Source organism: Scyliorhinus canicula, chromosome 4 (assembly GCF_902713615.1).
Source record: "Scyliorhinus canicula chromosome 4, sScyCan1.1, whole genome shotgun sequence".
NCBI classification, from domain to species: Eukaryota; Metazoa; Chordata; class Chondrichthyes; order Carcharhiniformes; family Scyliorhinidae; genus Scyliorhinus; species Scyliorhinus canicula.
In genome coordinates this window covers 232,302,151-232,373,765 of record NC_052149.1, presented here as the reverse complement: position 1 = coordinate 232,373,765, position 71,615 = coordinate 232,302,151, and the positions used below count along the sequence as shown (strand labels likewise).

At 51.1% G+C, this 71,615-nt stretch overlaps 1 protein-coding gene across 2 annotated transcripts; it reads left to right on the top strand.

Annotated features, from left to right (window-relative positions):
• The first annotated feature begins 12,444 nt into the window (after positions 1-12,444).
• LOC119965451 (protein NDNF-like) lies at positions 12,445-46,726 on the top strand. Of its 2 annotated transcripts, XM_038796246.1 has the most exons (5): positions 12,445-12,614; positions 15,842-15,977; positions 34,797-35,022; positions 37,230-37,354; positions 44,983-46,726. In XM_038796246.1, exons 2-5 carry the CDS (start codon positions 15,911-15,913, stop codon positions 46,344-46,346), a joined length of 1,782 nt encoding a protein of 593 aa, XP_038652174.1. In that variant the 5' UTR covers positions 12,445-12,614; positions 15,842-15,910; the 3' UTR covers positions 46,347-46,726. The 2 variants fall into 2 exon arrangements, with proteins under 2 accessions (XP_038652174.1, XP_038652175.1); XM_038796247.1 differs by lacking the exons at positions 12,445-12,614; positions 15,842-15,977 and adding an exon at positions 24,752-25,149.
• The last annotated feature ends 24,889 nt before the right edge of the window (positions 46,727-71,615 follow it).

Genomic DNA, 71,615 nt, shown 5'->3' with positions numbered 1-71,615 from the left:
GTGGGGATTATAGATTACAGGGGGTGGGGGTTATAGATTACGGGGGTGGGGGTTATAGTTTACAGGGGGGGTTGGGGGTTATAGTTTACAGGGGGTGGGGATTATAGATTACGGGGGTGGGGGTTATAGTTTACAGGGGGTGGGGATTATAGATTACGGGGGTGGGGATTATAGTTTACAGGGGGTGGGGATTATAGTTTACAGTGGGTGGGGATTATAGATTACAGGGGGTGGGGGTTATAGATTACGGGGGTGGGGGTTTTAGTTTACAGGGGGTGGGGATTATAGTTTACATGGGGTGGGGATTATAGTTTACAGGGGGTGGGGATTATAGATTACAGGGGGTTGGGGTTATAGATTACAGAGGGTGGGGGTTATAGTTTACAGGGGGTGGGGATTATAGTTTACAGGGGGTTGGGGGTTATAGTTTACAGGGGGTGGGGATTATAGATTACAGGGGGTGGGGATTATAGTTTACAGGGGGTGGGGGTTATAGTTTACAGGGGGTGGGGATTATAGTTTACAGGGGGTGGGGGTTATAGTTTACAGGGGGTGGGGATTATAGATTACAGGGGGTGGGGATTATAGTTTACAGGGGGTGGGGATTATAGATTACAGGGGGTGGGGATTATAGTTTACAGGGGGTGGGGATTATAGATTACAGGGGGTGGGGATTATAGTTTACAGGGGGTTGGGGGTTATAGTTTACAGGGGGTGGGGATTATAGTTTCTGGGGGTATTATATTGATTACCAGGGCTGGAGTTTCTAACTGACCAGAAATGAGCATTATCCTGGACAGGGGTGGGGATTATAGCCGGCATGGTGTGGGAGGTTTATTGGGGGTGAGGATTACAGCTGAATTGGGGTGGGGGAGGATGAGATCATGGTCGACGGGGGCTGGGGATTATCCCCGCGAGGGCTGGGGATTATACCTGACTGGGGATAGATATGAGCGGCACAGTATCACAGTGGTTAGCACTGTTGCTTCACTGCATCAGGGACCCGGAGTCGATTCCCGGCTTGGGTCACTGTCTGTGCGGCGTCTACACATTCTCCCCGTGTCTGCGTGGGTTTCCTCCGGGTGCTCCGGTTTCCTCCCACAAGTCCCGAAAGACGTGCTGTTAGGTGAATTGGACGTCCTGAATTCTCCCTCCGTGTACCCGAACAGGCGCCGGAATGTGGCGACTAGGGGCTTTTCATAGTAACTTCATTGCAGTGTTAATGTAAGCCTACTTGTGACACTAATAAAGATTATTATTATAATTATGGCACCTTCCTTATTTTCTATCTGTATTGCTCTCACACAGCCAAAATTCATCTCTTTTTATTCTCAGTATTTGCCCAGTGAAGCCTTTAAACAGTTTATTTATTATCGCAGCTCCTTGGAAACCACAGGTTCCTGGGCAATGGTCCGAGGGTGATGACTGTGTGTATTAACTCAACTCAAAGTCTGAGGAAATTCAGTGCACCCCACACCACTCAGCCCATTAACCCAGAATTGCTGTTAGTGATTAAAGAGGTGTCGTCGTCATTAAAACACGGTGGCACAGTGGTCAGCACTGCTGCCTCACAGCGCCAGGGTCCCAGGTTCGATTCCCGGCTTGGGGCACTGTCGGTGCGGAGTCTGCACGTTCTCCCCGTGTGTGCGTGGGTTTCCTCCGGGTGCTCCGGTTTCCTCCCACAGTCCAAAGATGTGCAGACTCGGTGGATTGGCTGTGATAAATTGCCCTTAGTGGCCAAAAAAGTGTCGGATGGCCTTTTTTAGTGTCCAAAAAAGGTTAGGTGGCCTTACAGGGAAAGAGTCTGGGGCGGTGGGCGAGGTAGGTTGCTCCTTCAGAGGGTCGGTGCAGACTTGATGGGCTGAATGGCCTCCCTCACTGTAGGAATTCTATGAAAACCATTACCCTGACAGGACAGAGAAAGGTTTTTTATTTCAATAGCATTTGACCAATTAGAACCTATCACAGATAGCTGACAGTACAGATACTGGCCATTGGGCCCAATGGGCCTATGTTTTGGGGCCCATTAGATTCCACCCCTCTATTTACTTTCTTCATCTAATTCTGCTGATATATCCTTTTATCTCTTACCTCCTCCCCCACCCCCTCACCCCTCTATTTATATGCATTGTTCTTTTCAACTTGTTCATATTATTCACCTCAACCAGTGCCTGTGGTACTGAGCTACACAGTTTTGCCACCCTCTGGCTCAAGAAGTTTCTGCTGAATCCTCACTGGATTGCTAATCCATTATTTCACATCGATAGGCCGTAGTTTTGGCAGCACAACGATTGGCAGAATCTATGAGAAAGGTACATATGGTTCAAGGTCGTCCAGAGAATCCTACTTTGAGAACTGATGAAGGAAGTCAGACTATTAGAGGTTCTGGATCCTTTGTTTCCAAGGGGGAAGTGTTCCCTTGCTCCTCAAATTAAGGGAGGCGGTGGCGTTGTGGTGTTGTGACTGAACTAGTGAACCAGAGACCCGGGGTACTGCTCTGGGGTCCCAGGCTCAAATCCGGGGACCCAGGCTCAAATCCGGGGACCCAGGCTAAAATCCGGGGACCCAGGCTTAAATCCGGGGACCCAGGCTCAAATCCGGGGTCCCAGGCTCAAATCCGGGGACCCAGGCTCAAATCCGGGGACCCAGGCTCAAATCCGGGGACCCAGGCTCAAATCCGGGGACCCAGGCTCAAATCCGGGGACCCAGGCTCAAATCCGGGGACCCAGGCTCAAATCCGGGGACCCAGGCTCAAATCCGGGGACCCAGGCTCAAATCCGGGGTCCCAGGCTCAAATCCGGGGACCCAGGCTCAAATCCGGGGTCCCAGGCTCAAATCCGGGGTCCCAGGCTCAAATCCGGGGACCCAGGCTCAAATCCGGGGACCCAGGCTCAAATCCGGGGACCCAGGCTCAAATCCGGGGACCCAGGCTCAAATCCGGGGATCCAGGCTCAAATCCGGGGACCCAGGCTAAAATCCGGCCACTGTAGACGGTGAAATTTGAATTCAATAAAAATCTGGGATTAAAAGTCTAACGATGACCATGAAACCGTTGTCGATTGTCATAAAAACCCACCCTGTTTGGCCTACATGTGACCCCAGATCCTGGGCAGGATTCTCTCAGCCCGGGGCCAGGCCGGACAATCCCTGCGATTGGCACGAATCGCGCCATGCCGCCCCGACGCCGGCACGAGATTCTTCGCAAGTGGAGAATCGGCACCATTGGCGCCGGCGTGGTTGGCGCAGTGCCTGTCGGGAGCCACTCTACGCAGCCGGCCCGCCGATTCTTGGCCCGGGATGGCCGTCGTTAAAACGCCGAGTCCCGCTGGCGCCGTCCGCACCTTCTCTCAGCTGGCGGGAACTCGGCGTTTTCACGACGGCCTGTGGAAGGGGGAGGGGGGTGTCCGACCCCAGGGGGGGCCTCCGATGTGGCCTGGCCCGCGATCGGGGCCCACCGATCGGCGGGCCGGCCTCTCTGGCTGGCGGCCTCCTTTCTTCCGCGCCGGCCCCTGTAGTCCTGCGCCATGTTGCATTGGGGCCAGAGCGTTGAAGGAAGCCATTGCACATGCTCGCGATGGCGCCGGGATCAGCAGCTGGAGCTGTGTGAACCGCTCCAGTGCCTTGCTGGCCCCCTGTAGGGGACAGAATTGCTGACGGCGTTTCCGACGGCGTCAACACTTCGCCTCAGGTTCGCAGAATCCCGCCCCACTTGTGGGCCAGACCAGGGAAGGACGGCAGATTTCCTTCCCAAAAGGACATGAGTGAACCAGTGGATTTTTGCAACAACCGGCACCCCGATGATGTGATAGTTTTTTCTCAGTCTTTTATACCATTCAACCCTGGGTACCATGTAATGTTCTTGTCGGATGGCCTGATTTATATTACAAGAACACTGGTAGCTGAAGAGAGAGGGAGGGACTAATAATAATAATCTTTCTTATTGTCACAAGTAGGCTTACATTAACACTGCAATGAAGTTACTGTGAAAATCCCCTCATCGCTGTAATGTTCTTGTTGGATGGCCATTTTATATGAAATGATCTATGGACTCTTCTGAATTCTGTAAACTTGATATAAACACATAGGGCTCATGAATTTCATTCTTTCTGGGGTTGCAATATTCATCAAAACTTCAAATGACTCTGTTAAAAGTTTTACTATCTTCATCGTTTGCAAACACTGCGTTTTCTTCGGGTCCTGCCGCTGTTCGGAGCATCGCTACCGGGCACAAATCTGATTGATCTCCTAAATTTACTTCAGTAAGAAACAGATTAAATCGTTGTTTGAACACATGCCAGTTGCTATGATGTGGAGATGCCGGCCTTGGACTGGGGCGAACACAGTAAGAAGTCTTACACCAGGTTAAAGTCCAACAGGTTTGTTTCAAAAGCTAGTGTTTGAAACAAACATGTTGGATTTTAACCTGGTGTAAGACTTCTCACTATGCCAGTTGCTGTCCACATTACCATGAAATCTGGGACGCATTGGTGGCTTCAATGACTCCATGTAGCTCATTTGTACAAAACAGGTAGATAGATGATGATATGCACAAGTTGTGATGATATTGAGAATTATACAAAAAGCCAATTAATATTTATGAGTCCAATCATTATAAAAAATTTTATGAATCCAAACTTTATACATTTATTTGGTTGAGTTTCTTTCTTCTGTTGTTGAGGTGGTGATGTTGATATTGTAGTTTATTTGTGAACGTCATCGGTGTTCTTGTGTTTAAGTAACCAACAAGTCATCATGAGGTGTTCAAATGGTCGAATCTGACCTGGACTTTTCCCTGTGCTTGCGGTAGCGACTCTGGATGCCATCTGCCTTGAAAACCGGTGTGCTTGTTTGTTGTGGAGCAGATATGAATTTGTGAGATTCGTTGACATGCCATGGTATGTTTGTACTCTTGTCATTGTTTTGGAGTGTGCTGTTACATTGTCCTTCATGTGCAGAGTTGTACCATGTTGTGCAGGCCGTTGTTTTATTTATTTTTTGTCTTTGTTGTTTCTGTTGTTTCTGTTTTTGTTGTTTTCCGTTGTTGTTCTTGTTGTTTTTGTCGTGCTTGTTGTTTCTGTTTTTGTTGTTCTTGTTGTTTTTGTCGTGCTTGTTGTTTTTGGCATGTTTGTTTTTTTCTGTTTTTTGGTGTTCTTGTTGTTTTTGTCATGCTCGTTGTTTCTGTTTTTGTTGTTCTTGTTGTTTTTGTCATGCTTGTTGTTTTTGTCCTGCTCGTTGTTTTTGTCATGCTTGTTGTTTCTGTTGTTGTCTTTGTTGTGCTTCTTGTTGTTGTTTTGTTGTTGTTCTTGTAGTTTTTGTTGTTCTTGTTGCACTCATTTACTGTTCGGTGTGAATAATTTGAGTTATTCTCAAAGTTATTGGTATCAGTGTCCTTTGTGGTATCTGATGTTTCATTGAGTGTTTTGTCTTGAGGACTGTGAGATTGACCTGAGGTTGCATTGATCCTGGTGACATCAGTCATTTGTGGTTGATGTGATTCCTCTTTTATTCCTTGGTGCTCCTCTTCCGGAGTCATCGTCGTCAAGATTTCACTTTCTTGTGGGTTATCAAGAGTGGATGAGGTTTTAATTGATGCGGTCTCACTGGACTCAAGAGTAGTTTTACTTTGATTGTTGAGTGCTTCTGTACAGACAAGCTGAGATCTGTCAGTATTCTTGGATAAACAAATCATCTTCTGTTGTTTCGGATTTGTTATTGTTCTCTTCATTGTTAATTAACACAGCATCTTCTTTGGCTTCGGATTTGTTAATTTGCTCTTCACTTTTTATGCTGTAAATAGCGAGTTCGGTGGTGCTGCAAAAGTTATTTTCAACTTTTTGTTGAAATTCAGGCATTGTTGTGCCCTTTGAGAAAAGAATTTGGGATTTTGGAGCTTTAAACGTCTTAGTTTTTATTTTTGAGCAGTTTGCCTTTAAGTGGGCGTGGTCTGAGTGTTCTGACGTCCTAACCCTCGTGATGTCATGCGTACTAATCGATTGTACATGCGCAAATCGATCATCAGGCATTGTGCGTGTTTTCTTCAACTGCGCATGCGCGGCTTGCACATGCGCAGATCCATCTTTGAATGGTGTTCGATCTTTCTCTGACTGCGCATGCGCATCGCTATTGAAATGATGCCACCGCCGGAGAGACAGCAATGCGGGAAGATGGCCGCCTGCCGCGCAGCACCGAGGTTCCAGGAGCGGGATATCGAGGCACTGCTGGATGCAGTGGAGCAGAGGAGGGAGGCCCTGTACCCCGGACACGGCCGCAGGGTCGCACCACGCCTCAGCCGGCGCCTGTGGAGGGAGGTGGCAGAGGCCGTTAGCGCCGTGGCCGTAACAGCCAGGACAGGCTCCCAGTGCCACAAGAAGGTTAATGACGTTGTCAGGGCAGCCAGGGTGAGTACCACCCCCACTGTGCCCATGGCACCAACCCCCACACATGTGGCATGGCCACCCCCCCAGCTGGATGGGTGGCACAGCCCTAGCCGAGACCGACATGGCTGCCCCCACCCACGCAGGCTGCATTGGCAGGATGGGTTGTGAACCTCTGCCAACATACACACAGCCGCTAGTCCGCATGTATATGTCTGCCTAACACTGTTGCCCTTTATCTCTGTATCTCTGTCACCCCCCCTCTCCCCCACAGGAGAAGCGCGCCCATACCAACTGGGAGCGTGAGAGGATCGGAGGGGGTCCACCTCAAATGCACCCCCTCATCTTTCGTGAAGAGAGGGCCCTGGACCTTGCAGGCAGACCCCAGGACCGGGAGGTTGGGGACGCAGAGGTCGGGGCGCAGCACCAAGTGAGACCCCCACTGCCTGCCCTTCCCCCCCCGCCACTGACCCCCCTCCCCCTCCTTCCAGCACCCCTCCCCCCCATCCTCCCACCACCCTTCACCACCCTTCCCCATCCCCCATCCCAGCTTGAAGGCCGGCTTGCAGTGGCTGCAGACGCAGGTGGAGGAGTCCACCCATCTGTAGGAGCTAGGAGTGGTGCCGGTCATGCGTGCCACCCAGGCCGAAACCGCATGGGTGGCGTCCGTGGTGGAGACAATGGGGGCGACGGCGTTGGACATGGGTCGCAGTATGCAAGGTGTGGGGCTTTCCGTGCAGGTGGCGTCTGTGGCCCAGGTCATCGCTACCCTCTCACAGGCAGCCATGAGCCAGAGCCAGCTGCAGATAGCAGCGGCGCTCAACGCCATGGCCCAGTCTCTGCAGGACATGGCCCAGTCTCTGCAGGACGTGGCCCAGTCTCTGCAGGACGTGGCCCAGTCTCAGCAGGCCATGGCCCAGTCTCAGCAGGCCATGGCCCAGTCTCAGCAGGCAATGGCCCAGTCTCAGCAGGCCATGGCCCAGTCTCAGCAGGCAATGGCCCAGACTCTGCAGGACATGGCGCAGTCCCAGCAGGCCATGGCCCAGTCTCTGCAGGACATGGCGCAGTCCCAGCAGGCCATGGCCCAGTCTCTGCAGACCACGGCCCGGTCTCTGAAGGACATGGCGCAGTCCCAGCAGGCCATAGCCCAGTCTTTGCAGGCAATGGCCCAGTCTCAGCAGACCACGGCCCAGTCTCTGAAGGACATGGCGCAGTCCCAGCAGGCCATGGCCCAGTCTCTGCAGGCCATAGCCCAGTCTTTGCAGGCCATGGCCCAGTCTCTGCAGGCCTCGGCCCAGTCTCTGCCGGCCACGGCCCAGTCTCAGCAGGCCGTGGCCCAGTCTCAGCAGGCCATGGCACAGTCTCAGCAGGCCATGGCCCAGACTCATCAGGCCATGGCCCAGTCTCAGCAGGCAATGGCCCAGTCCCAGCAGGCAGTGGCCCAGTCTCTGCAGGCCTCGGCCCAGTCTCTGCAGGCCTCGGCCCAGTCTCTGCCGGCCACGGCCCAGTCTCAGCAGGACATGGCCCAGTCCCAGCAGGCCATGGCCCAGTCTCAGCAGGCAATGGCCCAGTCCCAGCAGGCAGTGGCCCAGTCTCTGCAGGCCTCGGCCCAGTCTCTGCAGGCCACGGCCCAGTCTCAGCAGGCAATGGCCCAGTCTCAGCAGGCCATGGCCCATTCTCAGCAGGCAATGGCCCAGTCTCTGCAGGCCACGGCCCAGTCTCTGCAGGCCACGGCCCAGTCTTTGCAAGCCGTGGCCCAGTCTCAGCAGGCCATGGCCCAGTTTCTATAGGCCGTGGCCCAGTCTCAGCAGGCCATGGCGCAGTCCCAGCAGGCAATGGCCCAGTCTCTGCAGGCCGTGGCCCAGTCTCTGCCAGCCACGGCCCAGTCTCAGCAGGCCATGCCGCAGTCCCAGCAGGCAATGGCCCAGTCTCTGCAGGCTGTGGCCCAGTCTCAGCAGGCAATGGCCCAGTCTCTGCAGGCCATGGCCCAGTCTCAGCAGGCAATGGCCCAGTCTCTACAGGCTGTGGCCCAGTCCGCAGTGTCATACAGGGCGTCGGTCACTGCATGGATGCACCTGTGCATCGATGCCTGGGAAATGCCGGACAGGTCCCCACTCAGCGACTTGAACGACCCCGTTGCGTAGAAGTTCCGGGCCACCGTCACCTTGATGGAAACCGGGAGAGGGTGTGCTCCCCCGGTCCCACATGGTGCCAGGTGTGCCATCAGGTGGCAGATATGGCCTACAGTTCCCAGGCTTATCCTGAGTCTCCTCTGTGTTGTTTCTTGTGTCTTAATAAAGCTCGTAGTCTCAAAGTTGGAGTAGATGCTTTATTGTAAGTTTGTTCTCTCTTCAGTCCTTAACTTACAGCTACCTCAATGCTGCTTGCCTGTGTCTTGCTACCAGTTCCCCCTTCTGTGAAGTGTGTCCTCACTTCCTGTTCCTCTGTATTTATAGCTCTCCCGTGCTCCCTCTAGTGCTTGCTCAGTTGTATTGCATCTACACAGATATACAATCACCACATCCCCCCTTTTTTCTTTACATATTTTCTGTACATCGTTAAAGAAAATTGTAGAAAACAGTTAGTTTACTTATGATATGTGAATCTATCCAAGTGATGATGATATTGGATATTTTACAAAGCCAATCAATATTTATGAGTCCAATCTTAATAAAAACATTTATGAGTCCAAACTTGATGAATTTGTTCATTGATTTTTTTTCTTTTACGTTGTTGACGGGTTGACATTGATATTGCAACTCCGTTGTGAATGTTGTCGGTGATTTAGATTTTTTTTTAAAAGTAACCAGTACGTCATCACGTGGTGTTTGCATGGTCGAACCACTGATGTTGACTGACATGGACTTTTAAAAAAACTTTTGTGCTTGTGATATCGATTTAGTGTGTCATCTGCCTTGAAAGCTGGTGTGCTTGCTTGTTCTGGAGCAGATGTGAGTCTGTGTGATTCGTTGTCATCCCATGGCATGTTTGTAGTCTTGTCATTGTTTTGCAGTGTGCTGTGGCATTGTCCTTCATGTGCAGAGTTGTATCATTTTGTACAAGTTGTTGTTTCATTGCTGTTGTGTCTGTCGTTCCTGTCTTTTTTGTTTTCATTGTCGTTCTTGTTGCTGTTTTTGTCGTTTCTGTCTTTGTTGTTTTCATTTTCGTTCTTGTTGTTATTTTTATAGTTTCTGTTTTGGTTCTTGTTGTGCTTGTTGCTATCTTTGTTATGCTTCTTGTTGTTTTTGTTGTTCTTCTTGTAGTTTTTGTTGTTGTGCTTGTAGTTTTTGTTGTTGCTGTTGTTCTTGTTTCTGCAGTGCTTCTTGCGATTTTTGTTGTTCTTATCGCGCTTCATGTTGCTTTTGTTCTTGCTGTTGTTGTTCTCGTTTCTGCTGTGCTTCTTGTGGTTTTTGTTTTTCTTGTTGTGCTCAATGAGTGTCCCATGTGGATAATTTGAGTCATTGTCACAGTTATTGGTGCCCGTGTCCTTTGTGGCATCTGTTACATTGAACGTTTCGTCTAGAGAATGGTGAGAATGATCTGATGTTGCATTGATGCTGGTGACATCAGTCATTTGTGGTGGATTTGATTCCTCTTCTTTGCTTCCTTGGTGCTCCTCTTCTGGAGTCAAATTCTTCACAATTTCATTTTCCTGTTGGTCTTTGTACTCCTCTTCTGGAGTCATTTGTGGTGGAGTTAATTCGTCGTCTTTGCTTTCTTGGTGCTCCTCTTCTGGAGTCAAAATCTTCACGATTTCTATTGCCATGGTCTCTCTGGACTCTTGGGTGGCCCTACTCTGTGCTTCTGTACAGACAAGCTGAGAACTGTCAGTCTCGCTGTGATCCTGTACCTCCTGTATGTCGAGTGTGATCACCTTGTCACTGTTTTCGCATGCAGTGGGTAGATGTACATTGTCTTCTTCTTGATTATGTGAGCTTGGTAGACTTTCATAGTCTGCTTGCGGTTGCTCAGATACGGCGGGTTGACCTTCATGGTCTTGTTCATGCATGGTGTTCGCCAGGGAGTGTTTGCTTGCTTCCCTTTTGGAGTCTTTCAACGAGCTGTCTGTGGAGGCTCGTGTCACTCTCTTTGTGGAGTCTTTCATCACTCTCACTGTGGAGCCTGTCATCGCTCTCTCTGTTGAGTCTTTCTGTGCTCTCTGTGTGGCGTTGTCTTCGTCTTGGGTATTGCTGTCATCCAATGTATTGACGATCTGCATTGGCACCATGGTGTTGGATTCATCTACCACGAGTAGATTTGTGTTGAGCTTTGTGACCGTGTCGCTAATGCTGTGATCAGCATATCCGAATAACTCAGCCATGTCTGAGTAGTATTGTTCGAAAAACAAATCATCTTTTTTTGTTTCGGATTTGGTATCGTTTTCTTCATCATTTTTTGTTTCGGAATTGTTTTTGTTCTCTTCACTTTGGGTGGTGCAGACCGCTTGTTCCAGGGTGTTGTGAGAGTTATTTCCAGCTGCTGGTGTAAGTTCAGGCGGTTTTCTGTCTTTTGAGGTAAGAAAATTGGGTTTTACAGCTTTAAGTATCTTGTTTTTAATTTTCGGGCATTTCCCTTTTAAGTGGGCGTGGTCCGGTACCTCAGACGTCATGACGCTTGTGACATCATGCGTAGGATTTGATTGCGCATGCGCAAATTGGCCTTCCTTTACTGTGCGGTTTTGTGTCCACTGCGCATGCACGGCTTGCGCATGCGCAGAACCATCTTCGAATGGTGCACTCGTTCCTTTCAACTGGGCATGCATGTAACGATCCGCGGCCAAAACTTTTTTAGCGCAAAACAGCTGATTTTAACTGCGCATGCGCGGCTTCTGTTCCCTGCGCATGCGCAGACGCAAATTTTCGTTCTTTGTTCCCCAGAGACTGTGAAATGTGCTCCAACGCCATTTTACAGTGGATCTCAGTGTTTTGTCTTTGTGGGAAGTTCAAGTTACTTTTTCCTTTCGATCTGAACTGGATTTCAGCGTTTTGTCTTTGTGAGAAGTTCAAGTTACTTTTTCCTTTCGATCTGGAATTTTCACCCGCGATTTCTTGACTGAACCCTTTCTTTTCTGATAGTGATTGTTTGAGTTTTGCATCACTCAGTCTCTGTGCAGTTTGGCCTCTGAGCATACAGTGCTGTTCAAATTCCATACAGTACTCTTCAAATTTTTTTAGTATTATTTCTAAGTTGTTGCTGTCTTCATCTTTCAAGTATTTAAAGCCATTATATACTTCTCTAGCTTCATGTCCTGCGATGAGCATTGCTATTTTCATTTCGTCTGACGCTGCTGCTAAATCATTAGCTATGATATATATATCGAACACTTGTTTAAATCTTTTCCAGACATTACTTACATTACCGGTTATGTTCAGCTGAGGTGGGGTTCCAACCCACATCATCGAATAAGCGAGGTCTTCCCAAGTCGAATGTCCGGTAGGAGTTTTCCTTGCCATTTTGGTCTTTCTGTGTCTGCAGCTTTTCCTTAAGTAATCTTGTAGTAAGCGTCTGAAGCTACTGCTGGTACCATGTGTTGTTCCTGGTGTCTTAATAAAGCTCGTAGTCTCAAAGTTGGAGTAGATGCTTTATTGTAAGTTTGTTCTCTCTTCAGTGCTTAACTTACAGCTACCTCAATGCTGCTTGCCTGTGTCTTGCTACCAGTTCCCCCTTCTGTGAAGTGTGTCCTCACTTCCTGTTCCTCTGTATATATACCTCACCCGTGCTCCCTCCAGTGCTTGCTCAGTTGTATTGCACCTACACAGATATACAATCACCACATCCTCCTGCAGGTCCGGTCCGTGACGTCCTGGTCCGACGAGCGGGGCCGGTACACACGGGGCCTCATCGGAACGAGTGAGCAGATTCTTCACAGAGGGAGAAGATCAATGTGAGAGTGTAAAGGATAACCAGCTAACCACGTCCACATCTTCTGGTCACGTCCACAATTAGTGGGGTTCTGCACCTCGATATTTAAAACATTATCAAAAATATTACCGGGATCTTTTTGGAGTGCCGGACGTACCAGGAATAATAGAAGGGGAATGGGCCGATATGGTGGCCTTTGTCACACCGATTAACTGGAGGCAAATTTTATTAGAATGGAAGTCAGAAGATCCGCCACAAATATCAGGTGGGAAAATATCCGTGTGTTCACACCGACGGGAAATCCCGCTGACAACGGCGGAGTTGGTACATCTCGCTGGTGGGTCGCCTTCGCTGCTGAAGATCAAGCCTGGCGGTGTGGTGAGTAAATCGCACCCATCAGCATTGTTAGGGGACACTCAGTACTGACCCTCTGACAGTGCAGCACTCCCTCAGTACTGACCCTCTGACAGTGCAGCGCTGCCTCAGTACTGACCCTCTGACAGTGCGGCACTCCCTCAGTACTGACCCTCTGACAGTGCAGCACTCCCTCAGTACTGACCCACTGACAGTGTAGCACTCCCTCAGTACTGACCCTCTGACAGCGCAGCGCTCCCTCAGTACTGACCCTCTGACAGTGCAGCACTCCCTCAGTACTGACCCTCTGACAGTGCAGCACTCCCTCAGCACTGACCCCCTGACAGTGCGGCGCTCCCTCAGTACTGACCCTCTGACAGTGCAGCACTCCCTCAGTACTGACCCTCTGACAGTGCAGCACTCCCTCAGTACTGCCCCTCTAACAGTGCAGCGCTCCCTCAGTACTGACCCTCTGACAGTGCAGCGCTCCCTCAGTACTGACCCTCTGACAGTGCAGCACTCCCTCAGTACTGACCCTCTGACAGTGCAGCGCTCCCTCAGTACTGACCCTCTGACAGTGCAGCACTCCCTCAGTACTGACCCTCTGACAGTGCGGCACTCCCTCAGTACTGCCCCTCTGACAGTGCAGCGCTCCCTCAGTACTGACCCTCTGACAGTGCAGCACTCCCTCAGTACTGACCCTCTGACAGTGCGGCACTCTCTCAGTACTGACCCTCTGACAGTGCGGCACTCCCTCAGTACTGACCCTCTGACAGTGCGACACTCCCTCAGTACTGACCCTCTGACAGTGCAGCACTCCCTCAGTACTGACCCTCTGACAGTGCAGCACCCCCTCAGTACTGACCCTCTGACAGTGCAGCACTCCCTCAGTACTGACCCTCTGGCAGTGCAGCACTCCCTCAGTACTGCCCCTCTGACAGTGCAGCACTCCCTCAGTACTGACCCTCTGACAGTGCAGCACTCCCTCAGTACCGACCCTCTGACAGTGCAGTGCTCCCTCGGTACTGACCTTGTGGACATTTGCTTTGATTTGTTTTCTGCAGCTCTATTGTGGGATTTGAATCCAGAACCTTCTGACTCAGGCGAGTTTGTTTCCCATGGAGCCACTGTGGAGGAATCTCAATTGACTGTTTTGCAAAAGTGAAAGTCTGGATCTTTTATTCAGGATGAATGAAGGTTGCTGCAGGGTTTAGGGAAAAGCCACTTCTGTGTTCGTGGAGATTTCGTGCCCCATCTCCGCTGCACTGCAGTGAGTGGGACTTACACTAGATGGCGCCATCTGCCAACAAATCCATCACCCATTCCCAGAACAGGGATATCCCAACGTTACTAAATGTCAAATGGAAGCACTGATTGGATCACTGCATTTCTACCACACTCTCCCTCCTTCAAATCCTTTCCTCCTTCCTCACATTTTCATCGTCCATCCTTGCCCCCCCCCCTTCTCGCTGCCCATTTCCATTTACCATCTGATTATTTCTCATTTTCATTCGATCTGCTTTGTTTGACAGTTTCTTCTTTCAGCCTCTTTCCCTTCCTTTCTCTCCCTCTCTCTTTCTTTCTCTCTCTCTCCCACCCTTTCTTTCCCTCGATCAACCCTCTCTCTTTCTTTGTCTGTCCTTTTATCGCTCTCTCTTCCATCTCCCGTGTTTCCGTCTCATTTTCTTCTTGTGTCTCTTTTCAGATACATTTTTTAAAGAATCCACCTTGCAGACTCTCTCACTGGTTCAGTCGTACAGACTTTCTGAGCCCTGTTGGTGGCTCAGTGAAAATCATTGGGGTTCTGGAATGGTTAAAACATCATGAATTATTTCAGGGAAAGTGGGCGTCGCTGGTTAGACCAGCATTTATTGCCCGTCCCTAGTTGCCCTTCAGAAGGTGGTGGTGAGCTGCCTTCTTGAGCCGCTGCAGTCCCTGAGGTGTAGGTGCACCCACTGTGCTGTTAGATGGGGTGTTTCAGGATATTGCCCCAGCGACAGTGAAGGAACGGCCGATATATTTCCAAGTCAGGCTGGTGAGTGACTTGGAGGGGAACCTCCAGGCGGCGGGGTTCCCAGGTATCTGCTGCCCTTGTCCTTCTAGATGGTAGTGGTCGTGGGTTTGGAAGATGCTGTTGAAGGAACCTTGGTGAGTTACTGCAGTGCATCTTGTAGATGGTACACACGGCTGCCACTGTTCATCGGCGGTGGAGGGACTGAATCTTTATGAAGGGATCCAGCGGGGCTGCTTTGTCCTGGATGGTGTTGAGCTTCTTGAGCGTTGTTGGAGCTGCACTCACCCAGGCAAGTGGGGAATATTCCATCACACTCCAGACTTGTGTCTTGTCGGTTTATTGTAACTCTGCATTCACTCGCTGAGAGTTGCCCTGAGGCACATGATCTCTCTCAGATGGTGTCTGTGACCCTACATCGAACTGTACTGTGTACGGCCGGCCCCATCACCCCCTGTGTTCACTGGCCTACCTTGACTCCTTGTCCCTTGACCCTTCAAATTTAACAGTCTTCTCCTCATGTTCCAAACCCTCCTTGCCCTCTCCCCTCCCAATTTCCTCAAGACCCACAACCCTCCGAGTTCTCTGCCCTCCTCCAATTCTGTCGTCTCGAGCTTCTCCGATTTCCATTGCTCCCCATTGGTGACCGAGTCCGCAAGCTCTGGAATTCTCCCTAAGCTGCTTGGCCTCTCCTTTTCCTCATTTAAGACACGCCTTAAGACCTGTGTCTTTGACCAGGCCTTTGGTCATCTTCTGATGTAACTCGGTGTCAAACCTGGTCTCCCGCTGACTACTGTGAAGTTTCAGGGTGTTAAAGACGCTGATATATAAAAGCTTCAGGGTGTTAAAGACGCTGATATATAAAAGCCTCAGGGTGTTAAAGGCGCTGATTGATAAATACGAGTTGCTGTTGTAGACATGACGAGTAGTTGAGGTTACTATTGCTTTGTAATCTGCTCTCGTTCAGATTGCTCACAGGGACAGTTTAGTCGAGGATGAGTGAGTATACCCTCTCCCCCACCCCCGCCAATCACTCCAACATGGAGACAGTTTGTAAGGAATCGGTTAATTCTGCTCACTGTACTTACTGTAACAGAAAGTGCCAAATGTTCAAACTCAGGCGTTCCCAAGCCACGCGATGCTTGTTCAACACTTCATTCATCCAACCATTTGCAACAGCTTGCTGGCTTTCCCAACTGCTTATCTATTAGACTTATTTACTTCACTGTATAAATGTCAGGCCCTTTTGCTCGTTCGTTGGACTTCACCTCGGACCAGAGTCGCGACTGGCGCCAGGAACCGAATCCCGATGCCACCGTCGAACCCCGGGGTCCCCGACGAGCAGATGGGCGTGAGATTCTTGTGTTATCTTCTTGGTTTGCATTCTTATTTTATATTCTTATATTATTTTCTTATGTGTATTATTTTTGCTAATAAAGTAGAGTCGAAACATTTCTGTTGTTCGCTTTATTGCATTGTGTCCGAATCATAAATTCTGCCCTGAGGGCAGCACGGTAGCATAGTGATTAGCACAATTGCTTCACAGCTCCAGGGTCCCAGGTTCGATTTCCGGCTTGGGTCACTGTCTCTGTGGAGTCTGCACGTTCTCCCCGTGTGTGCGTGGGTTTACTCCGGGTGCTCCGGTTTCCTCCCACAGTCCAAAGACGTGCAGGTTAGGTGGATTGGTCATGCTAAATTGCCCTTAGTGTCCAAAATTGCCCTTAGTGTTGGTTGAGTGGGGTTACTGGGTTATGGGGATAGGGTGGTGTGGGCTTGGGTAGGGTGCTCTTTCCAAGAGCTGGTGCAGACTCAATGGGCCGAATGGCCTCCTTCTGCACTGTAAATTCTATGCTCTATTCTATGATAAAGAACCCTTGGAATAATCCAAGACACAGATCTGTCAGGGAAGTGATTGACAAAAACATCCCCAGGCGTTCATTTCAACTGCCGGAAGTTTTCTATAGCGGTTTCGCATCCTCAGGACATCTCAATGCATCTGAAAGTTCACCCTTCACGGCCGCCATAGTGGGAAAGGAAAATTCAGCAGATAGTGTGTGCACAGCTCTCCAAGAGTTATGTATGCCAGTTGATGCTTTCTTGTGATGCTAAGGAAGGGATATTGGCTCGGACAACTCCCCTACCTTTATTAGTATAGTTAGTTTTTCATTCGTTCACAGGATGACAACCACATTGCTGTGGGATTGGAGTCACGTGTAGGCCAGATCGGGTAAGGATGGAAAACGCCATTCCCTAAGGGACATTAGCGAACCAGATGGGCCTTTACAACAATTAAGTAATTACGAGGTCACTAATAATTAGCTTTTCATTCCAGATTTAATGAATGTAGTTTCTTCTGGCACTGTGGTGGGACCGAGCTCATGTATCTGGATCAGGATAACATACTAACAAAACCAACATATTTTCTATCAGTTCTTGAGATTTTTAAAATCCAGCTGAAGAGGCTGAGATGATTTCAATTTGATCTCCCACCTGAAGAACGGCAGCTCTGACAGTGGAGCACTGCCACCCTCTCTCTCCATCTCTGTCACCCTCACTTTGTCTGAACATGTCTCTCTGCTTCTCACTTTTCTCTCTATTACTCGATTTGCATTTCCGAGGTTGTGGCTTCATGTCCTTACCTGCCCCGACATGCCATTGATTTTTTTATTTAAGAGATAAATGAGACGGTAGCACTGTTGCTTCACAGCTCCAAGGTCCCAGGTTCGATTCCCGGCTGGGTCACTGTCTGTGCGGAGTCTGCACATTCTCCCAGTGTCTGTGTGGGTTCCCTCCAGGTGCTCCGGTTTCCTCCCACAAGCCCCGAAAGACGTGCTGTTAGGTAATTTGGACATTCTGAATTCTCCCTCTTTACTACTAATAATAATAATTGCTTATTGTCACGAGTAGGCTTCAATGAAGTTACTGTGACAAGACCCTAGTCGCCACATTCCGGTGTCTGTTCGGGGTACCTGAACAGGCGCTGGAATGTGGCGACTAGGGGTTTTTCACAGTAACTTCATTGCAGTGTTAGTGTAAGCCTACCTGTGACAAGAATAAAGATTATTATTTTTTATCACATCTATGAGCCAACACCAGAAATTGGTCAACTGCTGGACTGTTTCTCAAACCCAAACGGGAACCTCCTGCTATCCTCACCCAGTCCGTGTTTACATTTGCCTCCAGTCCCACGCTGCAGTAATTGAGAATGAATGTTTAATACCCAAGTGAAAAGGTCACCAATATCCGACCTTAAAAACGTACAAGCAAAATACCACAGATACAGCCAGTGTGAAATCAAGGCCGAAATCAATGGAATTGTTCCCCGGGTCAAGGAACATCTGTGAAGATAAACTCCACAAGGCAGAAACAATGGACTGAAGTGTGAAAATCAGCAGGTTGTGAAGAAGAGAGAAACAAATAATGGAAAGGTTTTTGTTTTTCTTCTCTTTCACTCTCTTTTCCTACATCTCTCCCTCTTTGTATCTCTGTGCCTCTTTCCCCCCCCCTCTCTCTCTCTTCCTCTGTCTCTGCGCTTCTTGATGATGAAATGTTAATGATTTTGGGCATTGGTTGATGAAGTACCTGAACAATTATAAAGAGCGAGACTCCACCCAGTGGGAAAGGGCGTGGGGAGGGAGGAGGATCTGCTCAGAAGCCTGCCCCTGGGCCTGACCAGGGTGGCCATTAACAAATCCATGTGCGGAGGAGGGCGGATGCTGTCCATGTTACCGGATGGCTGATCGCTGGTCAAGGCAGATTACCTCAAGGTGAGTCCGTCAATTCTCAACATCCAGACCTGGTACCATGATGTGTTGGGTAAGCTGGGTCGATGTGGACTGCGTTTGATGCAGTGTAGAGAGAGAGACAGGCTTCCAACACTTGATGAGATGCAACACGATTTTATTTAACATCTAAACTATATTACATGTTCAACTGTGGGTTGACACTATGCTGACTTGACTGGAGACCTGAGGCTAGCCTGACCAGACTAACTGACTCCCACATGGTGCTTGTTCTAGCTGCTGCTCACGAGCTCTGACTGTCTCAGGGGCTGGATCCCGAGAGAGCGGGAAACCTGGTGCCCTCTGGCTTTATAGTGGTCGTGTCCTGTCTGGTGATTGGCTGCTGTGTTCTGTGTGTTCATTGGTCATCCTGTGTGTCAATCACTGCCTGTCGGCACGCCATCATATACCTGTCTGTATATTATGACAGGAGGGGGGGGGGGGGGGTTGTCCGACGTGACTGTCTTCCCCTCGACCGCAGCTACGCTCATGGCCTGGAGAGGGAGCACGGGATGTCCACCGGCAGGCTCCAGGCCTTCCGCCACGTGGGCGCACCATCATCCCTAGCAATTATATTTTGGCTTTGTTGGTTAAGTTTCCTTGGACATTTTGTGTCACTTGCAGGGCCCCACCTCGGGGCTGTCACCCCCTCTGGTTTATTCGTTCATTTCTGATTATTTATTTTATTCAGAGCATAAAGAGAGATTCTGCCATGACTGGTGGACTAGTAAATGTAATGTAAATAAAGAAATTGTTAGGAAAAGGAATTGTGTAAAGTTTTATTCTTCACAATGAGCTTGGAATCATTTTGATGTCTCTAAATCCTTCTTTCCGTTCTTGTCTCTGTCTGTGTCTGTCTATCTCTCCCTCTATGTCTCTCTCTCTCTCTCTCGAATGCCCTCTCTCTTTGAGACCCTTACGCCCTCTCTCTGCGCCTCTGCCTTTCTCTCTCTTTCTCTTGCTCTCTGTGTGCCTTTTACGTCCTGGGCGGGATTCTCTGGTCCCTGACGCCGAAACTGCGTTTGCCGATCGGCCGGACAATCCCTGTTTGCAATGAAATCGAGGGCGGTGCCGCTTTCGCGATTCGCCGCCCCCTCCAAAGCAGCGTATTCAGCGTATGAATGGCCTCAGGACATTGCCTGAGAACCACCCCCTGATGCTCCGCCCCCCCCCGACCGGTCGCGTTGCTATTTTTTGTTGGGCATGGCGGCTGCGGACTCAGAGCAGCGCTGCCACAGTCGGGGGAGAGCCGATCTGCGGGCAGGGGGTACTTTGACATGGGCTGGGGGCACTGTTGGGGATGGTCCAGGCGACCAAAGGGGGGGGGGGGGGCACTATTTGGCAGGCCGGGCCCGCGTGTGCGGCCACGGTCCCGGCAATTCTCCGGCCGTATCGGCAGCTAGAGCCGGGCGCTCTACGCTACCGGCATGCTGGCCCCCAGCAAAACGGAGGATCGGTGGCAATTTTGCGCCGATTTTACGGTCTTAAAACGGCACCGTTCCCGGCCGGCGACAGGACACAGTCTGAAAATTGGAGAATCCAGTCCCTTGTGTTTTCCTCTCTCTCTCTCTCGTGTCTCTAACTCCCTCTCTGTCTCTGTCTGCTTATAGTTCAGGAATGGGAGCTTCCTGGATGATTCCCCCACCCCACCCCATCCCAACCTGTCCCCTAACCTGAAGTACTGAGTGCCCTACCCCCAGGCACTGAATGTGTGTGACCCGCTCAGAGAGAAGGCTTCAAAGGGGATCGCCAAAATTCCGGGATTCTCTCGACCTCCGACTGAACTCCAAAGGGTTTTCCTTTCTAAGAAGAACATGTCTCCTTGATTTTTGTTTGTCAATTCAACAACGCCGCTCTCCTTTGGCTGTTTTCAATCAGTTTGGGATTTTTAGCTGATGGGATACATGTGGGGTAAAGCAAGGCAAAATGCACACAGTCTCAAATCTTTTCAAAACAATCTGTGTCTTCAATCATTGATGGGTTTGCTTCAAGTGCTTTCCATTATTACAGCTGCCTGACCATCTAATCTCCTTTAATGCTTCATTTCTGAACTATTAACCAGTTCCCTCCAACCCTGTCTTAGAATCTCCCAGATCTCTGCACTCGTCCAGTTCTGACCTTCTGCAGCACCCCCAGTTACCATCGCTCCACCATTGGCGGCCATGCCTGCAGCTGCCTGGGCCCCTAACCTCTGCAAATTCTTCCCTCAACCTCTCTTTAGGTCTCTCCTCAAGCCTTACCTCTTTGTCCAAGCATTTGGCCGCCTCATATCTCACCATGGCTACTCCAGGGCGGAGCTTCATGGGTTTTCAACAAGGCTCAAGGAATTATTTAAATATAACGCATTGCCCCAAAATGTTTCTGGTTAGGATTTATGTTTGAGTTCTCTTTTTTCTAACAGTATGCCTCACCCCAGCGTGTCGCTCTGTCCGGAGAAACGCGCACGCACGTGCCGGTCCCCTGATATCCCAGCTGACCGTCCTGACTGTGTGTCGCTACATAGCAGTGAGACCCTGAGCCTCGCAGCCAGAAGTTGCGGAGTTGACCCAGGACATCTCCAGGCAGATGTGTAAAGTGTGCAAAGGGATCAGGTGGGCTATAACGCCTTGCACAGCCTCGATAGCTCCCAAAACACCAAGCAAGCAAGGCTTGAAATATAGTCATTGTCACTGTTGTAATATATTGCTGAAAATAGAGACAGTTTACTGAAGCTTTTCATCTGGCACCCATCAGGACAAACAGGAATGCCAAATTTCAAACTATCACCACAATTTATACCACAGGAAGAAAAGGTGTTGATTGGTTGGCAAGTTGACTCTGATTAGCCGAGCCATTGCCATGAAAGCAACGGGGAAACCATGGGCTCCCCAAGCTCCCGGGTAATTCAAAAGGTGGCAGAAGGCTTGAACATGGTCCTCTTGTTTGCAGAGAACAGCTTCCTGTGTATGAATGAATGTCGCTTCCAGCGAGCGTGAATGAGACATGCAACAAACTCAGCCGATTATCTTAATATTGTTGTTAGAGTTGCTGTAAGCACACTCAGGATTGTTCAGTAAGTGCTGCCCAATTGCAGAATCATACCTAACAGGTGGCGATGTTCCCAGGTATCTACTGCCCTTGTCCTTCTAGACGGCAGTGGTTGTGGGTTTGGAAGATGCTGTCAAAGGAGCCTTGATGAATTCCTGCAGTGCATCTTGTAGACGGTACACATGGCTGCCACAGTACGTTGGTGGTGGGGGGAGTCAATGTTTGTGGATGGGGTGCCAGTCAAGCAGGGCTGCTTTGTCCTGGATGGTGTCCAACCTTTGGAGCGTTGTGGGAAATTGAGCAGACAGATGGCCGGTGAAATTTAAGGTGGAGGAGTGTGATGGTCAGGAGAACAAGGAGAGGAAAATATTTACCATATTACACAATTTTAAAGAGGCTGACGGGACAGAGATGTTGTGGTGAATGGACACAAATCTTTAATGCTAGCAGAGCAAGTTAAAAAGGCTGTTTTAGAAAAGCACTTAAATGGCCAGAGGAAGGCCTTCCCTGTAATCGAGGACCCAGGAGGTGGGAATTCCACCTCTCGCAAAGAGGCTGTCCGCCAATCAGAGGCTGACATCTCTCCCGTGCAGGCAGCGCCACTGGGACCGGTGGCAGCTACTGGCACTGCACCCACCAGAGGCCGAGGTTCAGTGAGGGTCCCAGGCCACAGGTGAGTGGGGTGGGGTGGGGCTCACGGGAAGTGGGGGCAAGGGTGCCAGAAGAAAGGGAAGGGGCTGGTTCTGAGTGGGGCCCCCCTTCCTGACATCAGGATATCTTGATCGGGCCCTGATTATCTGACAATCCGAACCCGCAAGTGATACCGACTGTCCCATCCTCCACTGGTTAAACGTCCTTCCCACCCAGAACTTACTGGGAGAAGAATCACGATCCTGGCAATGTGCTCTCTGGACTCTCTCGCCCAGTTAAATGCCAATCCCCACTTCCCCAGACTCCATCTCACCCTAGGGAAGGGCAGTTTGCACTCAAAGGGTTAAAATTGGGGTCACAGAATATAAAAGAATGGAAATTGTAATACACCTTTAGAAAATGCTGACTAAGCCCCAGCTGTGTTTAATTCCGGGCTCCAGGCTGTCGGAAGGATGGCTGGGCCTTGGGAAAGTGAGAAGGAATCTTATTGGATGAGGGATTTCAGTTAATGCGGAATCGACTGGAGAAGCTGGGATTATTTTCCTTGGAGCAGGGAAGGTTAAGTGGAGATTTAAAGGAGCTTTTGAGAGAGTAAACAGGGAGAGACTGTTTCCATTGGCAGGAGGGCCATTAATCCGAGCGCACGGGTTTAAAATTCTCAGCAAAAGGACCAGCGGGGGAGCTGAGGAGAATTATTGTTACACGGCGGGTTCCTGCATTCTGGAATGTGTTGCCTGAAAGGGGGGGTGGAAGCAGATTCAACAACAACTTTTCAAAAGAAGGGAGTTTGCTAAGTCCTTGAGGGGGTAGGTTGGCGGCCCTACGGGGAAAGGGGAAGGGAAATGGGATTCACCTGATAGTTGTTCTCAGCAGAGGCGGGATGGAGGGAACGGCATCGCTTGGTGTTGTATCGTCCGTGAGTGAGATCCAGCGGGGGCGACTCGCACCAGAGATCTGACCCCCGGAGCAGGGAGCCAAACTTCGCAGGCGATGAGAGAGGGGTTGGGGGAGGGGTTGTGGTGAAAGTTGACTGCACGCATGAGTGATTGGCTGATGGTTGTTTTTTGTCAAATCAAGTACATTAACAGGTTGACAGGGTTCTACTGAAGTCCATGTTGCCAATAGTCACAAAGGGGATAACGAAGAGACGGATATTCCTCAACCCATCAACCGCATCTCTCAGAATAACCAGCATTGAACTGGAATGGGAGGCTCAATCTCAAAACTCTCATCCCTGTTTTCATATCCCTCCATGGCCTCATTCCCCTGCACACCCCCCTCACTATCTCTGTAACCTCCTCCAACCCCTCAATCCCTGGGGTCTCCGCATTCCTCTAATTCAACCACCCGAGTTTCCTCAGGTTTCACTCCTCCACCATTGGTGGTTGAGCCTTCAGCCGGCTTGGCGCTAAACTCTCGAATTCTCCGCCTACGCGCTCCCCTCCTTAAAACCTACATTTTTCACCCAGCTTTAGGTCACCAGTCCTAACATTCCCTTACGCGACTCAGTGTCAAATTCTGTTTGATCGCTTTCCTGGGAGGTACCTTGGGAAGTTATAGAATTTCATAGAATTTACAGTGCAGAAGGAGGCCATTCGGCCCATCGAGTCAACACTGGCTCGTGGAAAGAGCACCCTAACTGAGGTCAACACCTCCACCCTATCCCCATAACCCAGTAAACCCAACTAACACTAAGGGCAATTTGGACCCTAAGGACAATTTAGCACGGCCAATCCACCTAACCTGCACATCTTTGGACTGTGGGAGGAAACAGGAGCCCCCGGAGGAAACCCACACAGACACGGGGAGAACGTGCAGACTCCACACAGACAGTGACCCAAGCTGGAAATCGAACCTGGGACCCTGGAGCTGTGAAGCATTTGTGCTAACCACTATGCTACCGTGCTGCCCTACGTTTTACCATGGTTAAAGAGACAAGATACATGTAACAATATTGTCACCGTTTGCAAGTGTTTCAAATTGCATCCATGTCCAACGGTTCCCTTGCCCCCTCTCATGAGGCCCCACCTTGGTTTCCAATTGCCCCAACACTCCAAATTCACAATCCCTATTCCTTGCTGAGCCAGGAGATGGCGGGTTTGAAACCACAATCTGGAGACGTCTGTACAGCGTACAGGGCTGACTCTCGTGCTGCAGTACTGAGGGGGTGCCACTCTGCTGTCTTCCTGACGAGATGCTAGACTGAGGCCTTCGTCTGCCCTCTCGGCTGGGTGTAAACGATCCGACGGCCGCTATTTCGACACACAGTTGGGGAGCCCTCCCCGGCTCCCAATATTTATTCCTCAATCAACAGCACGGATTATTATCACATTGCCGTTTGCGTGAGAACTTGCTGCATGCAAACGTTGCTCGCTGTGGTTTCCCATCTTCCAACAGTGGGCTGCACCTCACCAGCACTTAGGTGTGTGGAGGGCTTCGGGATGTCCTGAGATCACTGTAGGGATGGAGCCTCTCTGTCTAACTCAGACGCCGGAGTTCTGCTGTCTGAGCCACGCTGACTTTGCAGAATTCCCCCTGAACAAGGTTTTATTGTGCTGCCATCCTTTCTTGCAATTGAAAAGAAAAAAGAAATTCATTTGGTCTAACCCGCAAACAGGGCTGGTTAATGCATGATTGTGGTAAGAGGTGTTCCCCCTTCGGTTTAGCAAGTGGCTCCTTGCTCTGCACATTCAGCATGATTTGCTTGCTCGGTATATATTTTTTTTCTTTGCCTTGTTTTAATCGCTGGGAGCTTCCGCAGCCCAGTTGCAAAGTGAGTGAAAAGCTCGGGGCACAGTCAGTTTGTAATCACTGCCTGGTGTGCGTAATGCAAATCTACCTTGTTCACCAACACATTGACAGAGGCAAGGGATCGCAACTACACATTCTGGCCCACCTCGTCTTTGAGTAAATCTCCCCACCCCGCCACGCAGAGCAAATTCTGCGGAGGGGTTTGGGAGAGTGACGTTTTCTTGCTTTTATTCTTCCTCAACCGCAACTCCATTCAGTCCGGGAAATGCGCCTGGGATTTTAACAGGGGCTCTGGAATTCTCGATCGACTAGATTGGGGACAACGCTGAAGCAACAGGTAAGAGCCCCTTTTAGTTCTGACAACTTGCAAATCTATTCAGAGTCTTCTTCGTTTTTCTCTGCGGAGCGGTCTTAACCCTTTCACTGGCCAAAGGTGAATGCGTTGATTCGCCTGATGGTTTAAACAGATGTGTCGGTACGTTGCAGTCCCTCCTCGAATTTACGATTTAACCTGCCTGGGTGACATCCCACTTGAGTCACAAATAAAGGAAATTCAGGAGCAAGAGAATGACCCGTCTGAACGATCAGAGACTGAACGGGTCAGCAGATGGTCAGAGGTTACCAGTACCATCATTAATAAGAGGACGCATTGAAGGGATGGAATGGGCTGGATCGAGGTTAGAGGAACTCTAACTTACGGCATCATGTTTATCTGGGAGGGGGAGATGCTGTAACAATGGGTAAAATTGTGGCCCCAACAGAAGGTTTGCGAAGGTGATTTTTGTTCGTGCTGTAGGTAAGCCTGAAATGGTTACATTTTAAATCTGAACGAGAGGCAGGAAACTCAAATACAAGAGAGAGGGTGAAGTATTCCCCCAGCCCGAACACCTCCTCATTTGGGTTCATTAAACAGAGTGGGTTTCCCAAGTGAAGGAAGTAGCAAAATATTACATATTGGGGTCGGGATCAGACAGACTTGATCCGGGACTGGGGTCGGGATCAGACAGACTTGATCCTGGACTGGGGTCGGGATCAGACTGACTTGATCCTGGACTGGGGTCGGGATCAGACTGGCTTGATCCGGGACTGGGGTCGGGATCAGACTGACTTGATCCTGGACTGGGGTCGGGATCAGACTGGCTTGATCCGGGACTGGGGTCGGGATCAGACTGGCTTGATCCGGGACTGGGGTCGGGATCAGACTGACTTGATCCTGGACTGGGGTCGGGATCAGACTGACTTGATCCGGGACTGGGGTCGGGATCAGACAGACTTGATCCTGGACTGGGGTCGGGATCAGACGGAATTTTTCTTCTTTCTTTATTATTACTGTCACAAGTAGGCTTACATTAACGCTGCAATGAAGTCACTATGAAAAGTCCCTAGCCGCCACACTCCGGCGCCTGTTCGGGTACACAGAGGGAGAATTCAGAATGTCCAATTCACCCAACAGCAAGTCTTGTGGGAGCAAACTGGAGCGCCCGGAGGAAACCCACGCAGACACGGGGAGAACGTGCAGGCTCCGCACAGACAGTGACCCAAGCCGGGAATCGAACCTGGTACCCTGGAGCTGTGAAGCAACAATGCTAACCACTGTGCTACCATGCTGCCCCGGACAGTTATAGGTCGTTAGAGAAATTGAGAGTTCTTAGTATGAGTTTAGATACAGGAATCAGCTGTTCAGCTCCTCGATCTTGGTATTTAGTTAGCACTGTGCCATCTAGACCTTCAACCTTGCCAGATTGTTCCATCCATTGAGATTTGCCTGATCGCTATCTCCTCACCCACCATCAATCTGATATCAGTTGACACCAGGCTGTCAGTCACGTCCTTTTGTGTTCAGCCTTTCTCCCACCCTTCAACTGAAACATTGCCTGACGGATTCACTCCAACACTATCTGGCTCTCATTCGAGAGTTATGCCTCTTGTTCCAGACCCACCCCCCCTCCCACCACCTGGGGAAATAACTTCCCAATACTACCCGATCGTTGTAAACACCTCGACCGGATCATCACTCAGTCTGCTCAACTCAAAGGAAGGCAAGTCTAGATTATGCAAACAGAGCTAATAATTTAACCCTTTTAGCTCCAATATCATTCTGTACGGCACGGCTCCCCCTGGTGGAGGAGATTCACCAGGAGGCTGCCTGGGCTGGAGCGTTTCAGCCATGAAGAGAGGCTGGTTAGGCTGGGCTTGTTTTCTCTGGAGCAGGGAAGGCTGAGGAGGAACCAAATTAAGAGGGACACAAGATAGGGTGGATAGGAAGGAACTTTTACCCTTAGCAGGGGGGGGGGGGGGGGTCAATGACCAGGCGATATAGATTTAGGTTAGGGGCAGGAGGTTTAGAAACGATTTGAGGAAAACCTTTTTCACCCAGAGGGGTGGGTGGGAGTCTGGAACTCGCAGCCTGAAAGGGTGGGAGAGGCGGGAACCCTCACAGTATTTAGATCAGCATTTGAAATGCCACAGCACACAATGCTACGGACTAAGTGCTGGGAAATGGGATTAGAGTAAATAGGTGCTTGATGGTCAGCATAGACACGCTGGGCTGAAGGGCCACTTTCTGTGCTGTAAAGTCAATGGCTCTGTGACTCCAGCTGGAGTCTCTCCGAGGCTCTTACCCTCACACATCACTTGCTCACTTTTCTATTCCCAGTCCGCCTTGAGGTAAAGGCCAACACTCCATTCCTTTCTTTGATTAATTCTTGAACCCATCAGCTGTCAGCATTCTGCAGAGACCGTTCCCTCCCAGACAATCTAGTCCACTCCTCCACCATACCCAGTACCTCTCCCATCACCCATGGCACCTTCCCATATGATCGCAGAAGGTGTAACACCTGCCCCTTTACCTCTTCCATGCTGAACATCCCAGGCCCAAAACACTCATTCCAGGTTAAGCCGCGTTTCACTTGCATCTCTTCCAATTTGGTCTACTGCATTCGCTGCTCCCAATGTGGTCTCCTCTAGATCGGAGAGACCAAACGCAGACAGGGTGATCGCTTTGTTGAGCATCTTCGGTCTGTGCGCATTCAGGACCCTGATCTTCCTGTTGCTTGCCATTTTGACACAAGACCCAGCTCCCATGCCCACATGTCTGTTCTTGGCCTGCTGCAATGTTCCAGTGAAGCTCAATGCAAACTGGAGGAACAACATCTCATCTTCCGGTTAGGCACGCTACAGCCTTCCGGTCTGAACATCGAATTCAACAACTTCAGATGATCAGCTCCACCCCACCTCGACCCATTTATTTTCATTCAATTTCATTTTAACTGTCTTTTACATTTTATTTCTTTCTTGTCTTTCTTTATATATATATACATATATACAGAGAGAGAGAGAGAGAAAGCGAGAGGGAGGGTTGCACTGTCAGAGGGTCAGTACTGAGGGAGCGCCGCACTGTCAGAGGGTCAGTACTGAGGGAGTGCTGCACTGTCAGAGGGTCAGTACTGAGGGAGTGCTGCATTGTCAGAGGGTCAGTGCTGAGGGAGTGCTGCACTGTCAGAGGGTCAGTACTGAGGGAGTGCTGCACTGTCAGAGGGTCAGTACTGAGGGAGTGCTGCATTGTCAGAGGATCAGTACTGAGGGAGCGCTGCACTGTCAGAGGGTCAGTACTGAGGGAGCGCCGCACTGTCAGAGGGTCAGTACTGAGGGAGTGCTGCACTGTCAGAGGGTCAGTACTGAGGGAGTGCTGCATTGTCAGAGGGTCAGTACTGAGGGAGTGCTGCACTGTCAGAGGGTCAGTACTGAGGGAGTGCCGCACTGTCAGAGGGTCAGTACTGAGGGAGTGCTGCACTGTCAGAGGGTCAGTACTGAGGGAGCGCCGCACTGTCAGAGGGTCAGTACTGAGGGAGCGCTGCACTGTCAGAGGGTCAGTACTGAGGGAGTGCTGCACTGTCAGAGGGTCAATACTGGGGGAGTGCTGCACTGTCAGAGGGTCAGTACTGAGAGAGTGCTGCACTGTCAGAGGGTCAGTACTGAGGGAGTGCTGCACTGTCAGAGGATCAGTACTGAGGGAGTGCTGCACTGTCAGAGGGTCAGTACTGAGGGAGTGCTGCACTGTCAGAGGGTCAGTACTGAGGGAGTGCTGCACTGTCAGAGGGTCAGTACTGAGGGAGTGCTGCACTGTCAGAGGCTCAGTACTGAGGGAGTGCTGCACTGTCAGAGGGTCAGTACTGAGGAAGTGCTGCACTGTCAGAGGGTCAGTACTGAGGGAGTGCTGCACTGTCAGAGGGTCAGTACTGAGGAAGTGCTGCACTGTCAGAGGGTCAGTACTGAGGGAGTGCCACACTGTCAGAGGGTCAGTACTGAGGGAGTGCTGCACTGTCAAAGGGTCAGTACTGAGGGAGTGCTGCACTGTCAGAGGGTCAGTACTGGGGGAGTGCTGCACTGTCAGAGGGTCAGTACTGAGGGAGTGCCGCACTGTCAGAGGGGCAGTACTGAGGGAGTGCCGTACTGTCAGAGGGTCAGTACTGAGGGAGTCTAGCACTGTCAAAGGGTCAGTACTGAGGGAGCGCCGCACTGTCAGAGGGTCAGTACTGAGGGAGCGCCGCACTGTCAGAGGGTCAGTACTGAGGGAGTGCTGCACTGTCAGAGGGTCAGTACTGAGGGAGTGCTGCACTGTCAGGGGGTCAGTACTGAGGGAGTGCTGCCCTGTCAGAGAGTCAGTACTGAGGGAGTGCTGCACTGTCAGAGGGTCAGTACTGAGGGAGTGCCGCACTGTCAGAGGGTCAGTACTGAGGGAGTGCTGCACTGTCAGAGGGTCAGTACTGAGGGAGTGCTGCACTGTCAGAGGGTCAGTACTGAGGAAGTGCTGCACTGTCAGAGGGGCAGTACTGAGGGAGTGCCGCACCGTCAGAGGGTCAGTACTGAGGGAGTGCTGCACTGTCAGAGGGTCAGTACTGAGGGAGTGCTGCACTGTCAGAGGGTCAGTACTGAGGGAGTGCCGCACTGTCAGAGGGTCAGTGCTGAGGGAGTGCTGCACTGTCAGAGGGTCAGTACTGAGGGAGTGCTGCACTGTCAGAGGGTCAGTACTGAGGGAGTGCTGCACTGTCAGAGGGTCAGTACTGAGGGTTTTGGAATAGTGCATTGGGTTTGTTGCACATTGACCAGAACTGGCTGTTGTTTTACCTTTTCAGAGGGGAGTTTGTTCTCGTGTTCTGGCCAATATTTATCCCTCATCCAGCATCCTGAAAGCATTGGTTATGATCACATTGCTGTATGTGGGATCTTGCTGTGTGTAGACTAGCTGCTGTGTTTCCCAGACAACAGCTGCTAATTTTCAAATTACTTAATTGTCTTTAATGCATATTGGGGTATTGTGTCTGTGAAAAACAGGATATAATAGCAGGATAGTTGCTGAGAGGTTGTTTCCCCTTGTGGGAGAGTCTGGGACCAGAGGGCAGAATCTCAGAGTGAGGAGTTGCCCATCTCAGACAGAGATGAGGAGGAATTTATTTTCTCAGAGGGAGGTGAATCTGTGGAAGTCTTTACCGCAGAGAGCTGTAGAGGCCGGGTCATTAAATATGATCAAGGCTGAGAGAGACAGATTTTTAATCAGTGAGGAAATCGAGGTTATGGGGATAAGGTGGGAAAGTGGATGTCATGATCTTATTGAATGTTGGAGCAGACTCGATGGGCCGATTCTGCTGATCCTACGTGTTATGAGGTTGTAGTCCAGGATTTTGTTCCTTTTAGGATATAGAACATACAGTGCAGAAGGAGGCCATTCGGCCCATCGAGTCTGCACTGACCCACTTAAACCCTCACTTCCACCCTATCCCCGTAACCCAATAACCCCTCCTCACCTTTTTGGGCCCCAAGGGCAATTTATCATGGCCAATCCACCTAACCTGCACGTCTTTGGACTGTGGGAGGAAACCAGAGCACCCGGAGGAAACCCACGCAGACACGGGGAGAACGTGCAGACTCCACACAGACAGTGATCCAGCGGGGAATCGAACCTGGGACCCTGGCACTGTGAAGCCACAGTGCTAGCCACTTGTGCTATCTTGCTGCCCTTGCCTTTAATACGATATGGAATGTTTTATGTCTACCTGACGTTACTTTTCATGTTAACTATAACTCCATCGCTGCTTTTTAAAAAATTAATTTACTGGACTTATTTGTCGCTGGCTAGGCCAGCATTTATTGCCCATCCTTAGTTGTCCTTCAGAAGATGGTGGTGAGCTGCCTTCTTGAACCCCTGCAGTCCCCAAGATGTAGGTACACCCACTGTGCTATTAGGGACGGAGTTCCAGCACTTTGACCCAGTGACAGTGAAGGAACGGTGATGTATTTTAAAATTAGGGTGGTGAGTGACTTGGAGGGGAACCTCCAGGTGGTGGGGTTCCCAGGTATCTGCTGCTCTTGTCCTTCTAGATGGTAGTGGTGGTGGGTTTGGAAGGTGCTGCCTGAGGAACCTTGGTGAGTTACTGCAGTGCATCTTGTAGATGGTACACACGGCTGCCAATGTTCATCGGTGGTGGAGGGTTTGAATGTTTGTGGAAAGGGGAGCAATCAACTGGGCTGCTTTGTCCTGGATTGTGTTGAGCTTCTTGAGTGTTGTTGGAGCTACACTCATCCAGGCAAGTGGAGAGTATTCCATCGCACTCCTGACTTGTGCCTTGTAGATGGTGGACAGGCTTTGGGGGGTTAGGAGGTGAGTTACTCTCCGCAGGGCTGACAGCTTCTGACCTGCCCTGTATGACTGATCAAAGAACAATAAATTTGGAAATAAGACTGAGAGACAGTGCTGGTGACCATGACAACCATCATCGATTCTTGTAAAAACCCATCTGGTCCTTTCATGAAAGGAAATCTGCTGCCCTTACCTGGTCTGGCCTACATGTGTCTCCAGACCCATGGCAATGGGGTAGACTCTTAACTGCCCTCTCAAATTGCTGAGAAAGCTGCTCTTCAGTACGGGCAATTCAACCCTCTAGTTACATCACTCAACCAGATTGACCTGAGGTATTGGCTGGAATTTGTCCAGTTGGGTTGGGATACTGATATTGGGACCATATACGCATGCGCCCCCCCCCCCCCCCCCCCCCCAATGCCTGTGCTGCTCACTCACTGGTTCAACTGTGGTCAAGTAAGAGGCCACCTCGGTGTCTGCTGTTGGCGGGATCCCAGGGGTGGGAGGCCCAATCAGAGTGCCATCCGTCCCATAGGGAAAGCTGGACGCTCCTGAGGCAGCAAGGGGAGCACGAGGACACCTCAGCCTGGAGGTGATCGCGAGTGCCTTCTGCAAATTTGAGAATGAAGAGTCCCGCCGAATTATTAGTCCCTCTCATGCCTCGTTATATAAATATGGTGCAATGCCAGGCCTTAAAAATAAGGTTTAGTTTGATCGCCAAGCTCACCTAATCACCGGGAAAGAAAGCAATGTGATGACCTTAAAGATAATTTCAGTTTGGATATAGGGAGCGTCATCCTACAGGTATGAGGGTCTTGCCGGACAGAGAATATCTTCAGGCAACCTCAGACAAGTTCACGGTATAATAGCTCTGGAGGCCCGAGAGGGTGAGGCAACCAACGTTTATTTAGTTGACGTAAAGGCTGCTGCGCAGTTTACAACTCAACGGTCCCAGTTGGGACTAACGGAAGTGCTGGTCCCATTCCGGGCCGGCTTTTAAAGGACGTGTTTATGAGACCCAGCTGGGTGGGCCTCCACCCACTCGTGGAGAATCTCGGTCTACGAGCCCCACAGGGAGATCGATCGATGTGTCCCCGTGGGTCCCGTGAGGGTTATTGTATGAAGAATGTATGAATGTAAGAGCAGACAGTTTAGTGTGGATAGGTATGAGGGAGAAATAAAAACATGGGGCTGGATTCTCCGCCCCGCCGCGCCAGATTTTTGGTTCAGCACGTCAGCGGGATGTTCTGTTTTGTCGGCTGGTCAATGGGGGTTTCCCAGTGTGGGGCAGCCACATACCCTCGGGAAACCCCTGGGCTGCCGGCAAAACGGAGCATCCCGGCGGCGGAGAATCCAGCCCAAGGACTGGTGTTATGGGAGAGGTGTTTTCAGAACCCCAAAATGTATCATGGAGTTCAACCAACCCCACCTTTAATGGATTGTTGCTTTTGAAGCACACGGCTTGTTCCCCAGGTGTGGTATTACAATTATGGACACGTGGTTTTTAACACTAAACAATGTTTATTCCATGAACTCAACTTAACCTTTTAAATAAACATTGGATCACTTAACACCCCTTACTTCAAAGATAACCCCGAAAATAATACAACACTAAATAATCCCTCAAAATGTTCCTTTAAACATCCAAAAGACTTCACCCTTAACAACAGACGTGAGGTTACATTCAATATATTTATAGTCTTTGGATTTGCAGACATCCACAGACCCACTCTGTGTTTTCTTCCTGCAGCTCTTTGCAAAACACACAGACACTCCCAACGTCCTCCTCAAACTGAAACTAAAAACTTCAAAATTGCTGAGCTAAAGCCCAGCTCCACCCCCACTCTGACATCACTGCATTTCTTAAAGGTACATTACTTACACATCCATTTCTTAAAGGTGCTCTCACATGACAGTGGGAAAGTACACTGTTGGAACCAACAATTCTACAGACACGTGCTTGTAGGATTAGAATAGCGGTTTTAATATACTTACAACAGAGCCAGCCTGTTAGCCGTTGAACTTTCGGTGAACTGGCTGGCTGACTCTGTTGCACGGAGCTTTATACAGCAGCTCCAGGGCGATGAGTTCTGGGCGGGGCCAAGGGAGGAGCACGGTACAAACTCTCGAGTACTCCCAGAGCTACTCCCCCTGGTGGTCAGGTAGTGCAACTGCACTTACAATATTGATACATGTATCTACTTGGAACAGAGTGACATTGGTAACTATAATGTCGTGTGAATCTCATTCACCACATACACTGTGGTGCATTGTGCCTCAGAGATGTGCAGAGATGATACACCACTGTTTATGTGTTAACAAGAGTTTTATTCAATGCTTTAAAATATCCGCTCTCATGTTCACAGCACCAGTCTGGCTTCTGTTTCGAAATGACGACACCCAGGTTTAACAAATCCGATAGAGTGAGCAGTCAACAGACACACATAATCAAACACCGAGCAATTGAACATTACCTCCACTTAATGAGAGGACACTGAAGGATGATGAAGGACAGTGACCCAGAGATATAAACTACATAATTTCCCAACAGTTTGAATGCATGAAAATAATTGCCTTAAACTTTTTTAGAGTTTCGAGGCATCGAGTACACAAATAGTGTTAAAACATTTATACGTAATACTGAAGGTTTGGTCAAAGTGTTATGGATTTAAGCAGAGAGAAAGAGATGGGGATGTTTAGGGAGGAAATCCCACAGCTTAGGGCCCAGACGCAATCTCCAGTGATCGATTGATTAATAACACCTTCCAAACCCACGACCTCTACCATCTAGAAGGACAAGGCTCTCAAACACATGGGAACACCACCATCTGCAAGTTCCCCCCCCCCTCCCCCCTCCCAAGTCACTAAGCACCTTGACTTGGAAATATATCGGCCGTTCCTTCACTGTTACTGGGTCAAAGTCCTGGAACTCCCTCCCTAACAGCACAGTGGGTGTATCTACACCACAGGGACTGCAGCGGTGCGAGGAGGCAGCTCACCACCACCTTCTCCAGGGCAATTAGGAATGGGCATTAAATGCTGATTTAGCCAGCAACTCCCTCATCCCAGGAAAGGATAAAACAATTGGGCGATGTGCAGGGGGCCAGAATTGAAGGGGCGATTTTGGATAGGTAAAGGGTTGGAGGAAATTGCAGAGATAGAGCAGGAGGTCAGGCCCCGGAGGGATTTCAACGGGAAGGTGAGAATTTTAAATTCGGTGGTACCTCAACAAGACAGAAGCCTGGAGAAAACTCATCGATGCAATGCAGCAAGTCGGTGTGCGTTTTCTTGGTGAGCGATTTGAGGTTGCGGCGATGACTGATTTACCTATTTTTGTTTTGTTAAAGAACGTCCAGCTCCAGTGAGGAGTGTGTGGAACATGCTGCTTCCAGCCTGCAGGAACGTTCTCTCTCTGCATCTTCTCCTCAGCCTCGCTGGCTCCGCACAGAAGCTGCCAGGGAGAGATCTGACCATTGTGCAAAGTCTTTACAATCAGCTGACACCCCAGGACCTGACAGCCATACCAGATGGAACCGAAATCACCGGGTTTCTCCTGAAAGACACACCACAGAGGTAACTCAAAGGCAGGACGGTCGATCTTCCAGGCCAATCCCTGGGTAGGTGGGACTGTCCTGTGAGGAGAGATCGAGGAGATTGGACCCGTATTCACTAGGGTTCAGAAAAGTGAGCGGCAATTTCCTTAAAACAAACAAGTCTTTTACAGGGCTCAACAGGGTAGATGCAGGAAGGATGTTTCCCCTGGCCTGGGGGGGGATGGTGGGTGCGCGAGGTGGGGGGGGCTGCTCTGGGAGAGGGTGAGATGTCCAGAACAAATGGACACTGCCTCAGGATAAGGAGGAATTTCTTCACTCAGGGTGGGAAATCTTGAGAATTATCTCCCCGAAAAAGCAGTGGAGGGTCGGTCACTGGTTATCTTCGAGACTGAGGATAGTCTCGCAGATCCCACAGCTTAGGGCCCAGACGCAATCTCCAATGACCGATTGATTAATAACACCTTCCAAACCCACAACCTCTACCATCTAGAAGGACTATGCTCTCATACACATGGGAACACCACCATCTGCAAGTTCCCCCCCCCCCCCCCCCCCCCCCTCCCAAGTCACTAAGCACCTTGACTTGGAAATATATCGGCCGTTCCTTCACTGTCACTGGGTCAAAGTCCTGGAACTCCTGGGCTGGAGGCTGGAGAGACAGAGCAGGAGGTCAGGCCCCGGAGGGATTTGAACGGGAAGGTGAGAATTTTAAATTTGGTGGTACCTCAACAAGACAGAAGCCTGGAGAAAACTCATCGATGCAATATAGCAAGTCGGTGTGCGTTTTCTTGGAGGTAGAACCTGTGATTGGGAGCCAGGATGAATCGAATCACAAAGCACAGACGGAGGCCACTCTGACCCTCTGAATTCTTCAGCCAATTGATTTAAATCTGTGTCCCTTTGCTTACCCACCAATGGAAACAGCCTCTCTTTGTATACTCCATAAAAACACCTCACCATTTTAAATGCCTTGACCAAATCTCCTCCTTCACCTTCTCTGCTCTAGGGAGAACGATCCCAGTTTCTCCTAATCTCTGCACATAAACCCAGCTCCTCGTCTGGCACTTGGGCGTAGGGAGTAGGTGGAGGTTTATTTTATGTCAAGTCCAAAAGTGAACTCAAGTGGGGGAGGGGGAAGGTGGTGGATCCGGGGGGAGGGGGTGATGGGGGAAGGGGAGAAGGCAAGCGGACAGGCCTTAAGATGATTGAAAAGTTGTAAAATCAACAGGAACAATCGAGATGAACAATTTTTACAGCTGGCCTGTCCGATCCAATTTAGTGACCCGTTTCTCCAGAGACAGTTTGAATGACAAACTGACTGGAGAACACCTCAGGCACATGTTCATGTGCCACATAATTGGAAATTTAATTTACAAATATCCAGCTTCCTTCTCTTTTAATGAAGTTTGGAATTTGGAATTCTGACATTGTTTTATCAGATACCACCTACTCTCCCCATTCAGAATCATTCCTCTGTTTATCCCTCAAATTCTCACCATTCTCCATCCAGATATCCCCCTCATGTCTCCATGCAGACGCACTCACCTCCCTCTCCCCTCCAAACCCTCGTATTTTCCATTCAGACTCCTGCCCTCACTCTCCTCCCAGTCTGTGGCTCTTCCAAAAACCTCACCCACTCTCCTACCCGGCCCCCTTCCTACCCTTTTCCCAGGTCCTCCCTGTTCTCCCAGACCCTCCCTCACCCTCCTCCCATATGTTCCCCACACTCCTCCCAGATCTTCTGTCCCACTCTCTTCCCAGATCCTCTCTCCCACACTCCTCCCAGACCTTCTCTCCCACACTCCTCCCAGATCCTCCCTCCCACTCTCTTCCCAGATCCCCTCCCCCACTCTCTTCCCAGACCCCCTCCCCCATGCTCCTCCAAGACCCCCTCTCCCAATCTCCTCCCAGACCCCCTCCTCCACTCTCTTCCTTGACACTCCTCCCAGACCCTCTCTCCCACTCTGTTTCCAGACCCTCTCTCTCCACTCTCCTCACAAACTCTTTCCCATTCTTCTCTCCGTACTTCTCCCCACTCTCCTCCCAGATTCCCCCATTAATCATGTAGAGATTTTACGTGAGACGTGAATCATTTTTAAAGATAAATTAATGATTGCCTTGCCCGGGTGGACCCCAAGCACAGGGTTCATCCAACTACAGTTGGCTTGCTGACCGAACATCTGGAGATCATCCTTTTCATACTTAATGTTGTTTTGTTCCTTGAAGATACTACTTCATAGTGGAGGAGGACAACACACCTGTCACAGTGAGGGTCACACCGTGTGAAACACCTTTACAATGGACCCTCACAATTCAGGAGCTTGAGGACCAGTCAAGTGGAGATGGATCAGGTGAGGGAAAGACCAATGGCAGCTGAACTTTTATCTCCCTATCTCCGTAATCTCTTCCAGCTCTACACATCAATGTCCACTCCAATGCTCCCCCACCAATCCCTGATGTCGCACCAATGGGGGACGAATATTCAGCCCAGGTAGGCCCTGAGCTTGACAGTCTCCTCCCAAAACCTCTCCATCTCTCCCCCTCACTTGCCTCCTTGAAGACCCAATCAACCTCTTTGACCAAGGTTTTAGTCATCTTATATCACTTGGTGGCTCCATAAGACCATAAGGCATAGGTGCAGAATAAGGCAATCTGGCCCATCGAGTCTGCTCCGCCATTCAATCATGGCTGATATGTTTCTCATCCCCATTCTCCTGCCTTCTCCCCATAACCCCTGGCCCAGTGTCCAGTTTTATTTGATAATCATGCCTTTAGGAGGGGATGAGACACTGTTCCTGGAAAGATGGGAGTTCCCTCGGGTGGAGGAGGAGAGGGCGCAGGGATTGGGGGCCCCGTTCGGGCTGAGGGAGGTGATCGACGGCGTTGGTGCGATGCAGGCAGGGAAGGCCCCGGGACCGGACGGTTTCCCAGTGAAGTTTTACAAGGACTTTGGTACGGAGTTGGGGCCTCTGCTAATGAGGATGTACAATGAGGTAAGGGGTATTGAGGAGCTCCCCCCCCCCCACATTGTCGCAGGCATCCATTTCCCTGATTATGAGGAAAGGTAAGGACCCGGAGAAGTGTGGGTTGTACCGCCCAATTTTGCTGCTTAATATTAACGTAAAGTTGCTTCCGGTGGCGGCTATGAAGGAGTAGGTCGCACATTTGGTAGCTCCCGCTCGGGTAGGAACTTTGGACCTTTTTCCCCGATTCTTTGTCGGATCTGAAGTGGAAAATTGATGTTGGATGCAACTGTGACGAGGAATCCTACGTCAGTGCATGGAGAGGCGGACCAGGAGTGCTCACAAAGGAAGAAATAGGCGAACAGAGAAGGCTTGGGTTGAGGCTGCAGCGGGGGAAAGCAGGGCGGACGACTGGGGTCCTGGCGTGTTGACCCAGCGGTCAACGGAGCAGCTGATGCAGTTCATTCAGGAGGGCTTCGCCAAGCAGAAACAGGAATGCTTGGAGCCGATGAAGGAGTCGATTGCGCGGCTGGAACTCAGACTGGATGCTCAGGATCGGGCGATCCAGAAAGTGGAGAAGGCGCAGGCTGAGCAGGAGGAACATCAAACAGTGGTGGAGTTGAAGGTGGGGATGCTGAGAGACCAACAGAAAAAGCTCCTGGAGAAGGTGGCGGACCCAGAGAACAGGTCCCGCCAGCAGAACCTGAGAATCGAGTGTCTCCCAGAGGGATCTGAAGGGACGGACACAGGGGCATACAGAGCAGATATGTTTGAGAAGCTACTGGGAGATGGGACGTTCACCCGACCCTTGGAGGTGGACAGGGCTCACAGAGCGCTAGCGAGAAAGCCGCGTGCGGGGGACCCCCCCCCCCACCCCCCCCCACCCCCCCGAGGGCGATGGTGGTGAGACTCCACAGGTACCTGGACAAGGAGGGGCTGGTTTAGCTCACTGGGCTAAATCACTGGCTTTGAAAGCAGACCAAACAGGCCAGCAGCACGGTTCGATTCCCGTAACAGCCTCCCCGGACAGGCGCCGGAATGTGGCGACTAGGGGCTTTTCACAGTAACTTCATTGAAGCCTACTGGTGACAATAAGCGATTTTCATTTCATTTTCAGTGGAAGCAGAATCTTTGAATATTTTTTGAGGCAGAGCTCGATTCTTGATTAACAAAGGAGGTGAAAGGTTATTGGGAGAGGCAGGAATGTGGGGTTGAGGTTACAATCAGATCAGTCATGCAGGCTCGAGGGGCCGAGTGGCCTACTCCTGCTCCTGATGCGTATGTTTGTGCGAGAGAGTTGTCCTCTGCTGAAAGGCTGAGTGAATTGGGTCTATATTCTCTGAAGTTTAGAACAGTGCGAGGCGACCGCATTGAAACAGGCATTGATTCTGAAGGGGCAGATTGTTTCCCCAGGCTGGGGAATCTAGGGCACGGCAACAGTGTCACGATAAGGAGCCAATCATTTAAGAGTGAGATGGGGAGAAATTACTTCCCCTCAAGGGTTGTGAACCTTAATTAGGATTGTCCACCCCAGTGGGCTGGGCATTCCTCACATCTCCTCTTTGCTTTCTTAAACTCCATCCTGCACATTTTGTACTCCATTGCACAAGGAATGAGTGACACTTGGTATGAGTACCGCTGGGAATGTGTGACACTGGGAAGGAATTGCCATATATAGTTAAAGCTGAGATGGACCGATTTTGGTCTCTCAGGGAATCAACAGAGCGAGAGAGTGGGCAGCAGTGACAGAACTGACCAGTTAAGATATTGAATGGTGGAGCAGACTCAAAGGATTGAATGGACTTAGCCCTATCATGTTTTGAGATTCTTATGATTGAATGATACTGGGAGTGAGTGACACTGGGAGTCAGTGACACTGGGAGTGAGTGACACTGGGAGTGTGTGGCAGTGGGAGTGTGTGGCACTGGGAGTGTGTGGCAGTGGGAGTGTGTGGCACTGGGAGTGAGTGACACTGGGAGTCAGTGACACTGGGAGTGAGTGACACTGGGAGTGAGTGACACTGGGAATGTGTGGCACTGGGAGTGTGTGGCACTGGGAGTGAGTGACACTGGGAGTGTGTGGCAGTGGGAGTGTGTGACACTGGGAGTGTGTGACACTGGGAGTGTGTGGCACTGGGAGTGTGTGGCACTGGGAGTGTGTGACACTGGGAGTGAGTGACACTGGGAGGGAGTGACACTGGGAGTGAGTGACACTGGGAGTGAGTGACACTGGGAGTGTGTGGCAGTGGGAGTGTGTGGCACTGGGAATGTGTGGCACTGGGAGTGAGTGACACTGGGAGTCAGTGACGTGGGGGGTGTGTGACACTGGGAGTGAGTGACACTGGGAATGTGTGGCACTGGGAGTGTGTGGCACTGGGAGTGAGTGACACTGAGTGTGAGTGACACTGGGAGTCAGTGACGTGGGGGGTGTGTGACACTGGGAGTGAGTGACACTGGGAATGTGTGGCACTGGGAGTGTGTGGCACTGGGAGTGAGTGACACTGGGAGTCAGTGACGCGGGGAGTGAGTGACACTGGGAGTGAGTGACACTGGGAGTGAGTGACACTGGGAGTGAGTGACACTGGGAGTCAGTGACGCTGGGAGTGTGTGACACTGGGAGTCAGTGACGCTGGGAGTGAGTGACACTGGGAGCGAGTGACACTGGGAGTCAGTGACGCTGGGAGTGTGTGACACTGGGAGTCAGTGACACTGGGAATGTGTGGCACTGGGAGTGTGTGGCACTGGGAGTGAGTGACACTGGGAGTCAGTGACGCGGGGAGTGAGTGACACTGGGAGTGAGTGACACTGGGAGTCAGTGACACTGGGAGTGAGTGACACTGAGTGTGAGTGACACTGGGAGTGTGTGACACTGGGAGTCAGTGACACTGGGAGTCAGTGACACTGGGAATGTGTGGCACTGGGAGTGTGTGGCACTGGGAGTGAGTGACACTGGGAGTCAGTGACGCGGGGAGTGAGTGACACTGGGAGTCAGTGACACTGGGAGTGTGTGACACTGGGAGTGTGTGACACTGGGAGTGTGTGACACTGGGAGTGAGTGACACTGGGAGTCAGTGACGCTGGGAGTGTGTGACACTGGGAGTGTGTGACACTGGGAGTGTGTGACACTGGGAGTGAGTGACACTGGGAGTGTGTGACACTGGGAGTGTGTGACACTGGGAGTGTGTGACACTGGGAGTGTGTAGCACTGGGAGTGTGTAGCACTGGGAGTGAGTGACACTGGGAGTGTGTGACACTGGGAGTGTGTGGCACTGGGAATGAGTGACACTGGGAGTGTGTGACACTGGGAGTGTGTGGCAGTGGGAGTGAGTGACACTGGGAGTGTGTAGCACTGGGAGTGAGTGGCACTGGGAGTGAACGACACTGGGAATGAGCGGCACTGGGAGTGAGTGACACTGGGAGTGAACGACACTGGGAATGAGCGGCACTGGGAGTGAGCGGCACTGGGATTGGTCGGCATTGGTAGGGAAATTAGACAGAATAAAACACTTGGTGAAGCAGAGGGTTTAGGATGAGGGGTGAAAAGCTGAATAAACACAGGTGACCATGTTTAGTTTATACCAATTATGCAGAAATGTGGCATTTATGTTGTTTATCCAGCAGCTTTTTGAAAGTCTGGTTTGTTTAGTAACTGCGCTGAACCTGGAATATTCCCAACTCAACATCAACAGCTCAGGATGCTGGGGAGCGCAATCTACAAACTATTCAAATTGTAAAAACAAGGATTTCAATCATTACCTTGCGCCCACATCAAAGCAGAAAGAGTGATTTTTCCAAACTGACTTCAAAGTTGTAGAAAGCAAGGGACAAACATAAAAACCTACATTCCCCCCGCTCGAACACAGAAACATATTTCCAACTTCATCCCCCGCTCGAACACAGAAACATATTTCCAACTTCATCCCCCGCTCGAACACAGAAATATATTTCCAACTTCATCCCCCGCTCGAACACAGAAATATATTTCTAACTTCATCCCCCGCTCTAACACAGAAACATACTTCCAACTTCATACCCCGCTCTAACACAGAAACATATTTCCAACTTCATCTCCCGCTCTAACACAGAAACATATTTCCAACCTCATTTGAGGATTAAACTGATTGTGGCCAATTGCTTGATGTGTCTTTAATCTTTCACATCCTCAAACTGAAATTTCTGTCAGGCGTAAGGTTGTAGGAGACATTTGATTATTTTTGTTCAATAAAGCCTCTTTTTATCATTCGTAATTTAGTTTCAATGGAGCTGTCAAGTTGTCGTAATGTGCAGCAAGTGATTAATGGAATATAAAATAGAAATTCCACACATAGGTGGAAATTTGTATTTAGCTATAGGCCGGAATTCTCCGACCCCACGCCGAGTCGGAGATTCTCCGGCCCTCGACGAGCCGCGTGCCCTCTGAGTTTAGCCGAGTCCCACTGGCGTGAGTTACATATGGCCTCACCCAGCAGGACCTGGACATTCTGTTTGCGGGGGCCGACCTTGCGCGGGGGGGGGGGGGGGGGGGGGGGGGGGGGGGGATCTGACCCCGGGGTGGGCCTCCATGGTGGCCTGGCCCGCAATTGGGGCCAGTGGGTGGGCTGGTTCCATGGGGCCCTATGTTGCTCCGCGCCTGTAAGGCTCCGCCATATTGCCCGGGGCCGACGCGGAGACGGGAAACCATGCGCATACGCAAACTCGCGCCGGCCGGAGCACGCTTGCGTGAACTCGCCGGCTTTCGGGCGCTGGAGCTGCGGAGACCACTCCGGCGCCATACTAGCCCCCTGGGAAGGGGTGGATAGCTGCCAGGTGAGGCCCATTGACGCTATCTTTCACGCCGGCGCCAGAACTTGGCCGCAGGATTGGAGAATCCCGGCCATAATCACACAGTCATTAGTCTAAAACCTACATTCATACATTTTAATGTGTTCATGGGAGGTGGGCATTGCAGGCTGTGCCAGCATTTATTGCCCATCCCTCATTGCCCTTGAGGGGCAGTTAAGAATCAACCATCTTTGCTGTGGGTCTGGAGTCACATATCCGCTGGAAGGGTGTTAGTGAACCAGACGGGTTTTGCCAACAAGCAACAATGGTTTCATGGTCATCGTTAGACATTTTAAATTCCAAGTATTTTATTGAGTTCAAATTTCATCACCTGCCGTGGTCCCCAGGTCATTCCTCTGGGTCTCTAGATTACGAGTCCAGCGGCAATACCGCTAATAATCTTTATTATTACCATAAGTAGGCTTACACAAATACTGCAATGAAGTGACAGTGAAAAGCCCCTAGTTTCCATTCCGGCGCCTGTTCGGGTACACAGAGGGAGAATTCAGAATGTCCAATTCACCTAACAAGCACGTCTTTCGGGATTTGTGGGAGGAAACCGGAGCACCCGGAGGAAACCCACGCAGACACGGGGAGAACGTGTAAACTCCACGCTCCTCACGATTTAAAACTGAAATTAAAGTACAGTATTCAAAGAAAAACAGGGAACTAGATTAGGCAGTGTCTTTGTTCTTCTTTCTTCAAAACTGCAATTAAAACTCAAAGAAAAAGGTAAATTCTCAAGAATGATGTTAAAATTATGTTAAAAATGTAAGTTTAACACTCTTCCGCAGCCAGCTTTTGAATCATTATATTCCATTGCCCCAGAATAACCGCTCTCCCATCGGAATAAAGCAATTACTTTAACAACTCCTCTCTTATTTTATCACACTTTATCCTTCTGCTTACTCAACCTCATTCAAAAGACAATTACATACACACATGAAACAAGCAAATTTAAGACAACTCACAGAACCAGACCTTGGAGTAAAGAAAGCTGAGGGAGGACCTGATTGAGGTGATAAAAATTATATGGGGCAGAGAAAATAACTTTTCCCCTTAGAATCCTTACGGTGCAGGAGGAGGCCATTCGGCCCATCGAGTCTGCACTGACCCTATGAAAGAGCACTCCACTAAGGCCCATCACCCTACCCCATTTCCATAACACCACCTCACCTTTGGACACTAGGGCCAATTTATCACGGCCAATCTACCTAACCTGCACGTCTTTGGTCTGTGGGAGGCAACTGGAGCACCTGGAGGAAACCCACGCACACACGTGGAGAACGTGCAGACTCCGCACAGACAGTGACCCGAATTGAACCCGGGTCCCTGGCGCTGTGGGGCAGCAGTGCTAATCACTGTGCCACATTAGCATCCATAGCCCCCAGTAGCAGAACAGCCAATAACCAGGGGTATAGATTTAAGGTTATGGGCAGGAGGTTCATAAGAGATGTGAGGAAAATCCTTTTCACCCAGCGGGTGGTGGGAATCTGGAACTCACTTTTCTCGTGCCCTTTTGTCTCCCCAGCTCCGTTCTCAGTCTGGCTTTTCCCCACGCTATCTTATCTCCTGGCTCCACTCTCAATCTCGTTCTTTCTTGTGCCCTTTGACCTCCCAGCTCCACTCTATCTCACTCTTCCTTGCGCTCTTTTATCGTCCTGGCTCCACTCTCTCACAGAACCTTTTATATCTGCGAGAGAGAACACACAGGGCCTTAGTTTAACAAACGATGGCCTCTTCAACTTGATGGAACCATCAATTCACTAGACACGTGCTTTAAGATATGAACAGTGGTTTTAATCTACTTACTACCGAGCCAGCCTGTTACCCGTTGAACTCTCGATGACCTGCAGGCTGGCTCTGGACAAGGGTATTTATACAGCAGTCCAGGGGGAGGAGTTGTGGGCGGAGCCAAGGGTGGAGCCCTGTACAAACACCTGAGCATTCCCAGATCTACTCCCCCCCCCCTAGTGGTCGGATAACGCTACTGCGCTTACAATGGTATTGGTAAATACAGTGTGAATTACTAAGTTACATTCACCACACAACTGTACTGGGAGTGCCAGCTGCGATTTTGTGTTCAAACCTGTCAGTGGGACCTGAATCCACAACCTCTGATTCAGAGGCAAGAGTCCCGGCAACTGAATCTCTGTTGGCATTTTTGTTTAACCTCATCATTTCTTCTTTTAACAGGCGAATTGGAGCATTTTAATCTCCAGAAGGACCCCAAGGTGACTGTTCAGGCTCAAAGTGCAGAGTTGTTTTATTATCAAGGTAATGATGTTGAGTGTTATGGCATTGCTGATAGCCCAGCCGGCATCTACAGACTGGAACTTGTGTCCATCGAGAAGGACGCCATTTTCAACGCCTATGCCACAACCACCCCTGAATCTGATCAACCGTACCCCAAACTGCCCAGTGACTCACGGTTGGGCCTGACATTTGTGGGACGTACTAGTGTTTCTCTGGTGTGGAAGCCAAGTCCAGCTACCTCTCAGTTCCACCAGCCCACAGAGTACTGTGTGGTCGTTAATAAGAAGCACAACTATAAAAGCCTGTGTGCCGTTGAGGCTAAACTTAACGAGGCCGACCTTTTCAAAAGGGCACAGTGGTCGGGGTTGGATTGGGGGCTGTCAGGGTCTGCGCTCCTTGACGATGCGGCCAATCGCCCAATTGTTGGGCGTCAGTCTATGAAACCATCAGCTGGACACCTGGCAGGCATTCAGAGAACCTGCACCGGGAGCAAAAACACGTTCACCGTATCCTGGCTAAAACCCAGCACCCAGTACTACTTTGATGTTTTCATTTCGAATCTCCTGACCAACGTGAGCTCGGCCTACCTGGGGACATTTGCTAAAACCAAGGACGAGGCGAAGCAAAAAGTGCAGGAGCTGAAAGCTGGGAGGGTGACGGAGATATTCATCAAGCGGGGAAGTTCCAAATCCCTGCGGTTCAAGCCAGTTTCCTCTCATCATTCGGTGATGGTCTCTCTTCAGTCCTGCTACCGTACAGCCCACGTGCAGATCAGGCAGAACAGAAAGGTGGTGGCATCCCAGAGTGTGAAGGGAGTTCAACATTTCCGCCTCATCGGCAAGCCGAAAGCTCGGTACCTACTCCGCCTAAAAGCTGGAAAAGGCAGGAAGGCCTTGTTGAAAGTTCACGTAACCACTCACCCCAGCAAGCAGCCGTTCCCAGCCCTCCCCCGTGACACGAGGCTCAAAGTGTTTGACCGACTGCGCGCCTGCTCTTCCTTGACTGTCGCCTGGCTGGCCACACAGGCCCTGAACAAATATTGCGTGTACAGAAAGCGGGTGGTGCGCAAGGAGAAACCAAAAGAACTGCAAAACCACTGCCTCGGACCAACAGCGAGGAGCAAGTCGGAGAAGGTGAGCTGCCAATATTTCCGTGGCTCAAATCTGCGGAAGGCGGTGATGACAGAACATATTGAGGGCCTGGAGCCTGGGGAAACCTACCAACTCGATGTCTATGTGGTAGGCCAAGGGAGAAACTCGGTGAAGTACCAGAGCAAGATAGTCAGAACGAGGAAGGCATGTTGACGTGCGGGGAAGACGTCACCTCTGCACCTTCTTCACTCTTCCCTTCCTCCACACTTTGGGGACTGGCGTGCAGGCTTGGGGTGGGGACCTGGCCTCCTGCTCACCTTGTCTTCTCTCCTGCTCTCTTCAATGTTCGGGTGGTGACCTTTCACCTCAGGTTACGTCCCCTGAGGATTCTCTGGTTGGGAAAAGAGAGACAGATATTGGGGGCAAAAACGTGAAGATATCTCAGAAGGATAATGGGACCATCCCTCTTACACACGCCAAGCAGAGAAAGCTCAACAAGCACAATGTTTCCAATGAGGTGTGTCTTACCGTCACCTAGTTCATTTTGTAAAGAGTTTACAGAAAATAAATGCTCAATTAATTTAGAAGGACCAGATTTTGGCATTGTGTATAATGTGAGTTGACATTTTATTGTGGACCTCACTGTTTTTTTTGCTGACCTTTCAATCACCATCCCGACCACAGCTAAAGAAATAATTCAACCGTTTATTTATTTATTTATTCGGTCTGAGATGTGGGGTTCTCCTTAATTCCTTTGTCTCTGTGATGAACCATCAATTATAACAAAGACGAGTTGTGGAACGAAACTGTGGCTTTAATCAGCTAAACGAGAACCTGCTGGCAACTGACCCCGAACTGGGGCAGGGCCAGAGGTCGGCCACCTTGATACAGAGCCTGAGGGGAGGAGCCACAGGCGGAGCCAGCAGAGACAACAAACAATATATACAATACAGGAACAGTGGTTTACCACAATATATGTCCTATTGTAACAGTGGTTACCCCACTCTGATGGTCAGAATTGCAGGGTTATACCTGTCAGGAAAGATTGACTATAGAAGTTGGGAAGTTATGTTGCAGTTGTACAGGACGTTGGTGAAGCCGCACCCAGAGCATTGTGTTCAGTTTTGGGCACCTTGCTATGGGAAAGATGTTATTAAACTGGAGAGAGCGCAGAAGAGATTTACAGGGATGTTGCCAGGACTCGAGGGACTGAGTTACAGGGAGAGAGTGGACAGGCTGGGACTTTTTCTTTGCAGCGTAGGAGGCTGAGGGGTGATCTTACAGAGGTGGAACCCCCACCCTACACCACATGCCAGCACCCATACCAGCTGCCATGGCCGGGTGCTCTGACTACTGAGGCCACCAGCTACCCACCCCCGGTCTTCATGAGTCAGACTGTCTATTACTGTGCGTTTTCTGCTCCCTCCCCCCCACCCCCATGAGAAGGCTGCCCATAACCGCTGGACCTGCGGCCCCTCACTATAGCTGAGCAGAGGGCCCTGTACATGGTCCCAGAGGAAAGGGAAGTCATGGAGCTCGGCCATGGGCGAGGAAGTGAGACCCCGCTAAATCGCCGTTCCCCATGCCACCTGTGTCAACCTCCCCCAACAACACCCATACACTACCCACACCCCCACAATACCCCCACCCGCAACTCACTTGCACCCTCACCCCCACACCACCCACACCCCACCCTCACTCCCACAATACCCCCACCCGCACCCCACCTGCACCCTCACCCACACACCACCCTCACCCCACTCTCATCTCCGCACCCCTCATCCTCACCCTCACCCCCACACCACCCTCACCCCACTCTCACTCCCACAATACCCCCACCCGCACCCCACCTGCACCCTCACCCCCACACCACCCACATCCCACCCTCACTCCCACAATACCCCCACCCGCACCCCACCTGCACCCTCACCCACACACCACCCTCACCCCACTCTCATCTCCGCACCCCTCATCCTCACCCTCACCCCCACACCACCCTCACCTTCAACCCACCCTCACCCCGCCCTCACCCCCACCTGCACCCTCACCCCCACACTACCCCCACCCGCACCCCACCCCCACCTTCACCCCCACACTACTCCCACCCTCACCCCAAACCCCACCCCAACCCCACCCACACCCCCACCCCCACCTTCACCCCCACACCACCCTCACCTTGAACCCGCCCTCACCCCCACCCTCACCCCCACCCCCACCCTCACCTCAAGTCCCACCCCCAACCCCACCCACACCCTCACCCCCACCCTCACCCCAATGCCACCCCACGCCACCCTCACCTTCAACCCAACCCTCATCTCCACCCTCACCCCTAACCCACCCCATGCTCACCCCCACACCACCCCCTTACCACCCTCACCCCCACACCACCCTCACCCCCACCCCACGCTCACCCCCACCCCACACCCTCACCCCCACACCACCCCCACCCTCACCCACACACCACCCTCATCCCCACACCACCCCCACCCTCACCCCCACCCTCACCCACACACTACCCTCATTCCCACCCACATCCCCACACCATCCTCACCACCTCCAGTCCCCCCTGGCCGAGGGTCTAATCAAGCGTCTTGTCTTGTGACTTGCAGGACCTGCTGGAGACGGGGTGGGTCCATGTGGTGTCCCCCGCCCCCAGCGAGTGCCATAACCGGAGTCCCCCCACCGTGAGCCGAGCAGTGACGAGGATAGCAGCTCGGACGGGAGCCCTCGACACGAGGCCCAAGACCCCGTAGCTCGAGTCTGGGGATGACACTGACTTCCCATCACAGCCGTCTCCAACACCCCTCACTGTCCATCCCAGAGACTATCACCTCGGTCGGGCACTTTAGTGAAGAGGCTCCTGGGACACTCTCTGGTGCTCCCCACACAGCTGATCCGGTACAGCAGGTGGAGGTAGGAATTCCCGAGGGGGTGTACAGTCGGTGGGCAGGCCGATCCCAGGGACCAGCTGCTGTCTAGACGGATTTTGGGCTTCTGGGATGGACGGTCCCATCTATTGTGGAGATGCAGTCACAGAGCCAGGGGCTACATGAGGGGATGTTGGCGAGCGTCCAGCACCTGCAGGTGGAGATGTCCAACCGCCTGCAGGAACAGGAGGTGGTGGCGACCATGCGAGCCACCCAGGCCAACACCACATAGGTGGCACCCACGGTGGAGGCATGGGGGGGGGGGGGGGGGGGCAAGGGTGTAGGGTGTTGGCTATGGATCAGCATGTCCAAGGTGTGGGCCATTCTATCCAGGGCCTAGCCAAGGCCAAGGCCAGGGCTGTCATTCACAAACAGACATGTATATGGCTGCCCCTCCTCCACCATTCCAGTCATGTCCGGCCAATGTCCGGCCCAGCAGCCCACAGTTGCTCCTCTCTGTGTCCTACCTCCTAACTCTCCCTCAGCAGCCACGACACCGGGTTACCGATTTTTAAAAGCACAAGTGAACGGTGCCGTTGGGAACTCGGCCCATCAGTGGTGGAGAGTTGGGGTGGCCCAGGCTAATACCGGGTCGGGCTTGCTAATGATATGCAAAATGGTATTTACTATACGTGGGTTCTGGAATGTATTGACCCTGCTGTCGAGGTGACGGAGAATGGTGATTTAGTGTGAGATCAGCACCCACCGCGATTTCACCATCGGAACGTTTCTCCGCCCAATCGCGTTTCCCGATTCCGGCATCAGCTGACAGGGAATCCTGCTCCGGGATTCTCGGAAGTACCTTCGGAAGTGTAGGCTGCTCGCTGTAATACTCCCATTTGTACTGGTGCCACACTTCACCTGTGAGTCTGGGGCAAAGAGTTTTGGCGAAATATTCAACTGTACCGGGCATCAGAGCCTGATCCTGCCCTTGCCTGATGCCCAAGGGCAGCGAGCTGTATGGAGGGAATCACAATAGCAATCAGGAGTAGGAACCATGACTGGTCATCTCCACTTCCTAGCTGATGGACAGACAGGTGAATCTTGGCCAAATTTAGCTGAGACCAGGGAAATCTCTAGCGTTTAATCTCCTCCACAGATTTGTGAGCAAACTGGGAGAAAGATTATACAGCCATCAAAAAATATTGGGCATTTTTAAAAGGTTTTCTTTGAACTTTTTGTTTGATAGTTTGAAAAATATTGAAGCATAGATTAAAAGTCATTCAGTCCATCGAACCTGCTCCATTATTCAATTAGCCCATGACTAATCTCTATCTCAACTCCATTTACCAGCCTCGGCATCATCCCTTTGAGGCACCCTCAATTACGACTCGAGAGCGAGGTCGGTAATCAAATGGCTTTAATCTACAGAGAACTGAACAGCATCCGAGAGAAGTGTGCTCACCACATGGAGCCTTATCCTATATACCGTTTCCTGGGGGCGTAGCCAGAGGCGGAGTCCCCCAGGGTTCCAAGCCTCTTAAAGGGGCAAGGTATTAAAGGTCAGGTACCGTCTACGGCAGTTATTAATACTGTTCATCACACCCTTCATATCTTCAACCAATAAGAATCTATCACTCCGAGACTTGGCAGCTCCTATTGAACCCCAACACCTACATCTTACTGGGGAGCAAGTACCAGATTTCTATTACTCCTTGTATTAACAGTAAGAAATCTTACAACAGAGGAGAGGAGAGCAGAGGAGATTCACGAGGTTAATCCCAGAGTTGAAGGGATTGGATTACGAGGAGAGGTTGAGTAGACTGGGACTGCACTCGTTGGAATTTAGAAGGATGAGGGGGGATCTTATAGAAACATTAAAAATTATGAAGGGAATAGATAGGATAGATGCGGGCAGGTTGTTTCCACTGGCGGGTGAAAGCAGAACTAGGGGGCATAGCCTCAAAATAAGGGGAAGTAGATTTAGGACTGAGTTTAGGAGGAACTTCTTCACCCAAAGGGTTGTGAATTTATAGAATTCCTTGCACAGTGAAGCAGTTGAGGCTCCTTCATTACATGTTTTTAAGGTAAAGATAGATAGTTTTTTGAAGAAAAAAAGGGATTAAGGGTTATGGTGTTCGGGCCGGAAAGTGGAGCTGAGTCCACAAAAGATCAGCCATGATCTCATTGAATGGCGGAGCAGGCTCGAGGGGCCAGATGGCCGACTCCTGCTCCTAGTTCTTATGTTCTTATGTTCTAACACCAGGTTAAAGTCCAACAGGTTTGTTTCGAATCACTAGCTTTCGGAGCGCAGCTCCTTCCTCAGGAGCTGAGGAATTTCTTCAGCTCCTGAGGAAGGAGCTGCGCTCCGAAAGCTCGTGTTTGAAACAAACCTGTTAGACTTTAACCTGGTGTTGTAAGACTTCTTACTGTGCCCACCCCAGTCCAACATCGGCATCTCCACATCCCTGTATTAAAAAAGTGCTTCCTATTGTCACCACTGCAGGCACAGGCTCTCTCTGAACCCTATCAAATCCTTCAATCATCTGATTCACCTCAATTAGATCGCCCCTAAACCTTCCATGGGGGACATGTCTCTCTTCATTATTAAACCCATCATCATTCCGGTGAATCTGCATCCCCAACAAGGCCAATATATCCTTCCTCATTTCTTTTTTAAAAAAATTTTATTCAAATTTTCCAACAACAAATTTTATCCCAACAACGAAAAGAGAAAAACAATAACCCCTCCCCCTCCCCCCAATACAAAAACAATAAATTAACTACAAGAAAGAGTAATGGACATAGAACCATAAGAACAAACCCCCATACCGAACCCATAGTCCCCCCCCCTCCCCCAGATCCAACCCCCCCCCCCTCTCCCCCCCTCCCCCCCCCCCCCCCCCCCCACACTGCGTTGCTTCCGCCAGGAAGTCAAGAAAAGGCTGCCACCGCCGGAAGAACCCTTGCACCGACCCCCTCAGGGCAAACTTGACCCTCTCCAGTTTGATGAACCCGGCCATATCGCTGATCCAGGATTCCGGTCTCGGGGGCTTCGCGTGACTCCACTGTAACAGGATCCTGCGCCGGGCTACTAGGGACACAAAGGCCAGAATACCGGCCTCTCTCGCCTCCTGCACTCCCGGCTCCGATGTTACCCCAAAAATAGCGAGCCCCCAGCCCGGATCCACCAAGGAACCAACCACCTTAGACAAGGTCCCCGCCATCCCCTTCCAGAAACCCTCCAACGCCGGACACGCCCAGAACATGTGGGTGTGATTCGCTGAGCTCCCCGAACACCTCCCACACCAGTCCTCTCCCCCAAAGAACCGGCTCAGCCTGGTCCCAGTCATATACACCCTATGCAGCACCGTCAGCTGAATTAGACTAAGCCGTGCTCAAGAAGAGGACAAATTCACCCTCCCCAGGGCGTCCGCCCATGTCCCCTCCTCAATCTCCTCCCCCAACTCCCTCCTCCCACTTCACTTTCAGCTCCTCCACCAAGGCCTCATCTCCCTCGGCATCACCTGATAAATTGCAGAGATCCTGCCCTCACCGACCCACGCCCCCGAGAGCACCCTATCCTGCACCCCCCTAGGCGGCAATAGCGGAAACTCCGCCACCTGCCGCCTAACAAACGCCCGAATCTGCATATACCTGAAAGCATTCCCGGGGGGAGACCCCACTTCCCTTCTAACTCCTCTAAGGTCGCAAACTTCCCGTCTAGGAAGAGGTCCCCCATCCGCCTGATACCTGCCCTGTGCCAACTCAGAAACCCTCCATCTATCCTCCCTGGTACAAACCGGTGGTTCCCCCGTATCGGGGACCAAACTGAGGCCTTCACTTCCCCCCTATGACGCCTCCACTGCCTCCAGATTTTGAGGGTAGCTACCACTACTGGACTTGAAGAGTACCTTGCCGGGGGAGTGGCAGCGGGGCCGTCACCAGTGCCTCCAAACTCGTACCCACGCAGGATGCCGCCTCCACCCTCTTCCATGCGGCTCCCTCCCCCTCCATCACCCACCTACGAATCATTGCCACATTCGCAGCCCAGTAATACCCACACAGGTTGGGCAGCGCAATCCACCCACCTCCCTGCCTTGCTCCTAGAATACCCTCCTCACTCTCGGGGACTTCTGCGCCCACATAAACCCCGTAATGCTCCTGTTAACCCTCCTAAAGAAAACCTTTGGATCATAATGGGTAAACACTGGAAGAGGAACAGAAACCTCGGGAGCACCGTCATCTTAACCGACTGGACCCTGCCCTCTAGGGAGAGTGGCAACACATCCCACCTCCTGAACTCCTCCTCCATCTGCTCCACCAGCCTCGTGAAGTTTAACCTATGTAGGGCCCCCCAGCTCCTGGCTATCTGGACTCCCAGGTATCCAAGCTCCTCTCTGCCCTTTTCAGCGGGAGCTCCCCTATCTCTCTTTCTTCTGGTCCCCCATATGCACCACAAACAGCTCGCTCGCCCCACATTGAGCTTATAGCCAGAGAAGTCTCCGAACTCCCCCAGAATCCTCATCACCACTGGCATCCCCCTCCCCCCCGCGCCGGATCGCAATGTACATCAGTAAATCGTCTGTGCACAGCGATAGCCGGTGCTCCCCCCCCCCGCGCACGATCCCCCTCCAGTTCCTCAAGTCCCTCACTGCCATGGCCAGGGGTTCGATCGCCAACGCGAAGAGCAGGGGAGACAAGGGGCACCCCTGCCTCGTCCCCCGGGACAACCGAAAGTCCTCCGACCTCCTCCCATTCGTCACCACACTCGCTACCGCGGCACTATACAGCAGCCTCACCCACCTAATGAATCCCTCACCAAACCCAAATCTCCTCAACACCTCCCACAGGTAGCTCCACTCCACCCTGTCAAAAACTTTCTCCGCATCCATCGATGCCACTATCTCTGCCTCCCCATCCACCGCCGGCATCATAATGACATTAAGAAGCCGCCGCACATTGACATTCAGCTACCTCCCCTTCACAAAACGCGTTTGGTCCTCGTGAATGACCTGCGGGACCACATCCTCCACCCTCCTGGCCAGTATCTTGGCCAACAGCTTCGCGTCCACATTGGGGAGCGAGATCGGCCTGTAAGATCCACACTGGAGGGGGTCCTTATCCCGCTTAAAGATCAAAGAAATTAATGCTCTGGACATTGTCGGGGGCAAGGCCCCCCCCCCCCCCTCTCCTCATTCAGGGTCCGCACTAACAGCGGGCCCAACAGGTCTGAAAACCTCTTGTAAAATTCCACCGGGAAGCGGTCAGGCCCCGGTGCCTTCCCTGACTGCATACTCCCCATCGCCTTGATCAGCTCCTCCAACTCAATTGGGGCCCCCAGACCCTTCGCCCGCTCCTCTCCCACTCTCAGGAACTCCAGCTTATCCAAGAGGTGGCCATCCCACCCTCCTCCCTAGGGGGCACCGACCGGTACAGCTCCTTGCACTCCGCACCAGGTTCCCTCCAACATCTCTAACTCCCCCTATCTCCCTCGCCGCCTCCCACTTCCGGAGCTGGTGGGCCAGCATCCGACTTGCCTTCTCCCCGTGCTCGTACACCGCCCCTGCGCCCTCCTCCACTGCGCCTCCGCCTTCCGGGTGGTCAGTATATCGAACTCCGCTTGGAGACTACGACGCTTCCTCAAAAGCCCCTCTCCCGGGACTTCCGCATACCTCCTGTCCACCCTTACCATTTCTTCCACCAACCTCTCCCTCTCAACCCTCTCCCCCCTCTCCCTGTTCGCCCGAATGGATATCAGCTCCCCTCTAACCACCACCTTCAACGCTTCCCAGACCATCCCAACTTGCACCTCCCCATTGTCATTAGCTTCCAAATACCCCTCTATGCACCTACGGACCCGCCCACATACTTCCTCCTCTGACAGAAGCCCCACCTCTAACCTCCACAGCGGGCGTTGATCCTTCCCCTCCCCCCAGTTCCAGGTCCACCGAATGCGGGGCGTGGTCTGATACGGCAATCGCCGAGTACTCCGCCCCTACTACTCTCGGAATCAGCGCCCTGCTGAAGACAAAAAAGTCGATCCGGGAATAAGCCTTATGAACGTGGGAGAAAAACGAGAACTCCCGGCCTCATAACCCTCCAAGGGTCCACCCCTCCCATCTGGTCCATGAACCCCCTCAGCACTGAGGCCGCCGCCGGCCTCTTACTGGTCCTGGACCTCGAACGATCCAGGGCTGGGTCCAGCACTGTATTAAAATCTCCTCCCAATATCAACCCCCACGTCTCCAGGTCTGGAATCCGGCTCAGCACGCGCCGCATGAAGCCTGCATCGTCCCAGTTGGGGGCGTACACATTGACCAGTGCCACCCACTCCCCTTGAAGCCTACCACTCACCATTACGTATCTGCCACAGCTGTCCGCCACCACACTCGACGCCACAAACGACAAGTTCTTTCCCACCAAAATCACCACCTCCCCCGGTTCCTCGCATCTAACCCCGAGTGGAACACTTGTCCAACCCACCCTCTTCTCAGCCTAACCTGATCCGCCACCCTAAGGTGCGTTTCCTGGAGCATAGCCACGTCCGCCCCCAGCCCCTTCAAGTGCGCCATCACCCGGGCCCGCTTCACCGGTCCATTCAGCCCCCTTACATTCCATGTGACCAGCCGAATCGGGGGGGGGGGGGGGGGTCTTCCCCCTCCCTCCGTGCCGGTCAGCCACAGCTCTCCCTCGGCTCACCACGAGCCTGCAGTACCCCCACGGCCCGTTCCCCACAGTGGCAGATCCCCAACCCGACCCCCCCCCATCATCATCTGTTCCCCTTCAGCCCTTCCAGCAGCAACCCGGTACCTCCCCCTTATTCCCCTATCAAACCCCCCCCCCCCCCAGCTAAGGCCCCCCCTTGCTGCGTTGCCCCTCTCGTTGTACTTCCGTAAGTCTGCCGACTCCTGCTGACCCCGGCTGCTCCCGCCACCCCAATGACCCCCCCCGGTGTGACACAACCGCCACTCCGCCTCCAGCGTGGGAAAAAAGCCCGCGTTTCCATCTGAAACCCCGCCCCCTGACCTAAAACGCGGGAAAGAAAAGGGCACGCGACCCAACGGGCCCGCGATACAGCTCCTCAACCCTCCCCAGTGAAATACAGCTCCCCAACCCTCCCCCAGTGAAATACAGCTCCCCAACCCTCCCCCAGTGAAATACAGCTCCCCAACCCTCCCCCAGTGAAATACAGCTCCTCAACCCTCCCCCAGTGAAATACAGCTCCCCAACCCTCCCCCAGTGAAATACAGCTCCTCACCCTCCCCAGTGAAATACAGCTCCCCAACCCTCCCCCAGTGAAATACAGCTCCTCAACCCTCCCCAGTGAAATACAGCTCCCCAACCCTCCCCCAGTGAAATACAGCTCCCCAACCCTCCCCCAGTGAAATACAGCTCCCCAACCCTCCCCAGTGAAATACAGCTCCCCAACCCTCCCCCAGTGAAATACAGCTCCCCAACCCTCCCCCAGTGAAATACAGCTCCCCAACCCTCCCCCAGTGAAATACAGCTCCCCAACCCTCCCCCAGTGAAATACAGCTCCCCAACCCCCCCCCAGTGAAATACAGGCTCCCAACCCTCCCCAGTGAAATACAGCTCCCCACCCTCCCCCAGTGAAATAATACAGCTCCTCAACCCTCCCCAGTGAAAATACAGCTCCCCAACCCTCCCCAGTGAAATTACAGCTCCCCAACCCTCCCCCAGTGAAATACAGCTCCCTAAACCCTCCCCCAGTGAATACAGCTCGCCCACCCTCCCCCAGTGAATACAGCTCCCCAAACCTCCCCCAGTGAAATACAGCTCCCCAAACCTCCCCCAGTGAAATACAGCTCCCCAACCCTCCCCCAGTGAAATACAGCTCCCCAAACCTCCCCCAGTGAAATACAGCTCCCCAAACCTCCCCCAGTGAAATACAGCTCCCCAACCCTCCCCCAGTGAAATACAGCTCCCCCACCCTCCCCCAGTGAAATACAGCTCCCCAACCCTCCCCCAGTGAAATACAGCTCCCCAACCCTCCCCCAGTGAAATACAGCTCCCCAAACCTCCCCCAGTGAAATACAGCTCCCCAAACCTCCCCCAGTGAAATACAGCTCCCCAACCCTCCCCCAGTGAAATACAGCTCCCCAACCCTCCCCCAGTGAAATACAGCTCCCCAACCCCCCCCCCCCAGTGAAATACAGCTCCCCAACCCTCCCCCAGTGAAATACAGCTCCCCAACCCTCCCCCAGTGAAATACAGCTCCCCAACCCCCCCCCCCAGTGAAATACAGCTCCCCAACCCTCCCCCAGTGAAATACAGCTCCCCAACCCTCCCCCAGTGAAATACAGCTCCCCAACCCTCCCCCAGTGAAATACAGCTCCCCAACCCTCCCCCAGTGAAATACAGCTCCCCAACCCTCCCCCAGTGAAATACAGCTCCCCAACCCTCCCCCAGTGAAATACAGCTCCCCAGCCCTCCCCCAGTGAAATACAGCTCCCCAACCCTCCCCCAGTGAAATACAGCTCCCCAACCCTCCCCCAGTGAAATACAGCTCCCCAACCCTCCCCCAGTGAAATACAGCTCCCAACCCTCCCCCAGTGAAATACAGCTCCCCAACCCTCCCCCAGTGAAATACAGCTCCCCAACCCTCCCCCAGTGAAATACAGCTCCCCAACCCTCCCCCAGTGAAATACAGCTCCCCAACCCCCCCCCCCCCCAGTGAAATACAGCTCCCCAACCCTCCCCCAGTGAAATACAGCTCCCCAGCCCTCCCCCAGTGAAATACAGCTCCCCAACCCTCCCCCAGTGAAATACAGCTCCCCAACCCTCCCCCAGTGAAATACAGCTCCCCAACCCTCCCCCAGTGAAATACAGCTCCCCAACCCTCCCCCAGTGAAATACAGCTCCCCAACCCTCCCCAGTGAAATACAGCTCCCCAACCCTCCCCCAGTGAAATACAGCTCCCAACCCTCCCCCAGTGAAATACAGCTCCCCAACCCCCCCCCAGTGAAATACAGCTCCCCAACCCTCCCCCAGTGAAATACAGCTCCCCAACCCTCCCCCAGTGAAATACAGCTCCCCAACCCTCCCCCAGTGAAATACAGCTCCCCAACCCTCCCCCAGTGAAATACAGCTCCCCAACCCTCCCCCAGTGAAATACAGCTCCCCAACCCTCCCCAGTGAAATACAGCTCCCCAACCCTTCCCCAGTGAAATACAGCTCCCCAACCCTCCCCCAGTGAAATACAGCTCCCCAACCCTCCCCCAGTGAAATACAGCTCCCCAACCCTCCCCCAGTGAAATACAGCTCCCCAACCCTCCCCCAGTGAAATACAGCTCCCCAACCCTCCCCCAGTGAAATACAGCTCCCAACCCTCCCCCAGTGAAATACAGCTCCCCAACCCTCTCCCAGTGAAATACAGCTCCCCAACCCTCCCCCAGTGAAATACAGCTCCCCCAGCCTCCCCCAGTGAAAAAGGCACCGAAATAAATAGTTGAAAAGCCCCAAAAAGAGAAAAAAACAAAAAAGGGTTCTTTTACGCTCCTCCAGCAATGCAGCACCCCCTCGGCATCCCCACTGCCGAGTGCCAGCTGGGATCACACACTGACATTTCTGGACTGGAAGTCGAATCCACATCCTTTCAACCCAGAGACAATTGAGCAATACACTGAGCCAGTGCCGGCACATATAGAGGGCGCGATTCAGGATCGCAGTGGATCGGGAGGTAGCGGATGAATAGCAGGAGATGGCAAAATCGGGATTTGCGCTGGGCATGAACCATTTTGCGATTCATCCGGTTCGCCCCCGATGGCGCGTTCCGGATCTCGCCCAAAAATAGCCAGAATATCACTAACCCTCATTTGCAATAATTACAATCTCATCAATGAGAGTGAAGTTGAACGCAGCGGCCTCCAGGGAATTAACCAACTCCACAGCAGGAAGTCACGCGGGCATTGCTCATTAATCCTTTTTAAAAATGGTGCTATGGCTGCTGAGGGGGCGTGAGGAGGGGATTGGCCATTTTCATTTTCCGTATGCAGCTCAAGGGGACCAGAGCTGCTGCCCCATTGCCCGGGAGGGGTGGGGGGGGGGGGGGGGGGGGGGGAACTCCTCGGGGGCATTGGGCTTGCTCGGACTCTTGTCATGCTGCCCGCACGGACAGCTGCTGCCACTGCTTCCCAGGTAGCAGTGCTGACCCCTGCGGCTAGTCCTCCGACCTCCCCCCCCCCCACCCTCGGGGGAACATGGTGCCCCGCCTCTCAGCCGCAGCATCGAGAATCGTTGTGCGGTCCCAACCTCCAAAGCGAGGGGCAGGTCTGCGTGCTGCCATGCTTGTGTGTTGACTGGCAGTGAGTGGTGAAGGAGTGTTTAACGGCGAGACACTGAGAGACCAGTCGGGGGAATCAGCGTGCGGGCCATTAATGTTGAGAATCTTGTGTGGGCTCATTTGTGGCACTAAGTGCCGTTGAATACATGCCCTGGTCCCACCAACGTCGCAAACCCGCCCCCCGGCCAATTGCACCCGACCTTGTCAGTCCTTAACTTTGATCTGCTGAATCGCCCAGAGTCACATCTCTACATCTCTCTGATTTTAGAAGTTACAAAGCAGATGAAAAATGAATTTCGGATTACCAAACCCTCTACTTCCCTAAAGGTTCAGAGACTCAGCTTAACACAGTACATCACTGCTCTCCTACTCACTGCCGCAGGGCCCAGATTCAATTAAGGACCATTGACCTATTCCCGAAGACAGATTTATTACAACAGAGCTAAAAGCGATCTGACTTTCATGTGATTTGGCATCTTTCACTTCAAACATATGTGGTAGGTATTGACTACCTCCAGAGTTTAAAGCTCTTGAATAATTAGCCGCAGAGATCCTAACGCAGAAGTTAATCACTTTGTGTTAGCTTACGCCAAATAAAGTCGGTGACCCTGCTTTACAAGGTGACTGGGACTGGAAACAGGAACAGGAGGAGGAGGCAATTCAGCCCCTCTGGCCGGTTCTACCATCCATCTGTCTTGGACCTCTGGCTTTTTATATCCCTGGCTAGCGGGCACCTATCCATCTCAGATTTGAAAATGTTAACTCTGCTGCTTGTTGCGGGACAGAGTTCTATATTTTGACCACTCACTGTGGGAAGAGATGCCTCCAAACTGCTCTCCTGAATGGCTTAGCACAGGTCATTATCCTCTTTGTCCTCAGTACCCTGGCAACAGGAGAAAGCTATTCTCCAACGACCCTATCAATGCCGTCCAACATCCTAAGCAAAACTATACCAGATAATATTTACAACATGGGAACAGGCCATTCAGCCCAGCTGGTCCGTGCTATACATGGGCCTCCTCCCATCCAACATCATCACACCGTATCAGTATATCCTCCTGTTCCTTTCTCCATCATGTGTTTCTTCAGTTCCCTTTAAAGACATCCACACTATTCACCTCAGAACGCTCAGCAGCACTTGGACAAGTACGTGAAACTCCCCAGCATACAAAGCCATGGGCCAAGTGTTGAAAGCGGAATCAGAATAGATAGGTGCTTGATGGCCAGCACAGGCGATGGGCCAAAGGGCCTCTATCTGAGCTGTAAAGTTGTCTAACATTGTGATTCCCTGTGGTAGCGAGTCGCACGATCTCCCCACAGTCAAGGCAAACAGGTTTCTCCAACAAAGACGGGAAGATGACAGCGCTGGTCCAAACTATTTTTTTTCGACAGAAATCCCCTATTTAATTTATTACTGATCTCCTTACATTGATGGTCCCTCGTCCTGATCTCACCCACAGGTATAAATGTCTCGACGCTGCCCCTGTCAAACCCCTGAATGATTCTAAAGCCCTCTAACAGATTACCCCTCAGCCTTCACCTTTCTAGTCAAAAGATTTCCGGGCCGTTCTAGCTTTTTTTTTAGATGGGGCTGGTTATTATTTTGTTTGCCATTTTTGCATCTTCACCACTGCCTCGATCATTTTTATAATCCTGGAGCGTTTGCACTATTCCAGGGTGACGGTAGGGTACCGGTAATGTCACAGAGTCAGTAACCCAGAGCCCAGGCCAATGCTCTGGGTTCTAAATCCACGACTATTGGTGGAACTCAAATTAAATGAATATAACCTGAAATTATAAAGCTTGTCTCCGTAATGGTGGCCGTGAGAACTATCATCGATTTGCCTTCAGAGAAGGAAGTATCCTCACCCTGGTCTGGCCTACAGGTCATGGGGTTGACTCTGAGCCGCCCCTCTGAAGTGGCATGGCAGTTCCACGGGATGGGCAACAAATGTTGGACCGGGCACTGCCCAGTCTTTTTAATAAAAGATTATTTTTTTTAAATGTTGGTCAGTGAGCACAGGAGTCATCGGGGAGCGGGACCTGCTGGAAGTTAAGACCTGGACAGGAGAGTTTTGGACGGTCTCAATTTTATGGAATCTAGAATGTGGGAGACCAGCCAGGAGAGAGTTGGCAGAGTTGGGTCGAGAGGCAACAAAGGCATGGATGAAGGTTGCGATGGCCGATGGCGCGGAGGCAAGTGAAGTCTGGAAATGTAGGCGAGGTCTTAATGATGGCACCGATGATGTCAAACAGGTTGGCATAACAGCAGACTGTCGCCAAGGGAGAGGGTTGGAGACGGTGACTATGGGACACAGAGTTTGGTGCAGGAACCAGAAACAATACCTTCGCTGGTCTTCCCAATAAAAAGATTATTATTATTAACGCTCCTACCGCCATTCATTCTCAGTCTCCCGCGTGACTCTGAATCTTATGTCCAATCTACTTCTCTCCGCGGCTACGCGGAGAGAAGTAGATTGGACATAAGATTCAGAGTCACGCGGGAGACTGAGAATGAATGGAGGTAGGAGCGTTAATAATAATAATCATTTTATCATCGCAAGCAGGCATACATTAACAGTGCAATAAAGTTACTGCGAAAAGCCCCTAGTCGCCACATTCCGACGCCTGTTCGGGTACACCGAGGGAGAATTCCAAATTCTCAGCTGGCATGGGAATTGAACCCGCGCTGCTGGCCTTGTTCGGCATCACAGACCAGCTGTCTAGCCCACTGAGCTGAACCAGCCCCCTCCAGCGTTGGAAACGAAGAGGCTACGAGGCAAGCCCAGTATCTGCAGCAGATGGAAGGGCTGGGAGCCATTTCAAAGCAGCACCTCAAACGGCGATTCCATGAAAATATCTAAATCCTGTGACTGACCAGCCAATATCTGAGCGGAAAGCGAGGCTTTCTGTGAAATGTAACCGGTGACGATATCCCCTGAATGGAGTGACTGGAGGTTAATGAACTTGTTCTCAGTTAGAAAATGAGATAGAGTTTTACATTCTCTCAGTTCCAGTTATCACAGTCTACGAGTGAGCCGGGCGCAATGACAATCAGCAAAGGGTAGAATTGTACAACACAGAAGGAGGCTCTTTGGTCTGATTTGTCCATGCTGGATCTTTGTGAGAGCTATCAAATTCATCCCCCCCCCCCCCCCCCCCACCCACCCCTGCACTCTCCCCAAAGTTTGGGAGATGTTTCCCAATTCTCTTTTGACCACCACCTTCTCAAGGGAAATTAAGAGATGGGCATTCGGTTCCTCCTGCCAACTACGTCGCCAACCCAAGAATTATTTTTTTAAAATTCAATCTGCTTCCACCGCCTTTTCAGGCAGTGCATTCTGGGTAGTGGGACATCTCCATAGTCCCAAATGACCACAGGCTGCTTTTCCCTTTTGAGGGGGAGAGCTGATTGGTGGTGGTTTAACCTGAGGGTCACCACACATTGGGCAAGGGGCATGGTTGAAGAGGTGGGGCCTTCATGAATAACCTCAGTACGGGGATTGGACCCGTGCTGTTGGCCTCGCTCTGGCTCTAGAATCAGCTGTCCATCCAGCCAGCTGTGCGAAACCGGCCCCCGCCTGCTATGTAAAATACTGCCATAGTATTGTTTCAAATCGGAGCAGGGATATTCTTACCCAATGTCCTGGCCAACATTCATCCCTCAACATAGTCCTAATACAATCAATGACTGAGACGCCGAATCCCGAGAACGAATAAAAAGAAAAATCTGGTCATTTATCGCATTGCTTCTTGTTTGATATTCCTGTGACCACAGTGTTGGCTCTGCGGGGAATGGGGTGGGGATGGGGGGGGGGGGGGGTTGGGGACAACCTATACCTCAGAGACAAGGTGCATTGAGCCTTGGTTGTCTGAAAGTTCATTCGGAACCTCCCCCCCCCCCCCCCCCCCCCCCCCCCCCACCCCCTGTCATAATACACACACAAGTATGTGATGGTGCACAGATAGACACTGACTGACACACTGAAAGACCAATCAACACACAGAACACAGCAGCCAATCACCAGACAGGGCACGGTCACTAGAGCCAGAGGGCACTCATTTTCCCACTCATTCGGGATGCAGCCTCTGAGACAGCCAGAGCCCGTAGTCAGTAGCACGAACATCTACCATGTGCTAGCAATATAGTCTGGTCAGGTTAACCTCAGGTCTTCAGACAACCTAACATAGTGTCGACCCACTGTGCAAGTATGTTTAACAGCCCATTGTTAAATAAAATAGAGTTGTACTTCTACAAGTGTTGGTGGCCTGTCTCTCTCACTGCTCTGGTAAACGCAGTCCTCGCAGACCCAGCATACCCAACACATCACCCCCAACTCTGCCGCCGTGATTGGATTTGGCACAAAGCAGGATGGGGAAAAAAATCCACAAATGAGAAGCAAAGGCGTCCTCTCACGGAATCTCAGCGTTTCCCTTTAAATAATATGCCAGGGATCCCACACCGTTCTGTGTTTCTTTTCCCAAGTAGCTTGGGAGATTTATGAAGTGATTATAACACTGGAGAATTAATGTGGGCTGTGGGTGATATTTCGCCTTTCAAAGCCAGACTCCTTTAATTTTGGAACCTTTTTAGGCAGGCCTTTGTCAAAACACCTCGGCCTATCACACTAAAAGCAGGTTTGTTTTATTTGGAGAGAGACAGGGGAGGCCTTGTTGGACCGGGAGATGTGCCGATGACTCATACAGTGCGATCTGGCTAATTTCCCCCATCAGTACCTTTTGATTTCTGAGCACCATCCAGCAAATGACATTTTGATGTTTTTAAAAAAAAAAAAAAAATCCCGTTTCATTTCTCCGCGTTCCATCTGTTTCAGCTCTTGGCTGCTCCACACGCGGGGCCTGTTTCGCAGGAACAGTACTTCAGCTGCCCCTTCTCATGGATTTTTAGACACTCCCTTACTGCCTCCCTCCTAGACCACAAGCTTTTGGTCATCCAATCTCGTGTCTCCTTAGACACCGCAAATTTTATTTGGTAACCCAGTTGTGAGACACCTCGGGCGGGATTTTCTGCGACGGCGTCTTTCACAGCGACGGCCAGCCATTGGCTGGTGGCGGGATCACTGACAACAGGGTTCCCCGTTCTCTGCAGCCCCTATCCCCTCACCGCTAGGAAACAAGGCCCTTGTGAAGTCTTACCACATAAAGGCGCTATACAAATGCAATATGGGAGGTAGAGTGCTTTTCTTTTCCCCTTCAAAGACGCTGCCAGTTGATAATGACAGTCTCACGCGCTCAGGTGCTTTGCAATACTTCAGAGCCTAGACAATGAATGCTGGTTGTTCTGGAGGATTTATGTTTTAATTCTTCCATGGGAAGTGGATTTCCTCTCCTGCAGGTGATCAGTGAACCAGATGTGTTTTACAACAGGTAGCACGGTCACCACTACTGAGACAATCCCTTTGATCAATGAATTGAAGTTTTCTTTTAAAGAATTGAAGTTAGATTCTATACGATGGGACGCAATTAGATTTGAACACGAGTCCGCAAAGCATTAGCTCTGTCCTCTGGATTACTAATCCAGCGACATTACCATGATGCCACCTTCTCCCCAGGTAGGGCAGCTGATCTGTATGAGCCTTCATTACTGATAGGCAACCTAGGCGAGTGAGTGGGCCGCATGAGTGACCCTCCTACATCTCAATGGGCCGTAAGATTAAAATCAAACCTGTTCACTAACTGTGACCCCATGAACAAGATTAAATAAATTTAATACACGCAAATTATTTCATAACAAGTTACTGAAAATGCTTAATCATTTATCTATCATTATATATAGGGCGGCAAGGTGGCACAATGGTTAGCACTGCTGCCTCACAGCGCTAGGGATCCGGGTTTGATTCCGGCCTCGGGTGACTGTCTGTGTTTGAACTTTCTCCCTGTGACTGTGTGGGTTTCACCCGCATGTTCCGGATTCCTCCCACAATCAGAAGGTTTGCAGGTTAGGTGGACTGGCCATGATTAATTGGCCCTTGGTCTTCAAAGGTTAGGTGGGGTTATGGGGAATGATCCTGGGCGGGGTGCTGATTCAGAGGGATAGTGGGGACTCGATGGGCTAATGGCCTCCTTCTGCGCTGTAGGGATTCTATGATTGTATATTTTAATATAACTATCATCAACTTCAAATGATAAAAACCACAGAAATGTTTAAGCTTCGGACGCCGAGGGAGTGTACGGCTCCCACAGTCAATGTTGTGAGCAATCGGCACACTCCTCACTTTGCTCATCTTCGCTTCGCATGCGAATCACTTCAATCATACCGGTCGGCAAAAAACCGATGTGGAGGGAAATCAGCGGAATGTGGCGACCCTGCCCGTGGGCAACGGTCAACAAGATGTCCCGTGGGCCGCACTCGAAGTCCAGATGGGCCGCATTTGGCCCCTGGGTCACAGGTTGGCCATCACTAACAGAGACGGGGCGTATATCAGAATGATATTTCAGCACTTTGGTCCAAGCACACACGGCCGGGATTTTCCACCCCCGGTTCGGGTTGGACGGGAGCGGAAATTATCACGGGAACTCCAAATTCACGTTTCACAAAGACATGAAAACCTGATGCAATTACCCCCTCTCCCTGTCAAAGAGCATTTCCTGATGTTCAACATTGTGAACACCATTATAATAAATTTACATATCATTATCAGGCCCAAAGGCCTGAATCACCCCTCTTCTGTCAAACAACCCATCCATGGCGGAGTGATGTCAGAATGGCGGGAACAGGATTGGTTTCCGCAAGTGTCTACCTGGCAAGCGGACTCCCCAGGGGAGGTCAGGGGAGTGCATCACTCAGAGAGAGGGTAGTGCCTGGGGGATCCAGTGAGTGCCAGCCTAATGCCAGACTAATTCCAAGGGGTGCGGTGGTAATCATCACAGAATTTACAGTGCAGAAGGAGGCCATTTGGCCCATCGAGTCTGCACCGGCTCCTGGAAAGAGCACCCTACCCAAGGTCAACACCTCCACCCTATCCCCACAACCCAGTAACCCCACCAACACTAAGGGCAATTTTGAACACTAAGGGCAATTTAGCACGGCCAATCCACCCAACCTGCACATCTTTGGACTGTGGGAGGAAACCGGAGCACCCGGAGGAAACCCACGCAGACACGGGGAGGATGTGCAGACTCCGCACAGACAGTGACCCAAGCCGGGAATCGAACCTGGGACCCTGGAGCTGTGAAGCAATTGTGCTAACCACAATGCTACCGTAATACCTGGGGGTTGCCAGAAGATGCACCTGTTTGAACCGGTTGGCTCACTGGGTGGCGGGGAAACCTTTAAAAATGGCACCCTGGATCATTGAGTATCTAAATTGCTGGCGGGTTGGGTGAATCAGAGGCCACCCCGCCAACGAAACGTGGGGCCCGTGACGTGAAGTTTCTTTTTCAAAGCTCCGCACTGTATTATGGGGAAAGCCGCCATTTCTGTTCACGTCTTCAAAGCTGCCTTTCCCGCGCGACGTTGGCCTTTGACGACATCAGGGAAAATCCTGGCCATAGCTTCTTTTTCCTTCCCTTATTGGGGGACGACGTAACAGGGTACTGAGTGTAATTGCGAGTGAAGCAAGTAACCAGGCTCAGTAATTATATGCGAGAGCTCATCGACCTCTTGAGCCGTGCGATTACTTATTCATCATCGAGAAATATTTACACTTCTCGAGCATCAGCCCTGAACTCAGGAGATCTCAAAACACTTCACAGCCAATGAAGCATGGCCACTTGTCTAATATCGAAACCACAGCATCTAATTCACGCAAAGCAAGATTCCACAAACAGCCATATGAAGATGACCAGCTAGTCTTGTTTGCATTATGTAGATTGAAGGATAAATATTGGCCAGGGCACCAGGTCGAATTCCTCCACTGGCCTTTCATGTCCGTTTAAGATGGCAGACCAGATCCCAATGTCTCATTTGGAAAATGGCACCTCCGACAATGCTGCACTCCCTCGGTGTCAGCATAGCATTTTGTGCCCAACTCTCTGCAGTGGGACCTGAACTGAGGGCACTTTAAGAGTCAACCACATTGCTATGGGTCTGGTGTCATCTATAGACCAGACCAGGTAAGGATTTCCTTCCCTAAAGGGCTTTGGTGAACCAGTTGAGTTTTACAACAATCGACAATGGTTCCACGATCATCACTAGATTCCGGATTTTCATTGAATTCAAATGTCACCATCTGGCCATGGTGGGATTTGAACCCGGAGTGATAACCTGGGCCTCTGGTGATTAATCCAGTGACAACGCAACTGTGCAGCTGCCTCCCGATAATAAATACTCGTAGGAGAGATCGTTGGCAAGGATATAAAAGAGGAAGGGACAGTTAATTAGATCGTGCAGTCAAAGGGGCTGGCAGCAGCATGATGGGCCGAATTGCCTCCTTCTGGGCTGTATCATTCAATGATTCTGCTGGGGCACCACCACTGTGCTGTGCTGGGCTGCAGCAGCTTGACAATGTGGGGGAAGGACTGGTAAACTTTTGACTCCGTGTTTATAGAGCCACCCAGTTGAGAATAATTATTCCGCGGCTCCCGAACACTGACGTCAAAACAAAGTTTGGAAAGTCGAGATCAAAGGCACCAGGTTGGAGCCGTGGAAAATCATTGCTTTCATTTCCTCTTCACACTTAGTTATTTGGAAAAGCATGAAACAAGGTGAACGAGTTCCTCCTTCGCGACCCCTGAACTCCAGCAATTGATTTGCACGCGCCCGCGAGCTGTTCTCTTTGCTGTGTCGATGTCAAAGATTCAAAGTGCCTCTCTCAGAAGTGCCCAGAGGCAGACTGGTGGGGAGAGCGATACAGGAGGATGGGTCACGGACTCTGGCTGCTGAACTCACCTACTGCTGCAGAACTCTTTGTATCTATTCCAGAGCCGGTAGCAGCAATGAAGACTTGAATTATCCAATTTAAAACCTTTCACGGATTTGATTTCACCTCCCTGTCTGCCACGCCCTCCCGTTCACCGCTCTCTACCCACTCCCCCCCCCCCCCCCCCTCACACACACACCCCCACCCAGCCACCCCTCAACCTTGCCCCAATCCGACACTCACTGACCATCTGCACTGGATGAACCTTCCCCAGGTGACAGTGACTGAGACTCGGGAAGGACAACAACAACTTGAATTGATATCACCACTGTGTAACATAGTGAGACGTCTGCCTCAAGGTACTTCACAGCAGCAAGAATTAAACAAACAATTGGCGCAAGAACACAAGAGATAGGAGCAGGAGTAGACCATTCGGCCCATTGAACCTCACCCGCCATTCAATATGATTAGGGCTGATGGCGGCCTTCGACTTCATTTTCCTGTGTGCTTCCCCTATCCCTTTATTCTGTGACAGACCAAAAATCTCTCCGTTCCAGTCAGCGATGGGACATCCACAAACCTCCAATAGATAATAATAACAACAATAATCTTTATTAGTGTCACAAGTAGGCTTACATTAGCACCGCAATGAACTTACTGTGAAAATCCCCTAGTCGCCACATTCCGGCGCCTATTCGGGTACGCGGAGGAAGAATTCAGAATGTCCAAATTACCTACAAGTATGTGTTTCGGGACTTGTGGGAGGAAACTGGAGCACCTGGAGGAAACTCACACACACACGGGGAGAACATTAGGTGGCCCAAGCGGGAATCAAACTCGGGTTCCTGGCGCTGCGAAGCAATAGTGCTAACCACTGTGCTACCGTGCCCTATCACAATCACTTGAGTGAAGAAATTTCTCCTTTCCTCAGTCCCTTATCCTGAGACTGCGCCTCCCCCTCTCCACCACCCGCTTCCCGTGTTCTAGATTCTCCAGCCAGTGAAAACAGCTTCACAGTGTCCACTCTATCAAACACCTTCACAATTTTATGTATCTCCCTGAGGTCACCTCTCATTCTTTTAAACTCCAGAGAATATGGACCTACTTTCCTTGGCCTCTCATCACAGATCCAGTCCCTCATTCCAGGGACCAATTTAATGAACCTTCGCTGTACTCCCTCCAGTGCATGTAGATCCTTTCTTAAATGTGGAGCCTCAAACTGCACACGGTATTCCAGATGTGGCCTGGAATTCTCTCGCCGTTTGCTGGTGGCTGGATTCTCTGTTCCCACGGGCAGCCAGCCCCTATCCATGTATTTCCCGATGGAGTGGGGTGGCTACAATGGGAAATCCCACTGACAGCGGAAGGAACAGAGAATGCCGCCGCCAGCGAATGGTGCGCCATGGTAGCACAGTGGTTAGCACAGTTGCTTCACAGCTCCAGGGTTCCGGGTTCGATTCCCAGCTTGGATCACTGTCTGTGCGGAGTCTGCACGCTCCCCCCCCGTATCTGCGTGGGTTTCCTCCGGGTGCTCCGGTGTCCTCCCACATGTCCCGAAAGACGTGCCTGTTGGGTGAATTGGACATTCTGAATTCTCCCCTCAGTGTATCCGAACAGGCACCGGAATGTGGAGCTTTTCACAGTAGCTTCATTGCAGTGTTAATATCAGCCTATTTGTGACAATAAAGATTATTACATTATTACCTCCTGCTGTCAGGGAACACGGGGGGTGGAGGTATCAGAGAATCCCATCCATGGTCTCAGCAAATCCCAACATCTGAAACATAACTTCTTTATTCTTGTACACCAATCCCTTACAATGAAGACCAATAAAGGCACCATGCAACATGAGTGATATGTTTTTTCCATAACTTACTATCTTGAACTATTTTATTTAATCACCTCTTGTGATTTTGAATTTTCTTTTTTTGTTGAAATGTGTCTGTTCTGTAAATTCTGAAATATCCCCAGAAATGTCCGTCACTGCATCTCTGTTGATGTATTCCTTAACCTGAATTACCAGCTCACTTTTGCCAGATCGGCTTTCATGCCCGCAAAATTTTCCTTAATTAAGTTTAAAATATTAAGGGCAGCCCGGTGGCGCAGTGGTTAGCACTGCTGTCTCAAGGCGTCGAGGTCCCAGGTTCGATCCCGGCTCTGGGTCACTGTCCGTGTGGAGTTTGCACATTCTCCCCGTGTTTGCATGAGTTTCGTCCCCACAACAGAAAGATACGGGTGGATTGGCCACGCAACATTGCCCCTTAATTAGAAAAAATGAATTGGGTACTCTAAATTTATTTTTTTTAAGTTTAAAATATTGGTCATGGACCCATTCTTCTCTCCCTCAAACTAGATGTCGAATTCAACCACAATTGCAGTTTCTTTTCCAAATATGGTAGTGATCTTGCGTTGATTAGCCACATCCTGGTTTATTGTTTGAAGGCATTCATCCTGAGGGAGTTAAGGTAAACAAAAAAGCCCCATTCAATTTGGGATGTTTTTCGATTGCCTCAGGATTTACCTTTTCATCTGGGATGTGCCCTTTTGTCTCTGTTATGCAGTGAATCAGCTTTTGAACACACAAGCCAGTTCAGCTGACCTCTGGCAGTCATCTTTGCAGCGCATTGGCCATTTTTTTAAAGGAAAAGTCCATTTCAAAAGGTCCACATTGAATGAAGTTCGTATCTTAAAAGTTAGGAAATTGACATGCCGCGACGAAGCATGACATGGGAATTGGATGAAAATGGAAAAACTTGCAGTGTGATGGGGAAAGAGAAGTGGAGTGACACTAATTGGATAACTTTTTGAGGGAGCTGGCAGAGGCACAATGGGCCTTATGGCCTTCTTCAGTGCTGTATCACCAATTTAAAGATTTCCACCAGCGTCTGCTGACTTTAGAACATAGAACATACAGTGCAGAAGGAGGCCATTCAGCCCATCGAGTCTGCACCAACCCACTTAAGCCCTCACTTTCACCCTATCCCCCGAACCCAATAACCCCTCCTCACCTTTTTTGGATACTAAGGGCAATTTATCATGGCCAATCCACCTCACCTGCACGTCTTTGGACTGTGGGAGGAAACCGGAGCACCCGGAGGAAACCCACGCAGACACGGGGAGAACGTGCAGACTCCGCACAGACAGTGAGCCAGCCGGGAATCGAACCTGGGACCCTGGCGCTGTGAAGCCACAGTGCTAACCACTATGTTACTGTGCTGCCCAAATGTGACAACTTTACATGATAAGCAGTACAGCGATCACCCTTAAGCTATACACAAACTGTCAAATCAAAGGCAGAGAATGTATACATGAGTCAGAAACAAACAGGAATAGTGCAGTCATTTGCGGTTACTCCTAAAACGCGGGGATTATACAAGCTGCTGATGTCTGTACTCGGACTGTGAATACAGAGGTTAGAATGTTGGTGATTACTGTTAGCAAATGCGGTATAATTCCAAATTCCTTCACTCATTCTTAATCCATGAGC

Excerpts from the sequence above, each read along its gene's own strand:
- LOC119965451 (XM_038796246.1), top strand. The coding sequence starts at position 15,911 with ATGCCACCGTCGAACCCCGGGGTCCCCGACGAGCAGATGGGCGTGAGA. Across the intron at positions 15,978-34,796 it reads ATTCTTGTGTTATCTTCTTG|AACGTCCAGCTCCAGTGAGG; the intron begins GTTTGCATTCTT and ends GTTTTGTTAAAG. Across the intron at positions 35,023-37,229 it reads CTGAAAGACACACCACAGAG|ATACTACTTCATAGTGGAGG; the intron begins GTAACTCAAAGG and ends TGTTCCTTGAAG.